Below are 72,089 nucleotides of genomic sequence, written 5' to 3'. Positions count from 1 at the left end.
AATACAAACCATTACCCGTCATCATCAAACTCAGCTCCTACCCTTCCTGTTCAATATTGAAGTTACCGGCAAGTTTACATCTATGCTTAGGATATATCCATATGAACACACGTCCACCGCAAGCACCAATCAACACACACCTGTACCAAGAAGCATCTGTGGTAAATCAGCGTTCATCGCCTGCATCAGCCGTCACCGGAGGGCGCACCCAGCATCATCTTTCAGATCCTCCATTATGGTCGATATGTTGGCTGCTGAAGCGCACCGCGTTGGAGACATAATATTGTGTTTTCTATAATCAGATGAACAGAAATGTTCTTCTTGTCATTGTCATATTACCCTATGGTTACCCCCAATTTCAGAAAGTAACACGACGTCTAGTCGGCAAAACATCCAGATTTTAACACCGTTTGACGACTCTACAAATGCATGAAATATACGGAGGAAATACGAACACACTTTAATGTCGATATTGTAAAGCAAAATCGATCTCTGCATGATCCACACGGTAATACATAATAAAATTATCACTTCTAGCCTAATATAATGACTGTAGCTGAAGATACGAATAATAATTCCATAACGGAAGTCGATTTCGGCACACTGGAAACTTTGGCGGCATTGACAACAAACAGCCTGACAGCTGAAATCATCGCTACTACCACCAAGATCTGCACCTGAGGCTGCTCGACTCCGTCACATTTCTAGCCTATCGCTACCACGACCTCTACTCTGCGGCGTATCTCCTGAGGGTCATCTTTAGTGCCCAACGATCCAGATATATTCCACGCCGCCAGCGCCATCCATGTCCAGTATTGGTTGACACTCCGCATAAAACGACAACGCAAACGAACCATGCCAGCCAGGCAGCCACAGCCAATGGTAGTCTGTATGAAACCAGATCGTTGTGATGATATTCCAGATCAGCACGAGATGACCCTGAAAGTTGATTTTGTAGCCCGAAGGTAGCTATAACAATGATTTGTTTCAGTCCTTCGGCTCAGTCGCTATATCGGTTGGCTGCGTAATATATACTAACCTGATATGTATGGTTTACTAGAAAATGTGTCGCATTGTCGATCTTATGACCCCACGGGTGTTACCGCTATCCATAAACTAAAACCATTGTCAGCAAGCGAAATGTTCTAATTTTACAGAAGGACCGAGAACAAGCTTCTTATCGTGATTTGAAGTAATTTCATTATTGAATGGTTTTTTTGTTTTTGCAGATGTTAGTAATTTGTGTCCCGGAAAGTCCATATAGCTTTTACCAGCATTGTTATTGCGAATACAACATTGTGATTTGCCCGCAGTGGGATCGAGCTCTGTCATATCATGGTTTTAGCGGATGATTCCGGGCCACTCAAAGATTTTGATAAGAATGGTAAGTAAACATAACAAAAACTCTAAAAGAGTCCTCAGCCAAGCGAAACGAATTTTGACAATATAACCTTATCCTGCAGATCTTTCATCACTTCATGTTACCACGCATCATCGCATTGCATCTTCACCTATCCTGCGCAACAACCGTTCTAAGAGAGCGAAAAAGAACCTAAAAGAAAGTGCAGGTGCAATATTGAAATGCCAGCGGCAACGTCTTGCTCTAACGAAAGTTGATGTTTGTCAGTGGACTGGCATATGCGCTCGTCTATAACGTGATGTTATGATTCGAAGGATTATCAGTGAGCATCCGACTGACTTTAGCTGACAAGAAGTGAGGTAAGGTTCTCGGTTGGTAGGGTCATCCATATACATATATATATATATATATATATGTAAAATATACAGAGAGAGATAGAGAAATATTATAACACACATATATATATATATATATATATATATTATATGTGTGGTGTGGAGTGTGTGTGTGTCACAATGCATGCAAATAAATAGAAAGCATATTTCAAAGTACACTAACCTGCATTTTGCTGGTTTGTCAGTTTTAGCAGCGGTCATTGTCGTATCAAAATCAATTGCCAAGCGGCAGCTACACTTGATGGGAGATAAACTGAAAATAGTTCGTGAAACGTATGCTGCCCATGATGAACATGAATCTGGTTTGAAATGTACGTTGATGTAAGTGGAAATCTTTATCTCAAAAGATTGTTCTAAGGTAATAAGTCATGGTAAAACCTGTTACCGTTGGATATAATAAGCGCACGTATCACCTTTGCATATGCATCAGGTCACCAGGAAATCAATGTTCACACCTGGCCCAATATACACCCATTCCTTTGAATACTAAAAATAATGTAAGTACAGAGTCATAATATGATCATATAGGTCGTTGAAAACGCGTCCTTAGAAAGAAAGCATTATGCTTGGAGGGTACAGTATTGCTATTTAAATAGATAAAGCATCTAAAATGTGACGCTGGAAATCTATATCATTAATCGCATCAGTTTATTACAACATCAAATTCGCCTGTAAGAAGAACTATGACGCCAAACTCGCGACTGCGATACGCTTGCCTGAGGAACCGTTTCTACGTCTGATTTGGGAGGTAATTGCGGGTGGTGTGACTAGTTCTGTCCCTCTATATAACGCCTGTCTCCATAGCACGCATATTGTGTCATCACATATTAGACATAACAGTAATGATCCCATTAATCACCTTTCAGTCTTTACTTCATCTGGATGCGATTTAAATTCCGACCTGCCTTCTAACCTTTTCCGCAGCCATTATTTACTGATGTCATCTGAGCGAAGGTTTTCAAACCAATGTCTACAAACTAAAACTTCAGTAACGTTTGGTAATCAAGAAATATAAAGTAAATCCCAGGTTCCACAACGATTAGTGAGCGGGGTGATATGCACCTATTGCCAGACAGTATACTCAATCGTGGAGAATATGCTCCTTACAACTGTGTCATCACGACAAGAGGCATCGATTACCTGATAATCCTTCGAATCAAACATCGATATAGACGATACTACGTGCCAGTCCACTGACAAATACCTTAATGCTCGTTAATTGTTGAGGGAAGACGGTGCATGACGATACCCGCTGGCATTTCACATCTGCTGCACCTGCACTTTTTCGTTCCAATTTTTCTCTTTAGACGGTTGTTGGGAATCTAAGGGCCGCAATAATAAAACATTATAAAATCACAATAACATGCGAAATACTGTAACTGTGATGTTTTCATCCTTAAATAATTTCGTAGGATTTTGGATTAAAGTTTTGAGGCTCGATAAGGCTCAATATAAATCTGTACTAAGATCCAAAGACGGGAATTCATTTCAGGCCAGAACAAGGAGAACATTTTCGCGAAAGGATTTCCATGATTCAGGACTTATAGGCTTCTCTGAAGATGTAACTGGCGAAACCATTTATAGATTAGGTGTAGCAACTTGCCAGCAGCGAAGTAAGTTGTTTCGTGGGTATATATTAAGGAGTGATAAACGGTATTTCAGCCATATCTTATAAATGTCAGTTGCATGGATGATAAAAACAAACTTTACACCAACATATATTCTTGTCGAATGCTGCAAAACAACCAGAATATTCACAGACTCTACTTTAAAACCGACAACTAACCATAAACGATGCTTCTATACAAAACAATACAGTACAATACTGGGTCATTACATCCCAGCAGCTAGCTGCAGTTCACGGGATATCCATTGAAATTCAACCCCTTAGATACAGTCATTTACACCTCCAGCGTCAGTCCCATTCCTTAAAAAAGAAAAGAAGAACGTTATATACAATAAAGGTCCTTTATGGATGAGGTTTTGAATGCTTTCACATGTCTTGTGATGCGGAAAAGCCAGTACAGCCAAGGGACCTTTAATAAATATTTAGAGTATGTCTGCAAAGGGGCCGATGACCCTTTAAATCTGGACTGACAACCCAAACAAGCGTATGGCAGTTGGTCGGACAGGTATGTAGCTTTATTGATACGTACCTGGGGATCCCACTTTGGTAACATCTCAATCTGTGCAGATCTCTGTTGCAACATCTTATCAACTGGTCTTGGTATCGGGTGCATGTGTCAGAAGTGGTGTCAAGCAGTTGCAGGAGGCTGCTTATAACTTCCGTTTACTGTGTTTATCGGGAATTCCAATTACGGCTTCAACTAACAGAGTGAGAACGCCCTTCTTTCACTGTTAGATGTGATTGTCTGACATAATTCCAATAGCCTGGAATGAAAGTGAAAAAGATGATATAATGCTTATATTTTCATCGCTTCATTGTTATATCAAAGAGCTGCTAATATAGTAGTTGCTATTGCTGCAATATATACCTACATTCGAGTAATAGCAAAGGTATCGTCCGGGATCTATTGGATAGCAACACTATCACATATCATACCAGATTTAATTCTAACGGAGATTTATGTTTTTACTGGTGTTTGTTGCACATTTTTAAATGCGGTCAATCTTTGAAATTCCATCGGTTGTTTTATCAATCGCGCGGTGGAGATTTGTGTTTGACTTTAAAAATGGATCCGCAAATACCAAGGTTTTAGTTATTTTTCTTAATTCATAAAATTCCAGTTAATTTTCAATAGTATGCCTTTTTTGGCGCTGTCATCATCAAATAAATCCATTCATTAATGAACTATTCAGACTTTTGAGCAAAACTATTGATATTTATATTTGACGTAGCGTGACAGGTAAATAACTGGTTTTGTTGGTTTACCCGGATCTCAATAATGATCAGAAGCCCATCGTAAACTCATAATATTGCCTGTTTATTTTCGGTCTTCGGGCAACGGCTTCGGAAAATCATGTAAATCATTTAAAACCTGTATGCCCATGTATATTACTTGAATGGTAGCACGAGCCTGGAGCACTACAGATAAATCGAATAGAAAATGATTTCATAGTAGTCTTCCTGGTTTTCATCTGAACTGAAATTATCAGATTTACGCTCTGGTTGTTTGGTGAAATATTTTAAACCGGCACTTAATAAGACGAAGGAGGGATTTAAATAAGCTTCACCTAAGCCGATAGCAATGACAAAAGCTAGATTCGTTTCTGATTATATTTTCTGATTCATGTTCCATACCTCAGTATGGAAAAGGATTTTGATTAATGGGAATCCGGTGCATGTTTCAAACCCATTGTTTAAACTTTATCTCCGGCCCATTTATTCACCTCAATATATTAGGGTAATGAACGCCTAAAAATATAATACAAAATGCACTCTGAACAACCTTTGCCTAGAGGGTAATATGTGGCATGAATATGCACAAGTAAACATATGTTAAACGTGTTAACACTCCTCGCTATCACAAATGTCCAATTAGTTCCTGCCCGTAGGAAAAGAGACATTCAGCTGCCATTGGTGTTTCCTGAAAAGTCTTAAATTTTGTCCAGGCTACACTCTTCTTCCCATGGCCACCGTTGTTACAGCATTGTAGACTCCAAAACATAATCCATGTTTGCATAGTTGTTAAAACTACGACTTCAGAACTACTCTATGCGCGGCATGGATATGTACTAAACCGGATATAAGAATCTTGAAAACTGTGATTTATGGCCATTTTAATTTGACTAAATGCACAAGTATTGAAACTTGCCAGAGAAACTATGGATACATCTAACTCCCATGACGCATTATTAGCGTCGTACAAACGCATCCCAAAATAGAATATGATCATTGACATTAAAAGGGCGGACTAATGCACAGGGTTTACGCCACTTTTGAAGTATTATTGCAGCAATGTGGTACATATTGCTGATAATCGAACGCTTCAGCGTGACGAGCGGATGCTTTTAATTATCAAGCTACCCCACCACCCCGACATGGAAGCGATTCACAGTATTATAGGCATTGGATGAAATATGTTATTCTGATATAATTGGATCGTCCAAACATCGGTTTGCCAGTTTCAGCTGCACGCTACCAAAGGTACACAAGTAATCAGATACTTGAAACCACTCACTGCACAATTAAGAAAAGAGAACGTAATCGTAATATTACAAACAGCTGATCCATTACGATCCATAGGCAGAAAGTCTGACCTGCTAATTTATTGGCCCGATGATCCTTACCATCTATGATTTACATTTCCATTGCTATTGCTGCAATACACTCAACATCAAAAGGATGTTGATAACTGGCAAACATTTTATCACAACGCATTCTGAAAATGTATGTACCGATCGTGATGTAAACAATAGGTATTCTGAGGTTCTTGCATAATTTAAATAACAATATAGGGCAAGGCACCGATATCGCAATGATATTTTCTTTCATTCCACTGTGTACGCCGATAAAACCGCCATTTCAAACATTTGATAGTCACAGCTGACACACTTCTGCAAAGATACACACCTTTCGAGAACTGAAACATTTTGATGCATTTTGGGTATAATTGACTATGGAGCTTTTATTTTGAATACTTAATAATGTAGATACCTTGCCTTGCAAACTGAAACGTTAGTAAACGATTGCCTTTATCCTTTTGTTTAACTTCATGCTATTGTTCTAAGACAGCAAACCTCTCCTTCAAATTTCTCCCCTCTGTTTGTTTCTTTTGCAATCTGCTGCAGGATCAGGAAAGAGTGATCACTTCACCAGCGGGATAATCAAAATGAATTTGTAAAATATCTTTAAGGCTTCAAGAATCTACCAGTTTGAATATTTTCGTGATTTCACTGGCGTATGACAACAGCATTGCTCGTTGATACGTGTCAGTATTCTGCGTTTGACCTGTTATAGCCTGGACACCAGGTGAAATATGAAAACGGTTTTAGTTGCAGAACATGGTGGGGTATTGGCGACTTCAATTGGGACTCATGGCAAAACAAATGCTTATCTTTTGAAAACTCATAAAATAACGAGTCAGATGATTACCTGTGTGGTCTTTTATCATGATGCCAGAATTTAGTACTGATTACGATAATATATGACTATTCCATATGGCGATTTTGACATGATAACTATGGATTTTGACATCCATTTTCCACTGTCACATGTATTTCGCATGCATGATTAATGTCAGTCCGTGGTGCACCGGCAATTCAGAAAAATGATATGACCTTTGCTTACTAGGTTAAAGCTGATTTTACATCACTCACATCTAGTGATAACATCTAAAGTGCGACTTTGATTCTGAGAAATGGCTTCCAACGCTTAGGGTATAACGGATGCACCGGAGAATGGTTCTTTGGTTATATCTGGGTAGCCCGAAGTAGATTCTCAGGCTATTCTGGCAGAATTTGAATTTAGACTTGTGCCACTCCATGAATAGAACTTCCATACCCGGCCCTAGTGGATAGCCCGTATTTTGCATGTATTCTCAATTTAAGACTGCGCGTCTACTCGTTGAACCATATTTACTTCTCTCTCAATCTGGTAAGTTTAGAAACTGTTTCGGCTTGTTTCGTAGTTCTCATTCTTTTAAAATCAAACGGAAGGCATCCTATTATTCCCAGAGATCAAAGGTTTTGTAAACTTGTCAGTATTATAATATCATTTAACTGTGAAGGTAACGCTTACAGTAATCTTAGAAGAAAACAGTACATACCCACTTAAGTATTTCGGTAAAACCTACACCGATAAGGTAACCCTCTCATTGTTCAATAAGATCATTGATTATTTATGAAACGTTGCATTGGCTGTACTACATGCAAGCAAATATTCTGCAACCCAGGACTACCGATATGTATGTAAATACGGTCCGATAATTTACAAAATTCCTCCTGGAAATAACAGTACAATACAGACAACACGACAACTCGTGTCTTAACATGTACAATTACCTAGACAAGACTCTCAAGCATCCCGGCATTTCCCTGCATATAATTCTAAATATCGATGATAGCCTGGTGGAAGATTAACGTATAATTGCTCGAAAAATGGTTTTGTTTTACTTATAAAGCCAATTTACATCACCACCATAGTAATGAACGGAAGCGACTTAATTTTGAGGAAATGCATCTCCTAAATCCTTATCTTGTATAGTGCATGCCCAAATGTAGTAGGAATAATAAATGTTGTTAAGTTTATGGACAAATGTACATTTTAATGGGAATCTTTCCTTTATTTCAGACTTTGAACTCATAATTACCATTCCTCGAACCCTTTGATAAACATGCAGGATGCCTTAAATAAACGTAGATCTGTTTTATTAATCTAAAGTTCAGCCTGCTCCAAATATGTATCACAGCAACAAACGACTATCATTAGGTTTCAGCAATATACTCGAAATGGAAACTATGAAGCCTGGTCAAGTTTCCAACATTGAACAATGTTCCAGTGCCACTGACTAAAACAAAACATTAAAGATGTAAATTACAGAAGAAACGATCAGACATCGCCAATTCTATTAATTAACAGCAGGAATGATTTCATTTTATTTTAGACTGATCACATGCTAAAACTACAAAACCTCACAACTATATCCTTGAGAATATGATTTCTATTTGGAGCACATATATGTAGTTATATCTCCATCTGATGGTAATATGTATTACGTATTATATAATTAGTAAGAAATTAGGAGAACCGAACTTAACATATTTATAGGAAGTATAAGCGTTAATAAACTTTTCATAAAGACTACATCTTATGAACCACCACCATTCTCTTTTTTATCACTACCCCTAAACACACAACGCATGATGCAGTGTCATCCCATACGCATATGTATTGCCATTGTTGATTTGACAGTTTTCAAGAAGGCTATCGATAAATCAATTGTTGGTGCCAATTTCTGCCAATCATCTGCCATAGTTGTGTTTGTTTCTAGCGGTATTTTTAGTTTCAAAAATGTTCCATACATATGCACCTAATTATACACCAATCATCTTCAAGAGCGATTACTTTCGTACAAACAACTATTTTCATAAGGAAGCGCGGTGATGCTGCACCTCGAAACATTCATATCACTATTATCAGTCCGACTCCTGATATGACCTCCCAATGTTAGTCGTAAATTAAAACTGGAATTTCTAATTTCTTTTGAAGAGTGCAATTGCTAGCTTTAATTAACTCTTTATCCCACCTTATTATATATGTCCTCTTCAACTCTCAATTTGAAGCTTCAAATAAAATTCAAATATATCGTGTACAAATACAATTCACAATTTGGTTCCTTCCTTGTTACATCTGTTATGATCTGAGGGAAAATGCGTTGAAATGATCTTTCAAATGGGTGCTACCGTAGATGTCCCTATTTTCTAGAACGGGCATGACAGATGGACAGGGAGAGTCTCTGATAGCCATGATTTCAGCCATCTGAGAAGAACTTTGACATCTAATGACTGGGTACTGAAGTGCTAAAATTTGCTAGAGGCCACATGTAACGAGAAGTCCAGCGAAACCTCTGTTCGTAGGGTGCATTGTTGAATTGGTGCCCTGTCAACTTGTTGGATTTATTCTACGCACCTCTGTCTGCAAGATAGCTGCCGTAAGTGATTCCTTTACACACTCATGTGTGTACTTTAGGCTCAAAGTCAGATTCTATGGATACATTTTCTACATTTTCGAAAGTGTTTTGTGACTCTAGTGGCTTTCCAAAGCAATACTGAGTTCAAATTGAATCGGATTTGTTGCATGTCTATGAGTCTAAGACAAAGAGCCAGATTTCGTATGTGATATTTCCGAAAAGAGGGATCAGGACATGAGGGTGTGTACTCTGTATAAACACGGTAAGGTAGTTAATTATACTCTTTAATAATTCATTTTATCAAGAAAGTAATTAGATAAGGTGGGATCATGACTAAGCTAAATAACTTTCAACGATTTTATACTTTGGAAAAATATGTTGGGCTAAACAGAACGGTCATAGATTCCTGTAATTGTGTTTCTTACTCACTGGCTAAATTTGAAACAGTACTCAAACTATCATCTTTGTTTGGAATTGATTAACCAACTGTTTACGTATGGACGGAAGGCATTAAAATTTCGGCGTTCGACGTTACCGCATCCTCCTACTGGATCAAGATCAGTGCATTATTATCGTTGACGGTGCCGATAATAAATTTAACACTGGAAATTATGTACCGCCCATTGCTGATCTTATTCTGACATAAATATAGAATCAAGGTAAACATATTTTAGTTGAACGACCTCGGTGCCAAGACGATAGTTTCGATCTGTTCCGACTGAAGATTTGTTTCCATGCTTCGAAGCAATTTCAGGCTGTATAAATGAATCATTTGCTGTGGATTTACGCAAGCAGTGAGTCGATTCGTCAATACAAATCCATCTTCAAAAGACATACAGAAATTTGAGTACAAATCGCCGTAATTTATCGATGCATCGTATTATCATATTCGCCATGCTGGCGGGCGACAAAAATAGCGTACTGTAAACCATGCATGATTGCGCACTGGAAAATTCAGAGGACCTTGCATAATGTGAAAGAGAGTACCTCTGAATGACTTTTACCAATCCAATCAACGAAAGCCGCAATTACCAAAGTCATAGAATCCAGTTTTAAAGTGTCTGGTTTTGAAGGGTATAAATCGATGATTAAGGATTGAAGTTTAAAAAGAAATTAAACACTCACTGATATCCGTTTTCAACAAATCACCAATGATCATTGATGCAATGTAAACGATAAAACCTAGACTCGGCTAATGTTTGGGAAATAATAATAAACACCGAAGTGAACTTCTTGTTTACAACGTCACAGACCTATTACACCCTCGTTTCATTCCTTACACCGCCAGAAATGCCATCACTGAATTTTCTGCATAAATCGCCAGCAGCCGAAGGGATGGTAACCAACTAGGGTCCATGCAGGCAGCAAAGGTACCTTAAGTCTCCTACGGTCCCTAGCATGGTGATCTACTTCATGTATCACGATCTATAGCCCGTTTATATACTGTGGTTATTCCGGAAATAGTGCTATGAGTCTTTAACCTTCCACGCTAGCCTTTAACCTTCGTACTGTGATATTCTTAGTTGCCTTTGCTTTCGTCCCGACGACAGGCAGCATATAATATACACAGGTTCTACTTTACCGTCAAATATGTTCGTCACGATATGGGCTGAAATATCAAGCCGCCGATGTGACGTTAACTCTACTTCCACTAATTTATATCATCAGTGAATTCCTGTACATTTAGAATTGGTACATTATATAGTTCGTCAATAAAACCAAGTGGCGAGAAACCCAACTGAGCGCGAAATGAACGATGTGTTCGTAAGACTGAATGCATACAGTTTGAATATGCACTTACTTTAACGAATTATGGCAGGCAATGGGAAATCAAAAATATATACATAAATTGATCTGATAAAATTCATACCTAATTGTTTCCGTGCAGCGTGATGCCACTTGATATGGATTTGATTCTGCGATCCTTTGATCTTTACCAAGATAGAATATTATTACATCCAGCGTAGTACGCCATTTTAACCTCTGCACAAGCATGATAAAAATAGGCATAACCGGTAACATGTACTTTAGGGTCTTATGATGCAGTATTCAGTATAATTTTCATATAGAACAGGTTAATGAAAAGCACGAATTTATCCATTAGTAAATCCGACTATGTATTACCGATTACCGATTTATACATTACATGAATTTTCTTGTTCAATTAATTTCTGTTTGGCGGACAAAACAACGATTGGTAACGATTGGATAAGGTAATATTCTCGAGTCGATGTCATCATTTCTTAGAATGTGATACATGTACAAACTTTAAACATATCAGGTTACAGGAAGATCTTTGTATTGAATATTATGGTTCAACGAACAAAACAGCATGCAAATATAGTGTGTATGTATTCAAAGCAATTCCAAGTAACCTGGAGCGATGTAAATGCCTTAGTTCGAAAGGTTAGCGAAGTTATGCCCTATATCGTCTGATGTCATAGTGGAACATCCACTCTATAATGTGATTTGAAAGCCATTTCATAATTGCGTATAACGTTAAACATCATAAGCACACAAATCCATTCCATATTACCTTAGCGTCGTTCGATACTTAGACAGTATTTCTTCGCTTCAAACTTCTTCCATACGCCGAATGAAATAATCTTCCACCGTGCTTTAGGTACTGATAAAAACGAGAAATCCAATTGATTCCTAACGCATAGAAATATTTCCGGACAAAGCCGGCGCGTCTACGTTTCAAATCGGTGGAAATGTTATATATACTATATATCTGCAAAATTTTATAATGTTGGAAGATCGAGCACCGTCTGAACGAAATTCCTGCTCAAAGTTCACTTTATGATATTGCGGAAATGCGCCCTGTGAAATACTCATCGACGTCCAGAGGTAATAGCGGTAAAACTCTCTGGTTTGTTGCTGGCCTTTGCTGATTATTAAGGTCGACCAGAGCTTTAAGATAGCGCTTCAGGGACATGTCCATACACAGATAAAAATAAAATGTAATGGAATTCCCTAACAATGATACCGTAAACCATGATTTATCATCATGGCAATGTAAAGATCAATGTTTGGAAGAGCACAGTGACGTGAAACGATTTGTAAACACATGCTTTGTATGAGCCCGATATGTTCTGATTTCGCCTCCTTTGCGTGCGGTGGCCGCATTGGTTGGCGACAAGTGAATGCGAGTAGAGCCCAACGTTAGCAGGTTTAATGAGTGAAGTGCCAGGATTTCATTCGTCACTCAGAGAAGGAACACAATTCTTCGCTTTCGAGGTAATCTTAATATCTCTGCCATTTTACGCCATAACGCTCGAGCATTGAGTATATACATCTGGCATTTGTGTCTTTATCAGACAATCCTGTGATAGATATAATGGGCATCGACGACAGCGGGAAGGCTGATGATATAGCATCTACAATGCCAGTTACCCCATCATCAACAATCATCGAGCTCGAAGCACTTGCCAACGCATTTTCACGGGCAATTGAGGGAGTCTGGTTAATTTGCGTAAATATCTCTGTTGACACCCCTTTAAGCGCGCGAAATCAAACAAGACAACGGTCAATAGTGTCATATAGCGACTCTTGGCTACTGGCAACCATCACCAGAATCTTAGAATTCAATAGGTATATCCAGCCAAGGTGGCGTTTACATCTTCAAGGTTAAGTTACGTTAACTGCAAACATATGACGGATCTTTGAACGAGCACTCGCCCAGGGATTTCATTGCACGCAAGAAGTATCCTGGACAAATACACCCCGTACCTTAACATTACCAACGCCTAAAGTAAAGGATATCTGCAGTGCTTACGTTGTACGCAATCGAGCATTTATCATGTCTGAGCGTAATTATTCAGAATACTTTACATAGCGCTGGCTTAATGAAGTCTGATCTGAAGCAATAACAAAAAGAAAGATTCATTCATATTTCAGAAAGTATCATTTTGTCCGTCCATATTCGGCTCTTTTCCCCATAGAGAATAAAGTTTCGTAAGTAGACCTGTTGAGGTATCTCAGGCCCACATAAGTTGTTATCTGTTTGAGTGTTCACTTCCGGTAAGATTTACGGCCTGAAAGAAAGGCCATCGTATGCAGCTGAAATGATACTCTGGCATATTCCGTGTAATCAATCATTCTCTCTACGAGGGTGTTAATGCTCGATAAAATGGCGACAATCTACTAAGACCCGGCAACATATCTCCTTTTCACGAACAGTCAGAAACAGGTCCACGTTCTCATTTTTTGAACTGCTCTGTGATTATCAAATCGTTCTTTGCGTCCTGATAAATTATGCAATTATCTCTTAATATCATCACGTGACTTCGTAGCTTAAAGCCGCCAGTAATGTACCATCATGTAACTGATTCCATGAAGCATTTTCTTAATAGAAAACTGTAATTGTTCCTCTTTGGAAGCAACCAATAATAAATGAAATGAGTAACGGGTTGTTTTGTAATTAGGACAGCTTTTACATCTATTATGTAGCACTTATTGTCGCGTAATTTGATCTGTGTTCGCCACATGCATTTCATTACATATGACGAGCGAGTGAAGAAATGTAGATGTTAAATATCGTTAATACTTGTTTGATGGCGCTTATAGGTATCACCATACCAGCTTCAATACCAATTAATTTGAGATCTCAGTAAGACTTATTACCAACTCAATGTATCGTCAATATGTTTCTGAATAATATGTATGCTGAAATATAATTGTTCCATGCTAATAAATACATTTTACTTTAGCTCCAAATACCATTATGAAGTGTGTCAAAATTGGATAATTAATTACTAATAGGGCTACCAAACCACGCCGCTACTCTGGTAGATATGTTCAAACAGAATGCAAACTTTGTTACGAGGATTTCAGATGAGCGCCAGTTTATATTTTGTGTTCAATGGACAGTTTATTTCAATATAAGCTTTACCAGATATTACAATGTACAGTCAGCATAAGCATCGCTGACAAAGCTGTCAAGATTCATGATCCATGTTAAGGTGTTTAAAGACTACATTTCGAGATCGATATGTCCGGTGTAAATTGACTGTGCGTCAGGAAAAGGATCTGATGAGATTGGTTTACACCTTTGTGCAAAACAGAGCCAATGCAGCGTTAAGACAGTGAAGATATAGTTCGTGTGACAGAAAATCTGGATTTATGACTATGTGCATGCTTTGAAAACAAGGTATACGAACTGCTGTGATATCCTTATCACCTCAAGAGATCAACTCCAATAACTGTGCACTCAATCCACCCTGGTGGCGAACCTGTGTAAATACAGCCAGGATAAGCTCACATGCAGCACTCCGACTCATTGGTGCAGGTAGAACAGACAAATCAATCACACAACCCTATACAAAACCCTCTTCTGTCCGTCTTAGCAATACTCACATTTGAGAATTATTATACGCTGGCAAATTCAACGTACGTACATACGCTAGAATGAGCGCATTTAAAAAAATATAACATAATATTAGTGCGTAGGTGCAATAAATCGTTATCACAACAGCAGAATCACTCTCTCCATGAAAGAGCGAGTGAGTGAGTGAGCTGGGTTTTACGCCGCATTTAGTAACATTCCAGCAATACATCACCGCGGGGACACCAGAAATGGGCTTAACACATTGTACCCATGTGGGAAATCGAACCTGGGTCTTCAGCGTGATGAGGGAACGCCTTTAACCACTAGGCTACCCTCACCTCCATGAAAGATATCTGTGTAGAATAAAATGTTCTTAATGGGCACTTGATTGAGTACAGCAGCTGCATCTTTAACATATATTTGCTAGATACAACTATTTCAACTCTCTGCGCATGGGAAACACAGATGATAAATATAGGTTGTTCACCCAGCATTACGTTTTTATTGACGATTTAAAGTCGTGTGTGATTTGTGCGTCTTGTCGGGTTCGAATCACAACCTGGTTTCGATTACGTTGAAGCCAATTCCTTATGTTCTCTCATACATGATATGGCTATATTAATTCCTTTCACTTCCAGTCAAGGTGTTTTTAAATGGCATCCCTCGCTGGTTCAACTGTTTCTAGTTTCAAATATGGTATGGTTCTAGTCTCTGTCAGCCGTTTTCGGCTGTCCAGGCGTTTTCGTTCAGATGTCACTCTTAGCTGACTATTTTTAAACTCATTGACACTTTATCAAGTATCATGTTGCGCATTGCTGACCTCTTTAAAGAAGAGAGGCAATAATACTGCAGCATAGAAGCAATAAATGAACTGTCGTTTATTGGCTACTCCTTTGATGTAAAAAAAGTATGGCGTATGATTTCCTTCAATGAGCAGTAGAGTGAGGGAGTGAGTTGAGTTTTACGCCGCTTTTAGCAATATAACGGCATCATGACGTATTCCAGAATGGGCTTCACACATTGGTACCCATGTGGGTGAACTCGAACCCGGCTCCTTTGGCGTGACGAGCAAGCTGCTTAACCACTAAAGTAAGGCCAGAAATGCTGGAAAATGCTTGTTGGCTGCAATATCAATATAATGATTTTGGACACAAGATAAAAACTCATATATGATACATGTAATGACTCACTCTAGCTGGATATTATTAAAGCTCAGATGAAAAATGCACTTGAGGGTGACTTCATAGGAGGAAATTTGACGTTTTAACAAATATTCGTAAATAACATTTTAAGTACAACTGTTACATTATACAGGACTATAATTATTTTATAGCCTCGTTCAATTCAAATTAAAACAAAAGGTTACTGGTAGAAGTTTGAAGTTTTTTAACACCTATATTTTGAAAGTATTGGAACTTTGTAGTAGTTATATCCAAAATAATTACGTAAAAAGTTCTAATTCAAATTGCATAGATAACCTTTGTTCACCCATATAGAAGTTTCCTTAATTTCGTGTGAAAGCATTGGACTGGCAATATGCGACTTGATATTCTGCAGAACAGTTGATTTAAATTGTATATACCAGTATTTTATACTTGAGAAACAATGGGGAACCTTTCGTCAGCTATGACTTGGTTTACTATAGAATGTGTAACGCCCTTTTAATTTGACATTGATATAGTCAGGTTTACAAAATTGTAAACAAATCAGTTAACCCAGAGGCTCACCAAAATCAAACCACGTAGGAAAACACATAAACTGGATAAGTTTGGTTACAGGGTGTTGCTACGCCATGCAGTTTATAAACTGTGGCTGAACACAAAATCCCACCGACGTGTGCCAAAATACAAGATGAGATCAAAGATACAATAAATGTCTCGGAGAACAACACTTATTGTAGCCTCCAGAAATGGGGTTCAGGTACACGAAAAGGGGAGTATTGACAGAGCTGTGCTTGATGAGCAAAGTACATCAATCTTGTCCATGCGATCAGCTTATCTCAGCGAATATCAGTTGAAGAATACGGCAATCTCGGTTTTCAAATTATATACCTATAGATGTGTTCCTGCGTGATAACAATCACTCAACCGATCGGATGCGGCTTCCCTTCAGACTGTTCTTAAGGCAACTACAGTGTTACCATCAGGCAAAGGTAGACGCCTCGGATCATCTCGGTGCGATGGTCACCCGTAGCAAGGGACTAAATTGGGGTTGACTTTGTTTCTTTTGAGGCCAAGAAATCTGGATGGTGATTACCATAGAAGTGAAATGAATGGGCAGCTATTTAGGGATTGGTTGGAACATCAGCTTTACCGCAGTTGACGATCTAGAACTAAGCGTTATCATTTTGATTAACGCTGAAGTTACCATAACCTTGCGTGTCCCCTGGTATCGCATCAAGCAACCTACCCACATGAGCAATCCTGTTGCATTAGAAGTTGTAGATTCTCACTTTCCTGTAAAGTGCCTTACAGACGGTAATCATTGAAACAAAGCCCCAGGTCATTGGGAAAACATCCGGGAGCACGCATCACCGATATGATCACCGACGAACTGCCGCAAAATGCGCCGCCATAGTTCTGTGTAATACCAGTACGCACTGTGAGCTCACTCCGCATCGAGCTGGATCTGGTTCAGGTGATATTATTGCTCACAATACCACAATAATAAAGAGCTTTTGTCTTATGCTTCTTATCATAATTACCCCAGAAGGTGGAAAAGCGCTTCAATGACCGTGGTTCAAACCGAGGGATGAATACGCATGCATTAACAATAACTGAGAGTCCTCGACCAGCAGTGATACTGACACTTGATATTTTGAGACGGTCATACCGCCTTCGTATTTATTACATAACGCTGTCGCCCTTCCTCGCCTGCCAGGTTGGTCACAGTTTCAGCTCTTTGTGAAGCGTTAATGTTTGGACTTTGTCTACTTTCGATATTTTATAACGGCCATTATTTAGGGAATGGCATACATCGTGATTACTATATACTATATAAGGTTGAGGTGGTATGAATGATTTATGTATGAGTTTGGAATCTGAAATATCAACCATTATCAAATAATTGCCAAAAGCATTTTCCAAGCATTTCTGGCCTTTACTTTTAGGCGCCCTAACGCCCCAATGAGCAGTAGAAACAGCAAAACTACTTCGTGGTGATAAATATATATTTCTGGAAAGATAATGAAACTTTTCTTGAGATAACTCCTAACGAGCTGAACAATTAATCCGTTTCGGAATAATCTTGAAGAAATGTTAAACGAGACATGCTATTCGTTTTCCTAAACGACAAGGTGGTAAATGCCTCCTCACAGCCAACAGTCAGTGGGTATCCAGTGAGGATCGCATTGATGAGTATGGGAGAAATCTACCAATGGAAAAAGGTGCGACAGACTTGTCTTTCCCTATGCTTCCTGTGCTAGTGGTGGTTTTCTCCCCAAGACGTAACCTCATCTTTGGAGTCAAGTATAGGACAAACGGGGCTACCATACGGAAACGGGTAAAGATATATCGTGGGTGTGTCAACCATTTGTTCGTCCCTCGCTTTTAAAACAGCCAGGCCCCATGTTCAAAGCCACATATCACACTGTGCCGGGTATAAGACTTTGTTCTTCTCTTGCGGCAAACGGTAGAACGGCAATAACCTCTAACAAACATGCATCAGCGCGTGGTTGGTATTTACGTCAGCGACAAAGGTCTCACTACTCTCCTTACCAATGTGACCCAATAGAGTTGATATGATGTACGCCTGACGAAAGCATATTATAAATTGTGGATGTTCAAACGGTGGTAAAATCGAATCCCTTGTTCGGGTAAGAGTGGAGACATTGCAACGTTGCGCGTTACCAAAGTGTCACTTTACGAGGATCAAAATGCTGTCACGTGATAGACTTCAGCTAGAGACATTCCCACCCATAGTTGTGACCATCAGCAATGATCCAAGCACTTCCGACTACGAGACCCTTGTTAAAGTTCTGCTGTTCGATCTTCAGTAATTAGCGCGATCAACGGATCAAGGTGGTCAGGTTTCTTCTGACCTGGCTGGATTACGTCATCGATTCCTAATCACCTCGCGACCCATGCCCGCGTTGTTTGATCACGCCAGACTCGATTATTTTATGTGACCACCTCGCCATATATCTGGTCATACGAAACCAAACTCACTTCCCCGACCACGAGAGTCAAATCAGATCTATACCACGCTGAGAAGACTCCAATCTCTCTTATGCTGCCCTTCGTAAAGTACGGCAGCACATAATATCTTACACTTCATCATTTTCGCTTAGAGACGAAATCGGGTCAAGGTGCAACTGGAAGCCCAACACCCAAACGCACCCGAATCATTGTATTGCTATGCCTGAAACGCAAGCAGTTTTGGCTTTGATACCATTTCCTCAAGCTTACCAGGATCCCCGCACCGCGTACAAACATAAACGCATTATAATTCAGGGCTCACTCAAAGCATTATAAACCTCCGTCAATGATCGATCCAACATTTTCAAGAAGTAAAAATATAGCAAAATATGGCAAAAAATCATACCGAGAGATGTCGCTCCAATCGTTTTTGGGTTCTGTACTGGTTATGGCGGAATGGCAACCTGAAGAATTTCAAATAAAGACGACAAGAGATTTTATGTTTTCTGTTCTATTGGCTCCTCAAACTAGCTATATATTATCAGACTGAAATGCGTCTGATGCGTAGATGACGCATTTCTGTATTAATAAAATGCTCTACATTAATCGGATGATTTACAGTATGTGGGATATGTTGGTGGTAATTCCTTTAACATATATCGGTCTTTACAGGATTGGTGCTCATTTTTACTACACAGTGACAATCAAACGGCTTCTGTGGGAACGGCCTTTACTGTTCTTGATGTGTTTAATTCTGTGATAATGTATTTAAATTTGAAACGCTGTGGCATGATGCCGCGTGTTTCCTTGATTATGTAATAAAACATATTTTCGAACAAGCTACTTGACTCGCAGCCAAGAGAGCTTCTATCTCTGATTCAGAAAGTGACGCATACGAAATGCTCGTGCTTAAATTGGCAATGCCGGATGGCATACAAAATATCAAAATTCGCTTCTTGTGGGCATATCGAATTCGGAATCGAATGGCGAAAATGCGTCTTGGCTCGAATACATTTTTTTAGATTGAGCACGTTAACGATAATTGTACTACTAGAAAAATTTAGATAAGATATTGAGAATAACTATAAACGTGTATGTAGCTGCTGCATGTAATACAATGCTAAGCAAACGAAGAAGACAGAAAAAAGAACTCACTTGGTGGAGAGCGAAGGTTTCAGTTTAGCGATTCTGCCACAATAATAAAGGTCCGCATCAAATACCAATTTCTATTGACCATCAGATTTAGAGGGACACAAAGCATCTGCACCAGGGTACCATTTTACCATCGTCATGTGGCTATATCTGTTTACCACATGATTAGGGTCTATTTGAGGGTGTAGGGTTCAAAATCCCCATGGGACTGCACCTTCTTTGTTGAGACTTTTAATTATTGAACTGACCAAAGACCGTGCTTGTAGGTAAAACGTGGCATCATCTTTCTGGTAAGCTACCCAGCGTGTTTTCTTGCCACTGGAAACAGGGATGGTTGATGCCGAATCTAAAGCAACACTCAAAGCAAAACTGGCATGACGCCACTTCTGATGCGTTAAGAATTGCTTATAAACTGTAATTAAAGCCAACATTTGCGGGATCTTAATGTGTATCGGTAGTTGAACATCCGTATGTATACATAAATGCAACAAATAAAACTACAGGTTGCTAACCTTACTTTGACCAGGAGGGAGCTATCTTGAATAGGTAATTATAAGACGATACAGATTGTCAAAAGTTCATATAGGGATTATCTAATAAAAGGTTTTGTGACCCTCCATTCTACATCCCTAGTAATGATAATCATGGTTGAGTACGTTCTGCTGATCCGGTAACATATAATTAATCAGGAAGTACATCAACCAGCAAACTGCTGCAACATTGATGCAAGCATATGTAGCATTCTTGGTCGGTTCTACTGTAAATGCCTCTACAGCAGGGATTCCTGCATCATGTTCTGGGCAACAGCATAGAGGAGTCTGGGAACCTTAGCTGCCTGGAGTTGTGACACGCACAAAAGAAGATACAGAGCATATTGCACCTTGTTCTGATGACATTGCACTGGCTTTCACCCATCCACAAAATATCATCCGATTATAGCACATTGGTATTGATGTTCGAAGCCCTGGTACAACACGGGCACCATAGTTTATCTTCTCAAACCCAGCAGGAGGATTATCAACCAACACGCCACATCTGAGGTCATCACAACAACATTAATACGCTACAGACTGTAGCCAGCTTTAATTCAAGACATTTCCAGAAAAGGTCTCTTTCAGGTTGTCTATTCAGCTTGTGGGAAACAAATTACCCTCTCTCTTCGGATCAGTACAGACATTCAGTAATTCTAAATCCAGATTACAAACCCATTTGTTCACAGTATTGCATTAATAGGATTCAGTAGCGGCTCTTTGAGCACCCTCTCTAAGACTGGATATTAGGCGCTATATAAAATGTATATCAATGTAATGTAATAATTAACTTTGATTTTCCATCCTCACAACTATCATCAATTCACAGGGATCGATATTAACATCCATCAAGTAATCCCATATCAAAAAATCATCATATATGCAGGATAATTCTACTGATATTAACTTCCTTACTAAATAATAGTTTCTTAAAAGGAAACTGACATAATTGATATATTTTGATATGTGTTGTAATTAGGTAGAATGGATTAAATCACTTTAAACTGTTAGGTGCAGCCACCTTCAAAGGGTTTCATGTTATGTGAACCAGTTGTTTCCTCTGAGGGTAATAAGTCCATTCAATCTCAAAAGCACATCGTAGAATATATGTACTTTAATGTTTAGCTTAATTGTAGTAAAACTCTGCTCACAACTTAACCTTGAACGATAAACCAGTAGCATTCGTGCACATAGCAAAAGTACTCAGTCAGTACTGCGCAATGATCCCTTGTATGGTGATCTACCTTCAGTTGCTATAACCCGTTTTTATATTGTACTGCTCTAATTAGTAGTGTAATTTTAATGTTACATGCTAGTTTAAATTTCTTATTTTTATGATCTAATTACTTTACTGTCATTTGTCTACATATGTATGATGTATGATACTTGCAGAAATATATTGCCGGTGTTACCTCACTCACCCACTTGAAAAAGGTGTAGATGTGAGAAGTACAATAAATTTGGATTCTTTGTTCGGAATGTATGTTTGTATCATAATATAGAGCAAATCGCTGTTTTGTCCTAGTGACCTGTGTACGTTTGGTCTGTAGCCAACTGTAATTATTTCATCAATTGAAAATAGGTTTCAGGTCTTCCAACACAAGAAACTGTGGTTGAGGTGAACATTTTTCATAATGTAGAGAAATGCGTTTTGGAGACTTTGGTCAATAATGTATGCAAAATGTGCTGTCATAGTGTGAAAAAACAAAGAAAAATATGAATAAAAAGATGTTTCATTCAAAATAGTATCAACAGAAATCATTACATTTAATCATTTCCATTGCTATCAACAAAGACAAAGAAAACGGGTTTAGTGACGTGAAAGGTGTGCCAGTTACAGCCTTACAACTATCTGACTTTGACTTGACTTTTTCAATAATTTTACATTTTATAGCGACAAACAATTAAATATATACACATCTTTATGTTTAATTTTAACAGGCCAATGGCCAAGACGCACAAAACATTGTACCAATCATATTTTCGAAAAACGCATTGCTATATATTTTGCCCCCTACGTGACAAAATAAACATTCATTGATAATTCAAGTTATAGTTTTGTTTTACCTGAAATGTAAGATGAAAAATTTGGCTAAGTTGAAGGTTAATACTTCAACTTTGGTTTGTAAAAGATTTATAAACTTCATCATGTTTGGAGACTTGTATACATCCGAAGGTAAACAGCGACGTCTAAATGTCAAAACACTTAGGACAAACCATGATAACATGATGTAACCGGAATACTGTTTCAAGCGGGACTTTAGTGGTCCATATTTATTCCCAACATGAAAACACAATACTCGTTACATCATCTTTGTATTGTTATCATAACGATAAACAAAATATGCAAAGGCACTGAGTGAATATTACAGTTTATTTCTGTGGAACAACCATCATCGACGGTAGCTCAACACAAAACACACAGGTATACGGCATGGGTTGAATCATGTAACCAAACTCCATATCAGTATCATCAAAATGTGTGATGTTTTAACGCGCATCAAAGAGTTAAGTATGAAGTATCAGATCAGTTCAAAAATTAAAATTTCATTAGTCGAAAAACGTATTGACATGATCACAGCCTGTTTGTCAGTAGAAGCTTACGTCATACAGAGCGATCACGTAAATTGTGAATGTTTTGATATTGCATGGGCAGATGATTACATGGGTCAACCCAGGTGTCGGTGCATGATTAACTGGGATAGAATATACAAACAGGAGGGATGAAAGTAGATTTCATATCATTCATTGATAATCAAATGCTGAGGAAAGACACTTCAGATCTTGAAAAAGGTAATTATATATTTCACAGACTAACTGGAATAAAAATCTAGAAACAGCAGAGATGAAAGTACATTCAGCAGTATCTAATATAATCATATGCTGTAGAGAGAAGGACACTTCAGATATGGAAACAGGATAACATGATATTCGCAAACCAAAGCTTCAACACATCTTGACACATGTTGACATCTTGCTACAGGAACATGCTTGCAACGACTGACACGATCAGTGACGTAAGAGCAAAGGTCACGTGTTCACCTCCACCTGCAAACAAACAAATGTCACAAATTTTCACGTTCGTTGATGTGATCTTTCTGTGGACATGTATCGACCAGACAGTCTAACCTGATCAACATAGTGTCACATTGTATTTTTTAAAGAGAAAAATCTTAGTGACAATATATTCAGAACTCGATCCACAGATTTATGTAGATTTATTTATGATATCAATGAGATGAATTAACCTCACAATGCTGAATATGTGCGGAGTATACAATTAACACTGTAGAATCCACTGTGTATCATGCATTGGTCCAGCTGATTCTGAGTAGGTATGTCAACGTGATTGTCATGTTTTGCTGGAGGGTCCCTTCCATTGTGGACTCTCTGTTTTACCACACATGTAAGCTATTTGTCACAAACGTGTTTGTTTGAAACTGGTGTATCGTTTCTGCTACTACTTACACTTGGCGGCAGTTATCTTGGTATTTGTGTCAGTAAGAAGATCTGCCTGGGTGAGGGTGGTGCATCCAGCTTCAGTAGTGGTGGTGATGGCAGAGAGACAAGTCTTCAGAGTAGTCAGGACACTGTTGCAAAAATAAATACATGTACGAATAATGTCCACAACCCCTTGAAAATGTGAACAGAATGCATTGGGTATGAAAAATACTTAAAAGCAAACAAAGCCTTTTTCATATTCCGAAGCATTTCAGAAGTCCCTCCACGATTCCAACTTTATCATCAGTGTATGTTTTTGAATCACTATATGGATGTGAGGATACCAGGAGTTAGCGATCGAAAAGATGATCGGATACTGCCGCACCGGTGTCCCCTGCCACCAACACGTGCAAAGTCAAGTCAATACACGTCAGAAATATCACCCGAACATACAATAAAATGTGTAACTATGATTGCAATATGTCACAGATTAAGAATTGATACTCAGTCATATCCCAAATATTCTTATCCGGCAGAAACTTGGCACATTCATGAAAATGAGGTACATGGACGTTGGGAACTTATAAAATATAGACAGGAAACGTTCGTTTTTCCAGGGTAATTGTTATTTCATTCTTAAAATATATTTCACTCAGCCATTCATGTTATGCGTTATTCTCAGTTTTTGTCACACCGGCGTCCATGTAACTCAGTATTGAACGAATGTCTAAAGTTCATCGACTCACGTGCAGTAATTGGAATCAGTGGTGGTGTCTCCCTTTGCGGCGCTAATCTCGCACTGGCACGTGGTGGACGCAGCTTAAAATACATCAGAAATACAATGGACATTCTTACAGTGGTGTGTAATGTATATTCGAACTTAATAAATGATGCAGGTTAATCAACAGATTATAGGTAGGCTCAATTCGAATATATCAAAGAATATATGGTTTGAATCATCTACACTGACACCATAATTCCCGTCATGATATTATAAGTCACTTCAAAAAGAACAATGAAGTCATCTGTTTTGTAAACATTGTGTATTCTTAAATTGGCCATGCACGGTGAATCTGGAACACACGAAACAAAGTTCACATAGATGTGTATGAAGATGTAAACCTGAACAGTTCTCAGTCAGCTGAAGTGAAGATGATGAGACGTTAGTTGAAAACGAAACCAATCATTGTGAAATGTGGATTTATACAACAACTGCTAGCCAGTAGATGACTGAAAGTGCCTACCTGGACAATCAGTTGTTGCCAGTGCATTTCTCGCTGTTTCAGCAGCCGTTGCAATTGAGCTTTTAGTACTAGTGCTGTCACAGCCGGCAGATTTTGCGGTTCTCAGACAGCTCAGTTCAGTGTTGTAAGCGCTGGAACAGTGTAGGTGGACATAGCAACACTGAATCAAGAGACGTGAACAGGAGATTAGTGAGGGTCAATAAATTGGTCTGATAACCTGAAAGTGTTACGACAGTTGCAGGGGTTTCCCTGTTCGGTAAAGTGAACAACACAAATGAGCAAACAGAGTTCTTGATATTCCATTATATTGTGTGAATATTTTGAACAGTTCCGCATTATCCATGAAGAAAATTGATTTGTTTTAACTGTAAGCCTTAACTACGTACAGGAATATACTCCAAACCACCCATTCAACGTGTGTGTGCAAAACACGAAATGAGCTCTGCTCATTCTTTATTACCTAATTAGAGAACGTGAATAACGTACGTGCATTGTTCTGCAGTAGTCGCTTTCGTTGCGGCGTCATAGGTTCTGTGACACACGCATGTGTCATCAAAAGCTGAAATAATACAATGTCTGTTAGGAACCGACCATTTTATATGCTGTAGTTATGGTAAGGGTACCTGGGGGTAATGGTGAGATTTTTGCGGAAGAAAATACACTTTCTGTGATAATGCTTGTGAAATGCTTTGGCTGTTGTTGAAGAGCAATTTTCTTGACAAAAGAAATGTATTATTGCAAGATTGTTGTAAAAAATATAGTTAGTTCAAACTCATATCTGGTTTGGTTGCTGTCTTTAAACGAAATCACAGCCTGGTGTATATAAAAATATTTTCTCGTCAGCGAGAACTCAATGTTATTCATTAGTATACTTTGAACAAATGCAATACTTACTGCAGGATGTTGTAGATGTCACCGACGTAGCTGCAGCCGTCTTCAGATCAGCAATAGTGGTAGTGGAAACACAAGGAGCAGTGGTCAGTGGGTAGAGGCATGCATACTGGGCCTTGTAGGCACTGTGAATGACGAGAGACACATAGCAACACAATATATTATTAGGCACCGGACAGATTGATATTCCAGACACTATCGCATATGTACCACAGTAGGTCTCCCCATTCGTTTGAATCAACTTATCAGCGTCCCTTCGATGGTTATTGTAACCTCAGCTCGAGTACATAACTTACTTTTAAAATATTCTCTGATCCATCTCAATATAAGTTTGTAGCTTGAAGTGTGGTTTGGAAAATATCGATGATAATATTTCAACATTTCAGCCTGATTAATAACTCACGTGCACTTCAGGGCATCGGTGGAGATGTCTGCTTTGGCGGCATCAATCTCACACTGACAGGCGGTGGTGACAGCTAATGACACAGGTCAACGTTTCAATCAGTACATACTGTTACAGCAAATGCAACTACATGCATTACTCTTACAACCTGTTATATCTAGGTAATGAACAGAACTTCAATGCTATTGAAAGTCCAGTAGCACATCCTCTACAGAGTATCTCGTTTGCATATGTTGCTTTTGCTCGTAACAAAAGTGAGCCTCCACAACAGGATAAAGCAACACAATGGGCAAAGTTAACTATAATATAATTCTAATAAAAGGTCTAAGGCTTACTACAGGCTGGATTGTCGAGCGCTTTCATCCTGGTCTCTACACCGGTAGCTAGGGTTGTTACACTGGTTGTACCATCACAGGCCACGGCTGTCTTTCCCTTCAAGCAAGTGATGTAGGTCTGAGTGGCACTATGGACAACAAACAGAGATGACATCTCTATAGATGAAAATGCAAAGTACAACGTTACCAGTAAGACATAGCTGGAAGTGTTATGAATCCAGCACACGTGTCAATAGAGTGTTGTGTTTAAGAGACATATTAGTGGATGCACGTAAGTTCCAGATCGAACGAATAGTAACGTATGATGTTAACATTAATGGACTCAAAACATATCATACCTAGCTATGAGGGCACACACAACGGATATACAGTATATTTAGTTAAAGATAATGGGATTTGTGATAGTTATGACAACGAATGTACCCATTGGTATTCAAATAAACACATAACGATACGGGTAAGCAACCGATGCTAGGGTGGATCGGGTTGTCAGTCTCGCTGACCTGGTTGAAACGTGACATCGTATCTCAGTTGTGTAGACTGATACTCATGATGTTGATCACTGGATTGTCTGGTCAAGACTCCATCATTTACAGACCGCCGCCATGTAGCTTGAATATTGTTGTGTGTGGCGTTAAACAACAAACAAACAATGGTATTCAAATATACTCATGGAAACGAATAAAGGAACACACGAAAGTGTTCCCATACTCTTTCCGAGATTCTTGTCAGTCTTTATATTGCACTGTGGATGAAAATTTGGAAATACGTAAAGGAACACTTGTACTTTGATGTTTTCCCTTATTCGTTTCCATGAGTATATGCTATTTGGAATTTCCAAGATAAAGATCCTACCTGATCCAACATGATCTTACTCGAAAAGGAACCGATCATATGATATCCTGGGGACGGCGATGTGGACTGTATGTTGTGACTGATTTTTTTTTGCTTAAGAGAAGATCGTTTCTACAAATTGATCAGTTTACTTTCTTACACATACTATTTGCTGTTATGCCACACAGTGGAGGCTTTCGTGTAGTCTTCGCCATTCCCGCCCCATCCTAAAAATACATATTTCAAATGATGGATTCCTTTGTTTACACCTTTATCAAATACTAGTACTAGTACTGTTTATTACATGCAAGTATCTGCTTCCTGAGCTGCGCTCTGGTCAGTTTTCCAGAATTCTTCTGACAAACACAGGTGTCCGTAAATGCTGCAAGTAAACAGGCAAAGAAAAGTGCAGATAAATTTAATTGAACATGAAATGCCAATTGTATGTGCTCTTACACGTATCTCAAGGATATGCATTTCCTAAGATATATGTTAGCATTATTACTCTGAAATCTGTCCATTATGCATCCAATTCACTTATTTCACGACTTTGTGCAACACATTCGATAACAATCATCTTTCTTATAGAGTATAACATATTACACTATTTATCGTCATATTACCTTTCCGCATGTACGTATTTCCACCACCATATGCAACATACAATATTTACGTGATATCCATCTATTTACATGATATCGTCCATGTTCCAACAATTCATTTCAGTGTGTACTCATAACAATGAAAATCATTTGTCTTTCAAAATACAAAATATGAGCAGGTTTAACACATCTTGCTCATCGAACTCTAATTAGTTTCGTGTTGTTTCTTTGCCCAAAATTTGTAATTTGTTAAAGTCACGATATGGCTGAAACATTGCCGATGTGACTCACTCACTCACCCACTCTTTGCCCAATACAACAAACACTCATCTCAATTATTACGGTAAATTACAATGAAGAACCACGCTCCTAAGCCACTTTGGATGACACAGCAATATTCAGAGACCCCTGGAAAATGTCAACTAATCCCTGACATCGCAGATCTCTCAAATATATGTTAAACTCAGTATGCAATGTATATTCTGATATTGATTTCAACATACATGTACTGCAAGTATCCCCTGTATAATCTGTCTCTATGGTCGCGGCGTCAGCAGTTGCCAGAAGACACCCGGCGTCAGCTTTCCCCGAGGTCTCCAGACAGGTCAGGTACGTCTTCAGTGCTCTGAAAAGATAAACAGTGACTTCGTCTGAACATCGCACATCTCAAACCACAAATGTATGTACGAACTTACGTTTATGTACTTCGCTACATGAGTACACTACTTCAAATAGAATGTATGAGTACAATTTCACTTTCGTTGTAGTGGAATTTCCGTTTGCTTTTCAGCATTTATTAATGATATTTCGCGCGAATGGTTGTAACGAATGATTTGTATTTAAAGGATATACACGCATGTATACATATATACATCATATCAGCTTGTCTCTGTTGTTAAGTGCTGAAATGTATCCTCTGCAAACAAGATGTCTTGTAAAATGACTTACGCGCATTTTGCTCCGGCGGCCGGTGTACCGTATGTAGTTTTACAAGCGTCACAGGTTTCTGCCCAAGTTGATGGACAGTAAACTGAAAAAAACAAAGCATTTTAATAAACATGTATATCGGATGCACGTGATCAATTTCTTAATATGTTTATATCATATCTCACTGAAGACCTCATCTCACTGCTTTCTCATTTCAAGGCTGGACTACTGCAATTCAGTTTTCTTTGGTCTCCCTCTTGACGAGATCGCTCGTCTCAAGCGAGTACAGCACGGTGCAGCTCGTCTTGTGATGAAGAGACGGAAGCACAATCATGTGACTCCCATGCTGCAGCATCTACATTGGCTGCCTATCACACTCCGGTGCAAATACAAGATTGCAACACTTGTGTTTCGCCATTTTGATGGTTCAATACCGCCATACCTTTCTAGAGAGCTCTCTACTTACAAGGCTCCATGAACTCTCCGCTCTTCCAATGAGAAACTTTTATAAATCCCAAAGTACAACTTAAAGTCAGCAGGACAGCGCTCTTTCAAATACAGTGCGCCCTCAGTTTGGAATGCTCTCCCATATGAACTCCGCAATTCCCCTTCTCTAAGTTCATTCAAGACCGGTTTAAAAACATTCTTATTTAAACAAGCTTTCCTTTAATGTGTACTTTTCCGTCCCATTTTTGTGAGAGAAATGCACAAAGAGTCCTTTCGGAGATTGGCGCTGTATAAATGCTATCCATTACTATTATTATTATCAATGAAGTAGACACGGTATATTGATAATGAATTCGCTCACTGTAATTGCAACGTTTCGATATATCAATTAACAATTAACAATCTTTCAACCATACTTTAAGCTGGTAGTCATAATGACATAACATTGACGACATGAGGTACCACTGCATTCCTCGCCTTTGTCATTCAGCCACCAAACATCTCTCTCACTATCAGTATGTGTCAATGTGTGCGTGCGTGCGTGCGAGCGTGCGTGCGTGAATGAATACAGTTCGCTCTATTCCCAAACGTTCAACTTTCAGGTATACGTTCAGAGTAAACATCTTCCCTTTATCATTATAAAGACGCATTTGATTAAATTAAACCACATGGGGCAATGTGAACGCCGCGTGTTTACCAATACAAGGTTATATCAGTACATCTTGACCTCTTGACCAAACGATTTCAAGATATCTTCAAATACTTCTGGTTCGGAAAATGGTGGTCACCATATACAACTCGTACTAGCCGTGAGCCGCGATGCAGTCCTATTTGGTCAAGACAAGACCAAGGGAAATATTTGTAAAACATCTCAAGAAAAATACAAGGGGTAATGGGCCACAAGAATCTGTACAGGATTTATGAAGGTGTCGTTCTCGGCCGCGATGCAGGGTAGTGTCTTGACTGTATAGGACCGCATCGCGGCTCTCGACCAGTACGAGCTGTACATGGTCACCCGCCATTTTCCGAACCAGAAGTATTTGAAGATATCTTGAAATTGTTTGCCTCCATTCTCTCCATTTTACTTGTATTATAGATATCAATAATTGATTTCAAGATATCTTCAATAGTATTAATGATATGTTTAATTTTACTTTAGACATCAGTGATAGCACGAATTGAAGATGTCTATGATTGATTTGAAGATATCTCTCACTGAATTGAAGATATCTCAGATTGAATTGGAGATATCTGTAATGCAAATGTAAAGCATGAAACTTGATGGTAACCGATTTAGATACACTGTAGGAGACTGTTCAAGGCGCTAGCAACTGACTTTGGTTACCGAGAGTATGTTTGATTACGAGAGCGCAGTCGGCGCATGCCGTAGTGATGTCATTGGATTGTGACGTAATGCAACAATACATTATCGCCTGATCTTAGGATTTACTTCTGGACAGTGTAGTCAATAATTCCCGTGGATAAAACCCTCTCATCAAATACCAAAAACGCAGCAGAAAACAAACTGTCAATTTGTTTACATCAGCATATTTACAGTTGTATCCCCAAAAATATGTTCAGCTGTATGAAAGATGGCCTTGTTAGATCATCCTTAGCTGTGTACTCAAATGTGCAATTTTCAACCACAGTTTGGGTTTGGTTGTAGTTTAACGCTGCACTCAGCGGCGATGATAATCGACTCTGGGGACAGTGATCAACAAGCATCGACATATCAACCAAGTCAGCGAGCCTGACCACCCGATCCCGTTAGTCGCCTCTTACGACAAGCATGGTTTGCTGAAAACCAATTCTAACCCGGATCTTCGCCTGTTTTCAACAAACGACCCCAAGATTCCTCGCATAGTAGAACTAGAATAATATGTGAATCAGATGTTATGTATCCATTAATGACAGGTGCTAGGTATTCATTCATGAGTGCAGGAGTTACGATTGAACATCACATCAAGAAAATTCCCGCATATCGTGAAGAATACAATTTATAAATTAAAATAATGTTTATAGCATAAAACCTGAAGACCATGAACAATAAAATATCACATATTTGTATTTAGTTCAAGCATGTAATCATAATAATATAACACTAGACGCACAATTCCAATATACAAAGGGTTTTACGTCGAATAAAGGTTGTTGACCACACAGGGTCTCACAATACTTGTCCTCCTGAGAGGGTACGCAAGTCCCAAAACTTTCAAGGTCAACTTCAAGGACTTTCAAGGTCAAGCTCTACCAATCGTTCAGTCGTAGTATATTTGTTGTTATAAATGATGGCTAAAATTGAATACAGTCACCAGCGGTTGAATGGATGGTGTAAATCCAGCTAGGGTCAATGCTGGTTGCAAAAGCACTGCAAGTCCCCATGGCACTAGTATGATGATCAACTTTCAGTATCAGGCGATACTCAGACCGTTTTCATAAAAAATATTGTATTATCCTCATTGATATCAAATTTTAGAGATAGATGCTCGTTTTAATTCTTGTTTCTGTGATATTCTAATTGTTTCTACTGTTCTTCGTTGACGGCTTTTAAAATGTGAAATTTGTTTGTCATGAATTTGTAACTAATTTTAGTCACGATATGGCTGAAATACTGCCAATGTGACTCTAAACTACAACTCATCCACTCACTCGAAGATACAGCCATTAACAATCAAATTTCGAATTGATGGTACAAATTATAAACATGTCCGTGTTACGTCCAGAACTGCATCAATTAATGCTATTATAAAGGCAAGTTAGGATCAATGATATTTAGCGACATGTATGATATAAATAATTGGTAGAAGTTGGTCATGGGGACATTAAAATCCTTGTATAACAACGTCCATATATTGTATGTTTTATCATAACTTAACCATGAATCGTGTCTGCCAACAATATAAAACGTTACGTTTGTTTTGTAATTCTTTCAACAACAATAGATAGAATAGAGTGAGTGAGTGAGTCACATCGGCAATATTTCAGTGATATTGTGACTTAAAACATTATAAATTAACAATAAACACAATTACATTAAAAAACTGTCGACAAATGACAGGAAAATAAGTACATGATCACAGTTAGAGAATTGAAATTAGCAAGAAACTTTTAAAATTATACAAATAGTACAGACAATACTTTATAAAAACGGACTAGAGTTTACCAGAAATTGAAAGTAGATCACCATGCAAGGGACCATGGGGACATCCCTTAAGCCGTTGGTGATTATAGGTAAATTTAACCATAACTTAACATCGGAAAATGCTGCGTTTTACAATCACTGGTAAGCTTAGTTTACCATGAATGTTTTGGGACTTACGTACCCCAACAGGACAATAATTTTACCGTACTTCAACCCCATGTGAGGATACAGCCACTAACAATCACAGTTGCTCAATTAAACTGCCAATGATAAAATACTTATCTATTTACAAATCATTTATTAAAATTTATGTAACAACTCTATTTCTTTTAAAAATGCAATAATTAAATGATAAATAACATTTAAAATATCCTTAACTGTTTTGTCATAGATAAAATAGAAAACACATGGGATTCGATATGAAAACAAGGACAAAGTCAGAATCGTTCAGTGGACGCTTCTTTTAGTCAAATAATTTACACTGACTGTGGAAATGGTCTGGTCGTTTGTTTAAAGTAATTGTAAAGTCACAAGTGAGCAGGCAGTGATGACGAGATGGAATGTTACAAAAAAACTCTTTTTTGTTTACTAATTATAAAATATATAACGCTTCATAACTAAAACCTTTTGGCAAGGAAAATAATGTATTGGATATTCATTACATACAATAAACAAACAAACAAACTTTGTGTTGTATTTTGAGGTGATATAATATGAATAATTCCGTTTGACATCGAGCTAGTAAATGACTTACCCAGAAGAAGAACGACCGCTGCAACCTGCAACATGACTGTAAACGCTAATGCACGATGTGGACGGAGACACTACACCGGAGAGCAACGCGTCCCTCTTTATGTAATGCCCGTCACCATAGTACCCTAATGTTGTGTCACATGTCTTGACAATGACTGACTTTCAATGTTGTCCACGTAAACATTAAAACAGTTTTTACATCAATATCTGGTGTGGTATGTAGTGTCCGCAATGTAGCTGTGCATGCCGTTTCCCATCAACCTGAGACCTACAATTGATCAAATACGGAGGGTTCGCTGAGTTTCATCTACTCAATGCTACTGAGTAATCTTATCATTAAATAAGGTGGGTTTGTTTTTTTAAAAAAAGGATCATCTTGCATGTTCAATACATTCAAATAAAAGCAACTCATCTAATGTGTGCACGGATTTGTCATAGCAATGTATAAATAATACAAGTTGTTTTCTAATAAGTGAAATGATCCTAACCCACTTGTCAAAAACTGCTTATCACCAACAAATGGTAAAAGACAAACTTGAGAATGGCACCAATCGTAATTATTTTCACAAACGGGTGAAATGTGGAGTGAGCGAGTGAATGAGTTGGATATGACGCCGTTTTTAGCAATATTCCAGCAATATCACGGCAGGGGACACAAGAAATGGGCTTCACCCATTGTACCTGTGTGAGGAATCGAACCCGGGCCTTTGGCGTGACGAGCGAACGCTACAACCACTCGGCTACCCCACCGCCCCTTGTAAAATTTAGAAATGTATTTGACATGTCTTTGAACAAAAATGCATGATAACATTTACTTTATATTTTTTTCTGCAAAATCTTGCTGGACGTAGATCAGCAGTTGTTAACTTAAGACATCAAATGATGAAGATGCTGGAATTTGTTCGACATGATTTACTAGGAACAATACTGAAGGAACTGACGAACTGGTATTGAAGGTGCAGTGACAATAATTATCTTTAAAACTACTTTTTGGCTTGTGTGTCCATATCTGGTATGTGCCAAGTGTTGGGCGATAAATCCACGGCCCTTGATGCAATACACTTCATTACCTTATGTGTGCTTGAATTGCCCACCATTCTGCCTGAAGAGCTATCCGAAGCTTGGCAAAGATGGCGGATGCTGGTTCTCAAGCATACATTCAAAATGCTCTATTTGTATCCTGTTAGGGGGTCAATCCTCATATAAGTATGCTTGGTCGTCGGAGATAATCGACTAAGTTCTGTGGAAAATGTTGTCTGCAGTTGTCATACTAAATTGCAATTGTCTTCTGATCATTCTAGCGAATGGAACAACGACAAGTACCAAAAGTCGTCTATGTTTGCTGGCTAGTTAACTCTCCATATAGAATAACCGAAATGTGTAGGAAAACTGTATACTTGCTTGTTTTCACATGTGCACAATAACTGTTATGAAGAGCCTCCACTTTTATCAAACAAAGCCACAATATGATACTTGGCATATGCCACCCATTGACACAAAGGTTAATATACAAACCAAACTTGATCACATAATATCTTTAATGTGCATATGCATATGTACCGTTTCATCTTGCAACAGCTTCGCTCCGCACTCAGCAATATTCCAGCTTTAGTGCGACGGTCTGTACATACTGGACCAAACAATCCAGTGATCAACAGCATCAATATCGTTCTACGCAGATGGAATACGATGACATGTGTCAGCGAGCCGCCTCTTGTGACAAACATGGGTTGCCGAAGATTAATTCTATCCCGTATCATCACGGGTAGCTGCTTTCAGCTGTACATCGGTGACACTAGTGCGTGTGAACTTGAAGTAGTAGGGAAAATGTATCACGTGCGTAATGACACTGTGATTTCAGACACATGGATAATTCTCTCGCCATGTGACTATAAACGATGACATGGTATGTTTTGTTGATCGTGCTAATGGATTATTTTAAAATGGGCGGCGTTGTTATGAAATTGCCATTCACACCCGTCCTACATGTTTGTCCTTGGTACACAGAGGTACGACAATCGAGAGGAAGAGTTGTGAGTTGAATGGATTATGCCAATGGCAGCTTTAGTGCGCATATGCCTACCTTTGAACACATAATGTTCTTTTTATAGAGAACATCTTTCTCAAGTAAACATTTACGTATTCCGAAGATCATGATTTCTGCCTTATTTTCAAGGATTGGCTATGTTTCTATTCAATTGGTTCAATAGCTTCAGGGGATCACTTTCGCCGCCAGTGTTTGCTCTTTGTTCATTATTAAAGCAGTGTTTTTTTAACAAATTCGTCCCTCGCAGTGTATGTAGATGTGATTAGATAACAAGCATGCTATGGTTACCGCCGTGGCGTTTATTAACCTAATGTCCTACCCATAAAAAACCTCACAGTTCGTGAACAAATGTGTTTAGTCATCGAAAGACTGAACATTTGAGAGACTTTAAACATTATACATCATTCCTCTGTAGCTCATGTAGGTAGTTTTGGAAATTATGTAAGAAGGATAATATATACAAAACTATAGGTACAGTTACAGAATACCGGATACCTACCAGCCACGTGCTTTAGTCTTTAGTGTTAGGTGCACTTCTATTATAGGGAAGCACGAGCTATAAAATTGTAAAAAATAAGGGTGCATGAAAATATAAAAATAACCATAAAAATCGGACTACTTGGGACGACTTCCGGCCAGTAAAACCTACCAACGATTTTGAAATGAAAGGTAAGTTATCACAAATACAAAAAAATATATCGGTATTTAAAAAATGGGACCCATGGAATTCTGGGAGTTGGAGCGATTGCGCGTAATCCTAACCCTAACCTAACCCTAACCCTTACCCTAACCCTATTCGTTAAACTAACCTTAAAAAAGATAGTAACGTGTATCCAAGGGTTAAAAAAGTAAGTACGCTAAGATAGCGAAGTACTATAGTTTTCAAAGATGGCGGAAGGTATCCGGCATTCTGTAATCTTACCAGACTATACAAGCAAGCAAGAGATTTAGTAGAAGTCAAACGATGAATACACACAGCACACATCTGCAAATAGTCTATATGAACATACTCAAAGAAGCATGCACAAAAAACTTAATACGTAAGATGGCTGGCGTGATACAACAGGCTTTCCAACAGTACACGAAGGTCAACGGTTCTGATAATTACATCAATACGCATTGCGGGATGACACCTCTTTGGCCAAACAATGTCAACACGCTCATCTCAAATACGTTGATGAAGGTTCTGCAAACTGGTGAAAATGACTATTCCCATGCTGTAAATCACGAATATAAAACCTATATGCACCTCTCAAAAAACTACCCACAGGGTATCAATATTTAAGACAACAAACCCAACCATGGCTCAGTATCGAATAAAATAGCACGATCAATAAAACGTTTGTCCCGGGATGTAGAAAAGTCGGATCGAAGCTGTCATACATACACAAGTCAACAGACCCTGAAGTTTCCGAAGAGATGTGGAAAATGTAAAGTTTAAGATTCACAGAGAGACCACAGTGAACGCATTGTGTGCTTAAACAAGACGTGCACGTGTAAGCTGATCTGATCGATTGGTGTTTGTATTGATCGTCTTCATAGATCTGATTGTCAAGCCGGAAGAGTCCTATCGTTCCTCAATACCGATTGTTTCTTTCCATGTAAGATTATCTACATAGCTAGCGTTTCCTACTCGTTGCTGAACAACAATCAAACATATCATCCGTATTGCTGAAGACACACATTACATATATACATATACAGAAGCGCTTACAACAAAATATGCCTCTGTTTTGTAATGAGAGAGTGAGTGAATTTAGTTTTACGCCACTTTTGGCAATATTCCAACAATATAAAGGTGGCGGACACCAGAAATGGACTTCACATATTTACCCATGTGTCTTCAGCGTGACGAGCAGAGCGCTTTAACCACTAAGCTACCCGCCGCTCCTGTTTTGTAATGACTTCTAAGTTAACCCAGAAATTATAGATAACATAATATATAACATTATAGATTATCGCAAACTAGCTTTACTAATATGAGATTTTCCGCTTGTTATACTGTCCTTATACTGGCTTTTTGAGTAGGCATTTCTTTATTCTTAGTGTATGACGCTCTTTCATCACTATATGGCTGCACTATTTCAAATGTGACATAACTTTTACACACTCGCTAACTCTGGAAATGTCCATACTATACAAGGGGATTCCAGGTTTACAGCTGACTCAAAGTCGAAATACCGCCATCGCCTTTGAATGAGTGAGTGAGTTTAGTTTTACGCCGCACTCAGCAGTATTCCAGCTATATGGCGACGGTACCACCGCCTTTGATTTATCAGAAACAATGTACGTGTAATACAAATACAACACTGTTTGAATAACACTGCCACGTAGAACCATATTAGTAGTAACTTAATAATACATTTACGTGCACTTTGATCTCAACTACACAAAATAGGGATTACCAGGTAATTAACTAACCAATCAAAGCTTTCCACTGCTATATGAGCTGAGTCAGTTGACTCCTGGTTGAGAGTTTTTCGCGAACGATTTAATTGCCTGTCTATGCATGCTATTGATTCATTCTGTCAGAGAGTGGGTTGTGACATCTTTGTTAATTGAGGTAATACCGTTGCTCAGCTTATCTGATTGTATGTTTACTCATGGTTGGTTAATCAGCCTTTGTTAGTGCTATCTGGCACCTTGATTCCATGGATCCTATGACTGCAGTTACATTTAGCTGCTGAAAACAGAACTGTGATCTTGCTTCATGTTTTATTGCATTACTTTACCCTTATGTAATGAAGCTTTCTCAACACAGCTCGGTGTCTATATATTCCAGAAGATTTGATGTCATGAAGTTGATTCACAGCATATAAACAGAATGGTACTGTAACCACAATCAAATATATTTATAATTATTACTGTATTTTGGTAGAGTATCAGTGTTTGACAACTAACGCTGGTGAAATTTACATTGAGAGGCCTTAAATGAATATTCTTTGGTTTTAAGGGTTTTTCCTAGAAGTTGGGAAGTACAATTTTGGGAAACGTTATCTATAACAACTTTTTTTTTTATTTCATGGATGTAACGTTTCAATCCAGATACCGTTGTAACTATCCACATTCCTCAATCCCTGACTGACAATCGTACAACAACCTGTATCAACGTCGCAGTCACGAAATATATAAAGTTGTTATCTATAGAGTTTGTCAATATTTTGAGGGTTTACCTGCATTCAAATGTGTCCCCACATTTGACATCCTTCAGTAACAAGAATTAATATACTTTCGTGTTAATACAAATAGTAACATTATTCAAAACCAAACCGCACTCCATGCTCACGGAAGAGCAACAGTAACGGTTAAATGACACTCGATTATTTTCAGGTAACTATATCTAAAAAGGCGTCTTTCTACAACCATTTTGTGTTCTCAAATATTATAATGTTTCCTTTTCTTTTGTTTTAAGATGCAAACTGAAAGTTTCACATACTGCTGGTATTGTGTGATAGGACATGGCGCCTAGCTGTGGAAGTGAGAGGTGTCTGTGGCCGTATTACATGAGCCAGGTTAAAGCAGCCATTATGTCCAGGACAATCTCAGAAATAAAAACCAAGTTGCTCAGCTACTAGAGACCATTCGAGACCTCGATAAGTTTCATAATACTCAATTAGTAGGATATTCTACAATAACAGTCGATTAGATAGAATGGAAAACATTTGGTTCACCTACATTTTCCCGCATGTGCAGACATAATCGATTGTGTCAGTTAGACCTGGAGAAAAACCATGTGCTTCGCAGCACAACGGTCGTATAAGTATGCCAAATGTATACAACAATAAACAAAACTAACATCTGGCAGTTTATTGTATTCACTTTTATTGTGAGTCGCATGTTCACTCGACCTCACAAGTTCAGACAGGTACGTGCCATCTTGAAGAACCATGGATATCCCACGCGTATATTGTTTGAGGTCTTCGGACGGTGAAGTCTCGGTCAAAGTTCCTGTAGCTGGTGCCGTACCTGTGGTATCTGTGTGAGGCGCCACCTTCCTCGACTTCCTCTGTACGACATTGTCTACTTTAGCCGTCAGTTGTTCAGAGGTTAATAATTAGTTAATAATAATTAGTCCATTTGTATTGCGCTAAATCCACACCGACAGCATGCTCATAGCGCAGACAAAATAGAATTTAAGAGTCACTTGTAAAATATAAAGAAAAGGTATGTCTTTAGGTTTGCTTTGAAACATGTGACTGTTGGGCTTGTTCTAAGGTGAGCTAGTAGCTCATTCCAGTTCATCGCGGCCGCCACTTGAAAGGAACGAAAACCATAGGATTTCAACTTCCATTTTTGAATGTGAAGTAAGTTTTTGTCACTGGAGCGAAGCTGTCTGCATGGAAGTTATGGTTTGAACAGTTCTTTAAAATAGGCCGGAGCAGTGCCTAGTATGCACTGGTAGACAAGGGTTAAAACTTTAAATGTTCACTCTAGCTCTTATGGGCAACCCGTGTAACTGTTTTAGAATAGGGGTCATGCTTGAGAATTTTGGTGCTTTGCTCACAATATGTGCCGCAATATTTCCTATGCGTTGCAGACGGTTTAAGAGCTCTTGTGGGATGTTTAAAAGCAAGCCATTACAATAGTCTATTCTGGAAAGAATGAGGGAACGAACAAGGGCAGCTGTAGAACATTCAGTCAGTAGATGGCGTATTTTTCCGATGGTCCGGATATGATGATAACATGACTTTCAGATCTCCGATACTTGTCTTTCCATTGAAAGGTCTGACTGTAAGTATACTCCAAGATCTTTTACAGAAGTTGAGAAGTAAATCTCTGTTTCCCCAATAGTGAGATGGCTGATGTTCACCTTTGACACACGGGCTTTAGGGCCTACAAGCATAGCCTCTGTCTTGTCCTCATTTAGTTTAAGCATATTGTCATTCATCCATGACTTCTCGCAGTTCTCAAGATTGGTCAATGGTGATGTGTCACTGGCTGGGAGGAAGCTGTCAACCATCTGGGTGTCGTCAGCATATAGATGATGCAGTACCTGGTGATTGCTGATAACCTGCTCCAGCTGCCTGTTATACAGGGTGAAAAGCAACGGTCCCAGCAACGGTCCAAGCACAGAGCCCAGAGGTTATGTATACATAATTCAAAACATTTTTATGTAACTTTCAAATTTGTGAAATACAGTATACCATACTCCTTTGGAGCTTAATGAATATTTATTCCATGTACTATTAAGGATAACAAACCATACATAAAGTTAATTAATCATGAATCAGGTTTGACTCAGTAATCCTCGCAAAGAATCAACCGTGCAGTCCACGTACGCATGTGACAATTTGAACTCCATCATGACGTCATAGCTGACGATTTGTGTCCAGTTCGCTCGCAGATCAACTGTTCATCAAGTCCGGCAAGTCGAGTTGCTGTGGTCGCTCTAAGGGAATGGTTGGCATAGAAAGCACTGAAGTCTGCAGCCTTGCAAAGACGACTGATGGTTTGGGTAAGGGTATGCACGCCAGTCGGGGCGTCAATAAACCAGACAACGGTCTTAGGGTACCGAAGAGGTCAGAGATAAAACGCCTGGCAAGTACATTACGTGGCTTGAAAATGCAGACACATTGTTTGCTAATGGATATACACAAATGTGTAAATAACGTCAAGGTCGCGACCGTTTCTGTTGCACTTAAGGGTAGTGCAAATATCAAAGCTGCATGCATGTATTTACCTTAGTACTTCAGAAAACAATTTCTTAATATTCATCATCAATGTTCAAAATAAGTTATCCATGTCTATTGCAAATGAATTTTGAATGAAATATAGATCGCTGAAATTAAATGTCGGTGGCATTTTCCTGATATCTTACCTTAGATTCAAGTACATTTCGTATAAATGAACCAAACATCTCTCTGGCCACTCGTTGTTCTGAGACATCATTACTACTATACGGTCGCACCGCGCCTGTTGGTCTTGGATGTGTAAACTAGAAACTTTGGCCCTTCATTCACATTACTTTAAGCTTTACAAGGGTGTCACTAAGCTGTTGTGGAGAATCGGTTCCTAAAAGAGATCTTGCCCCAAAAATATCCTCTTCTTCCTCTGTTATGAATTTCGCTTTTCGCTTTGTTGTCCTATCCCCTGTCAAACCAATGCTTTCATTCTGGCACATAGTATATTTCCCAGGCCTTCATAACGTTGTTCATTGAAGAGGTTTAACGGGATCCCTTTTGTCCGGATATAGTCCTGTAAAGAAGTGATAATCTCATACAGAGAGTTCACACGGTATTCTGTCCTGTTCTGCTTTCGAACCTCGGTAATGAATATAATTAAAGTTTGATTCAGATCTGATTCATTTCTGGCCAAAGTCAAAAGGTCACGTTTTTAACTTGGAATTGAATGGACGCACTGCCCACAAACTCCTGTTTTAAGGTTTTGTCGAAAATGCAGACTTGCTTAATGTCTGACAATGTAGTTCCGAAACGAAACGTTTCAAGGGCATTGCTTCCTTTATCAGGTTCTTGTGCACGGGGGATTGAAGCTATGGGGTCAGACTGCAATTTGTATTCAATTTCTTGACTGGCTTGAAAAAGTTCAGTGTCGGATGAATTTCGTTTTCAAATTCTATCAAAGTAATCTCATAGATGGTTGATTTTTCGAAATTTATTAAAGTCGCAAATTCATCATTTATTGCAAAATCACGAAGGGTAATGTTGTACTGGTTTGGGGTCAAAAACACATCATCATCAGAATCCATTCTTTACGCTGACAATGGTAAGCGGTGACGAAAAAGTCATTTTCGTTGTGATTTTCCTTTTTATACATCACAAGCTGTAGATTAGTGCAGCACGAGTATTTATAACGGGTGATTTTTTGTCGCCCGCCATAACGCGGAATAGGGGTCTATGCATTCAGCAACGTCCGTCCGTCCGTACGTCCCGATTCTTGTTAACGCGATATCTCATGACCTGTTGTACCCAATGCCTTCAAATTTGTTGACCGCCTACATTAGGAAATCACCAACTTCAAACTGTTGTTAAGATGATATCTCATGCACTTTTGTACCCAATGTCTTCAAATTTGGTGACAGCCTCCATTAGGGGTTACCCAGGCACCAGTTCATTTGGGTGACCTTGAACTTATCTTCAAGGTCACCTCGACAATTTGACCACTTTTGAAACTCTTGTTAACGCGACATCTCATGAACTGTTGTACCCAATGTCTTCCAATTTGGTGACAGCCTACATTGGGGGTTTAAGCTGACACCAGTTGATTTGGGTGACCTTGACCCTATCTTTAAGGTCACCACAACACTTTGAACACTATTCAAACTATTGGTAATGTGATATCTCATGCACTGTTGTATCCAATATCTTCAATTATGTCGACAGCCTACATTGGGTGATTATGCAGACACCGGTCATTTCAGGCATCTTGTATGTGAGCAAAAAATAAAAGTAGTAAATATGTTATAAATATTCCATTCTTTAGCGGCGGGGAACATTGCCATATCAGTGGCAAACACTTTTGTAGAATGTTTTAGTACAGAACATGTTCCGGAGTCCAGTGGCACTGCGTATTAGTTACACATGTGAATGCAATGTTGGCTCGTTTTAAGTTGGAGAAAGTCCTCAATCCGTCGATTAGTTCCGCGAAACTAATCGACAGATTGAGGACTTCCCCTAACAGACACCCAAAAGCAAAAACATGTTCCCTCTTTCCAGCTATACTTCATGCTCACGCCTATATATATCATATGACATTATAAAGGTGGGGTACAAATATAACAGCTGAAATGTGGATGAGAATATTAGCTAGGATGTGGATGGAATAAAGCTGTGGCGGATACAGCATTTTGAGAAAGGGGTGGTGCACACTCTTCACAAAGGGGGACGGGGGCTGGGGGTCACACTTCATATTCACGAGAGTTTCAATGGTCAATTAATACATTTTCAGGATAAAGTTGGGTGGGGGTGCACACACACACACACACGCACAAACGCGCGCGGAAAGAGGAAAGTGATAAGACGGCACCAATTCCGGGTTATCGTAAATGTTGATTGAAAAATAATGTATTGCCTTAGTTAAGTATTTTATGGGCGCTTTACGTATGTAAGTTGAGTATATGGGCTGTTGGTTGATTCGTTGACTACAGGCTTAGATTAAAAAAAAATAATTGAGTACTGGATACTCACGCGGCTTTTATAATAATTGTAAGAATCCAGGACATTTTTAGTGTAACCACTCACTCACTCTCACTGCAAGAAACGGTAGCATGTTGCGAGATTTTCATTTTTTTTATAAGCGTTGATGTTGTAACAAGCTTAACTGTAAATACCTATAAATGGAACCAACCGTCAAAAAAAGTCAGTTTATTCTGTAGTGACCAAACCTTTTACGGAGAACATTGCCATTTTATGAGAGGGTGATGGAGATTATTTTGGTGTAACGTTTTTATTCACCCCTGAGCCCTTAAGCCTCTGTTCTGGCCCTCGGCCCACGGCCAACGTGTGCGAAATACGCTCTTGGCGTTTTAGTTGCTTACAGCTACTGAATATCTGGCATTTTCCTTGCGGTTAATTAACTTAGCACTTTAAATTAGAATACCGTTAGCATCCTAGTGCCATTAAACCATGTGTCGCACACAAAATAAGAATTTCCGAGCGGTATGTAGAAACACGCCTGTCTACAAGAATCCAAGTCGACGATGTTACCTAGAGAACATTGCATTACATTAAACACTTATCTTTAAATTAATTTAAAAGACTCACTTCTTGCTTGTCCTGCATATAAATGAAATTAAAAACACTGACACAAAAGACAGCATAACATGTACCACTATAGTAGCACACGAAATTAAGGTTTGTTTTGAACGGGTTTAGATTTCGCGAATTTGTTTTCGACACATTTTAACTACTTCATCTTTTCCAAGCACTTGGCCCATCATTTTGATAAAACAAACATTACTGACATGGCGACACAACATATACGGCAAACATATATTAAAGTAACTCCTGACATTTGTTCTGATATGATAATACACATTTGTACCTGTAATAAATCTTTTCTGGTCAGGGTCAGAAACGGGGAAGACGTCTCCAGAAGCATCACAAAGCAAACTAAAATCAATCATGATAGGGTCACGTTTGCAAGGTCTTTAAACGGTTCTTGTATTTACACAGCGAGACTCATGGATCAAGGTCAGAGAGAAATCATTGTCTGTGTGAGTGGGATGTCGGATGCATCCAGACTAAAGGAGATATCCGTGGCCTCGGCTGTACACATGTAACGGGAACACAGATCTCTAGACAATTGATATGTACAAATAACCTCATACACTCAACAGCCTTCAAGTGCGTACTTTCCTGCAGATACAGTTATCGCGTCATTTCGTTATTTGAATGTACCCACGATGGACACCCACTGACTGTATTTCCTCAGAGCTTGTTTATGAAACATCGGTTAAGGCATAATGATATGAATGTTGACATGTTGGGAAATGTCATTTCTGTTACTTCTTTTCCATATTAAGGCAATTGAGGTAAACCATCTTGCAATCTTGTAACTTTTGTTATCACTATTGATAAACCACATTGTATATCTGTAAACGGAAATCTGGCAACGGAAATAACTCTGTGTGTGTCTACCCCGCACAGGTTATGCGTCCTGGAGTTCACAATGGTTCCATTTTTGTTAAATAGCTTAATTCCAATCTATTTGCTAACACTTTGTTCTTGCGAAAACTTTGGCATAGGTTTACTCTTGCTTGTCAAGATATGTTGAAAGTTGATTGAAGACTGAGACTGGTTAACTGACAAAAAGAGTGGGTGTGTGATTGCGGTTTTACGCAGTTTTTAAGCATTCCGGCACTTCCACGAAGCTTCACACATTGTACCCATGTGGGGAATCTAGTTTGTGTAGACATTGCAGGTAACAACATCTGAGGAGAATCGCTTTTGACGGTGTTATTAATGGTGGCACATGTTTCCTCAGGTTCAGATCTTTTGACACGTTTCTCCGAATCCGATAAGCTAATGTTTCGTCTGAATTTTGTTCTTATAAATAGGACACTGATTAGAGAAAGATACGTGATCTTTTGCGCAGTTGGTGCATTTTGGAAAATTACTGTAACAAGCCTCTGTTGTTTATGTCTTGCCACCACAGTAGCCGAAGCAACAGACAATGTGCTAGTACTTTTAAAAAGAAATTGACTTAATTGATAAAGTATTATTATTATTTTTAATTAGTAAGTGAATTTTAATGTGTTAGATTGCTTAAATACTTTGCTTGTTACTGGCAATACCCTCAAAAATAATTGTCCCCTTGAGAGGGTATGTCTGTATTGTATTCACAGTATTTTTTCATCCTCTGTGATTTTAAGAGATAAATATATGTTCTTTTAATGTATGGCTAATGCGCACAGACATTGCCAACACTTAAGGGAATTTTGTCAACCCAGCTATTAGTTCTCGTTCAGGTACTGCTCTTTTTCTAAGGAAAATTGAATTAATTGCCAAATTTTTATGTACATGTAAATATATTATAAACCTGTTGAATATGAATTTTATCTGAAATTGTTCGTGGCAATGCCCTTGGCGAGGGTTGAAGTACCGTAAGATAACTGCTCTCCTCAGAGGGAATCTATCATTAACGTATGACCTGTTAATCACGATATGGCTGAAATATTGCTGATGTGACGAAAAGTTTAAACTCACTCACTCCAAAGGTTTGTTACCTGAAATGTTAATGTATCTTATGGTAAACTGTTACTGTTGGGATCACTTTCCTCACATACTTGTCAGCAGCCTTATAAAGTTGGCTAACTGATCACTGTCCATTGTTGTATATGTTTCGTTCAAAAAAACATTGATGGTATGTGTACTACCAAACAATAACAAGCGTAAACGTGATTAGCAGTTACCATGGTCATTGTAAAGACTTGGGGCCTGGAAAAGTTTTGTACTCGTAACGGCAATGCATGTAAACTAATTATTCTGAGAAGCAAATTACGTGCGTTTGGTATTCCCGAAACTTGTAGTGAACGGTAAATGTATATTTAGTTCTTGTTTAATATGTTTCGTAGCAATAGGATGGCACAATAATAGGCATAGCTATTATAGGCATGATGGACTATGACTGCAACGGATCCATTACGAGATGAAGTCATTGCAACAAACGTCTCCAGTATATCTGAAACCTCTAATTGCTTTGCACGTCCCCAAAATATGTCCCCGTCCAGCTCATCTTATGCAGCTAGATGTTCCAAAAACAACAGAAACATTTGTGGATAGAGCTTTTGAGAAGGCAGGACCCGTTCTATGGAACTGCCTCCATCTGGACATCAGGAATTGTACCAGGCTCAGTTCCTTCCTGCAAAATCTCAAAATGCATCTCTTTGCAAAAGCCTACCAGTGATCAGAGCTCGTAAGCAATCTTTCTTGGAAAGAGCGCTATACGAAATACTAGTTTTATTTATTTATAATATGTTTATCAAGCTGTTGACTGATAGATTGGTTACGACCATTAAAAGGTAGTGTTAATATAATTGTGCAAAGGTTTAAGTAAGGTACACCTTAATCTTTCATCTCTGAGCAAATATACATTTCTGTCATGTCCTCGAACAGTCGACCCCGATTTCTTGAGATTTATTTGCTGGTGTTAAGATGTCGGCGTGCAGAGATTTACATGGGAACGCCGACAAATGAGGTCAATTAAAAGTGCACCTGTCCACAAGCGATTAATGTTTTTGACGTCTATGCCCTTGTACCGGTTTGGATACTGCAAAAGGTATCAAGGTATCAACTTCAATTGTATAATCTAGAGTCTCAATAACTACAAGACGTGGCCAAAAAGATGGCGCAATAATACTCATGACTGCCCTATAACGCTGTTTGGTCGTTCGACTGCTCACGACCATAACATGATAGAGTTAAAATGTAGAATTAATTACTAATTAAACTACAACAAAGATACCAGTAGATTTCGTGAACAGTATCGTTTATTTCAGTGGAACAACCATCATGGCAAGCTCAACACATCATTAGGGTACGAGACACGTGGGTCGAGTCATTTGAGTATCCTGCAGATTTTCAAGATCCTAAAAACAGCTAACAAGTAACACCTAACAAGGCATAAGGTATCAAAACCTGAACCAAGGATGTACATTCAGACACATCTCAAGATTGGTATGACCACACATTGTTCGTCAGTGGTTATATGAATTATATATAATCCACGTCATACATGGCAGTCAAACAATTTTAAATTTTCAGAAATTACATTTTTATAAAACAAATCATGTGGATGCTCAAATAAGTCAAAACGTTTTTATATGAAGAATGAAGAACACGGACTTAGGAAAACATTAGAAGCCATAGCAGAGAGAACACGAATTTCTTTTGTCAGTAATGCATATTGGAAAAAGGTGACGCATATTTCAAATTTAAATAACATGAGCCTTCAAACACTCATCATGTCACAGTTAGCCACAGAAGATGATATCATATTTTAATATTATATAAATAAGAATTTGGAACAAACATTAGCGCCAAAGAGCATAATTGAGGGACGTTACATAAACAGGTGTACAAGAACTGGAACGACCAGTGACGTCATCGTGTAGGTAACATGATCCGCAAAACTCCCACCTGCAACGAAAGAGGTCATTTCTTAACTATTGATATTGTTAACAAAATCAAATGTTACATATCCATAACGTCAAATAGAAACGAAGTCCGTTACGTTTTGTAGGTGTAAAGTGCACTGAAAGATGTTGTTTGCACAAACGTGACATGTTTCACGTTGATGCTGATACGATTTTCGACTATTTCCATACAAACATTGCTGTACGGGATGGTGGCTGGACACGTGTAACACATAGATGTAGTGAGATTGCAGTGATGATGTAAACACTCTTAGAAATACATAATATGAGGAACGGGTTTACAAACACTTGGCAGCAGTTATCGTGGTGTCAGTGTCTGTCACAAGAGCTGCCTGGGTGGTGCTGGTACACCCTTCCTGGCTCGTGGTAGTGATGGCAGAGAGGCAGGTCTTCAGAGTGGTCAGAACACTGTAAGAAAATGAAAGATATGAATGTTATTCTCATTAAACCACTTCAAACATTTGGATGTAAAAGTTTCTGAGTGAATGAAGACAACATAAAGGTCACATCGGGTGAGTTATATGGCGGCTGACAGCGTGATCAAAGTAGAAACGTTCGGAGAATGGGTAACTGCTGCTCATTAACATGGAAGTGGACGCAAGTTGACATTTTGTAAAGTCAAACTCCAAGTTCCTGGCCAGGGTTGGGGTAAATTCCAGTCTAAAAACCAAATTAGTGTCACTTGTTCATCAAATTGCAAGACTGATATACTATAATTCACGATAATTCACTCACGTGCAATACTTGGCGCTGGTGGATGCATCTCCCTTTGCGGCGACGACCTCGCACTGACACGTGGCGCTTAGGGCTGAAGGTATGTCAATAATTAGTTAATATATCTGGTTCTAACCATGGTGCATATAAATAGGAACATTTGTCATATATAATGTGATCTATCAGGAGCAGTTGTTTTATTGGTGTTGAGAATTTGACCTTGGTCTGTTCCATTAGTAATTCCTGACCATGTTTAACCTGGTTAACCTTTACGGAATCTTTCAGTGAATGTGCTTATATGTATGAGTTGCCACTCTTAGACATGCCCTAAATTGCTAACGGCTGAGGGGATGGTTTAAATCCAGCTAGGGTCGATGCAGGAAGCAAATGTACTGTAAGTCCCCATGGTCCCTGGTATGGGGTCCCTAATTTCAGTCGTTGGCAATCTATAGCCTGTTTTTATATTGTATTGTCATGTATAGTTAACATATTTTAGATTTAATTACTAGCTTTATATTTATATATGTGCTAATCTTGTTGTTTTACTGTCCTTCGTTGACAAAATTTTATGATTTACCTTTAATTGTTAATATATTTATAACTTGATTTAGTCACGATATTGCTGAAATATTGCCGATGTGATTTAAAATCGTAACCCACTCACTCACTCACTCTTAGACATGCAAGGACCTGCTGATAATAAATTACAGCATGTACGGGAAGCATGTGTTGCTTCGGACTTATCTTTTAAACTGCAAACTGTGACCACTGCCCAAAGCAGCGAAGGCACAAAGCACATGTACAAAGCATTTTTCTCTTCATAGCGCCATTGAGCAATATCCTTTGGAAATAGGCGCTCTATAAATCAGTTATTATTATTATTATTATTTAACGCATATTTATGTATTTTGTACGGTGTGTTCACATTGGTTTCACAATGAAAAGTAGATTTCATCAAGGAGAACTGTTTTACTTATCAAACAATCATCTGTTTGTGCATTTTTCTGCGTACCTGCAATTGCATTGGTACAAAGTGGGCATAGAAATGCGGTTTTCATCTTATCTGCATTCTCTTAATAAAATTAAATATGACCATCGACAGAAAGACTATATTCCGTAAAGGAAGTTGTCTAACCTGAACAATCGGCAGCTGCCAGTCCTGCTCTTGCAGTTTCAGCGGTCGTTGCAATGGCGCTCTTGGTCGCAGTGCCGTCACAGCCGGATGATTGTGCAGTTCTCAGGCAACTAAGCTCGTTTTTATAAGCACTGTAATAAATAAGTAGCAACAATGAGATGAATATCATCAGCCTGTACACAGATAAACACTTGTTTCACATTTCCGGATCTTCACGGATTCAGATGGAGAAATAACGAGGTGTTATTTGATGCGTGCATACTAAAGCAGTTGATAGGTATCTCTCAGTACAATTTGAAGGTTTGATAAGAGATACATGGAAATATACTGAAAGCCATTAAAAAACGCAATTGGTATTTGTTGTCCTGAAACTTACAAAAGTTCTATTGAAGATTTTTTCCTGCGATACAGAGGATGTAGGGATAAAAGGCTGTTATTCTGGCCCATATCGAGTACGAGTCCCGGAGCATTCCTCTCACATGAACTTTGATACTTAAAACTGAACCTCTGACATTTCACGTAAATACAACCACATTCATAAAACACGTTGTGCACATGCATTACCTGCACCCAGGCCCTGTAAAAGCACAAGGAATTGTGGAACTCAATCATTTTGAGAAAATGCCACACTTGACACAAAACGAAAGGAATCAGGTTATCGGTATGGTCAGCCAAGGTGCTTCAGATGTGATGATTGCCAGGCACTTTAATGTGCATCCATCCACTGTAAGTCGACTCCAGACAACGTTTTCGGGCTACCGGAAGTGTTGCTGATCGTCCGCGACCTGGTGCACCACCCGTGATAACAGCTCGACAAAACCGCAATATCCGAGTTTCACACTTGCGAAATCGGTTCCAAACAGCTGATGATTAGGCAAGGAGGACAATTGGGACAGGTCAACGTCATTTCAGCGCCCAAAGGTGCAAAGGACGCCTTGTTGCCCTTCAACATCCGGTGTCTTCACCCGTACCGTGGTCCAACCTTATTGCATCGCCACAGACTTGCCAGACAGCAATGGGCAGCAAATGGGCCCAATCTTGGCAACAGGACATGGCCAGATGTAATTTTGTCAGATGAATCCAGGTTTAACTTATCCTTTGCAGATGGACGTCAACAGATTTATCGACATAAAGGAGAAAGACTTGCGCCAAACTGTGTCCTTGAACATGATCGTTTTGGAGGGGGTGGTGTCATGATCAGACCACAGCCCATCAGAGGCTGCAGACCATCCAACAGCTGTTCCTGAGAAATGTGTGTCTTTCAATGCCACAAAGACTGCAAGTATGTCTTGCAGCGCACGGTGGACACACACGATATTGACTGCAAGTGACCCTTCCTTCGTGTGATGTCGTTGTTGCGTCACTGACTGATGTTGTTGTTGACTGGACATTTTCAAATGAAATTATTCACAGATGTTCACTTAAAACATATCTGCCAGTTTGGTTTATATATGTTGAAATTAGTGTGAGTGAAGAAAGTGTGAATGTCAAATTGCATTTTTAATGGCTTTCAGTATATATATGGAGAGTGTTTTTTCAATGTTGTTTTTCTGTTGTTTGTTTTATTTTTGTTTTTTGTTTGTTGTTGTTGTTTTGTTTTGGTTTTTTTAGGGGAGTTGCTCTTTCTTTTTTTAAATTTATGTTGGGTTACAGCTACATCGACCGAACACTATGAATACACCTTGTCATTTAGAATTTGGTCAAAGGTAACATATTTCTCAGAAAAGTACAGATTCTAGTTATTTTGTTGGATTGAGTTTCAGAGGGGATTCGACCCCTATCTCCCATAGAATCCCCAGGCACACAAAGCAATCCCACAAATGGAAGTCGAATAACTGGTAGTCCGGATCACGTTCTTTGTGTTCCCCTCTGACAAATCTTTTTCCATCACAAGGGATAAGTATTTCAATGTGAAAACAGTTAAGGATCTTTTTACAATGTTAATTTTCATTTAATAATTGAATTTTTGCAGTTAAAAAGTTGGTATTTTAAACACGGTAGTATAAATTTCGTTACTGCAATTGTTAGTGGCTGTATCCTCAAAGGGGGGTTAAAGTATCGTAATATTATTGTCTTCTTGAGAAGTTAAGTTTAAGCTTATCAGATTTTTAATCGTAGTATTTGTGTTCTTTCAAGTTTCGTAAAGTTTCCCTTCAATTGTCAGCAGTATTCCAGCTATATGGCGGCGGTCTGTAAATGATCGAGTCTGGACCAGACAATCCAGTGATCAACAGCATGAGTATCGATCTGCGCAATTGGGAACCGATGACACGTGTCAAGCAAGTCATCGAGCCTGACCACCCGATCCCGTTAGTCGCCTCTTTCGACAAAGATGGGTTACTGAATATCAATATTCTGACCCGGACCTTCACGGGTTAGTTATATTTCTTGATACTGTGATACATGTATTATATTTGGTTGTCCTATCCTTTGATGACAGGTTTATATAATTTACATGTATTTATGGTGAATTCTAAACTTATTTTATTTACGGTATGGTTGAAATATTGCCGATGTGACTGTAAATCTTAACTCACTCACTCTGACAAATCTAAACTGGCTTGGCCAGAAAGCTATGTATACAAAATGCCATTTAGAAGGTGGTCAAGTGCAACATAGCTTACTCAGTAATGTACAGATTCTAGTTCTTGTGTCGGGTTTAGCCCCAACTGTGCAGAGTCAAACAACAAACAAAAACACTAACAGAACTGGATCATTCATTCAACATGGACAAAATATTTAATAATCTCATAGTTACACAGGTACCTCACAGTAAAACAGTTGTGGAAATGGCTAATTGTATTACCCACTGAGTGTTAACAATAAAGTTTGAATAAATTCATTTGCTTTTTTGCTTTTCTCTATTACCAGAAACTAAATAGAATATTGTACTCACATTGATCAACAACATTGATAAATAAGAAATAGCAATCGCATAATTAGAAAATGTGAATAACATACGTGCATTGTTCTGCAGTAGTCCCTTTCGTTGCGGCGTCATAGGTTCTCTGACACAAGCATGTGTCATCAAAAGCTGCCAAAATAAATACAATGCCTGTTAGGGGCCGACAATTTAATATGCTGTAGATGTAGTTGCGGCAGAGGTCCGGCGGTGAGTTTCTATCAAACAATACATTGTCCGGACTGCAATAGTCTGGACAAATAAAATATTGTTGCAGTCTAAAAAACAACATTTGTTCAGTTTTATAAACTTTTACAGCAGTATTCAATCAAACAACAGTGCAGAAAAATTGAATTTGCTCGTCAAAACGCGCTCTCATTTAGTGGATTTCATTTCACTACTTTCAATAACACTCCTACCTACCTGTCGTTTCACGACAGGTTTATAATGTACGCATATTCTTTATCAGCGTCACATTTGTTCTCCTCACGGTGTGGCTGAAACATTGCCGATGTAACGTTAAATTTCAACTCACTCACCACTCACTCACTCACTCACTCACTCACTCACTCACTCACTCACTCACTCACTCACTCACTCACTCACTCACTCACTCACTCACTCACTCACTCACTCACTCACTCACTCACTCACTCACTCACTCACTCACTCACTCACTCACTCACTCACTCATACGTACTGCAGGATGGTCCAGATGTTACCGACGTAGCTACAGTCGACTTGAGATCAGCTATAGCAGTGCCGCTGTCACAGGGGTCAGTGGTCAGTGGGTAGAGGCATGCATACTGGGCCTTGTAGGCACTGTGAATAACAAGAGACACATATCATAAAATAACCCCATCGCCACCCCCTCTCCCTTGGTATTTATTTAGTATAACTTTAACTCGAAATAATTAGAACTTGTAAATGGTTTAAATCTAACACATTCTCTTATCTTTATCTAGATGAGAGATGAAGTAAGAAGACTGAAAGTTGTTATATAGAATACTCAACAATAATATTTAAATAAATCAAGAGTCTGTTGGGCGCAGCTAACTACTCACGTGCACTTCTTGGCATCGGTGGAGATGTCTGCTTTTGCGGCATCAAGCTCACATTGGCAGGCGGTGGTGACAGCTGACAACACAGGTTTTTGAATGACTACATGATGTCACATTAACCTTTTCTTCACATACAGGAAAATTCATCGTTGCAGGATTAAACACACATATTGCAGTTTAAATGTCTTCCAATCATATCAAAGCCAAGTTTATTCAGACTGAATTTCCTCGTCCGTAAGAGTTGAACGGTATTCATCATTCCGCATAAGAAAATCCGCATACTTACTGCAAGATGTTGTAGATGTTATCGACGTAGCAGCAGCCGCCTTCAGAGTCTCTATAGTGGTAGTGACAACACAAGGAGCAGTGGTCAGAGGGGAGAGGCAGGAAAACTGAGCCTTATACGCACTGTGGATGACAAGAATATTATTACTCATTTATCAGAGTCACAGTCCACGTTTGGCCTACGTAAAACATAGAAGTCTCGTACATGTACATTTAGCACTGTAGAGTTCGCCTGTAGCAGGAACCAGCTTCTGGACGTCCCCACGATGGTGTATATAACTTTAACTCAAAATAATTAGAACGTGTAAATAATTTATTATAAATAACATATTCTCCGACCTTTATCTAGATTTTAGATAGCGTAAGCAGCGTGGAAGTTAATTTTAGAAAAATACAAGTACTAAATTAAAACTCACGTGCACTTCTTGTCATCACTTGAGATATCTGCTTTTGCGGCATCAATCTCACACTGGCAGGCAGTGGTAATGGCTAATGGCACAGGTTAATGTTTGAATTAGTACAGCATGTTACAAGAAAGCAAATGTAAGGCACTACGTTAAGAACGTCAGATGTAGCCGGATGAAAACAGCTACAACATGACAAACCATCAAGCGGCCTGATTTTAATACCTATCAAGTGAGATGTTATACACGCGTGAATGCACCCACACCCACACAAAACATCCGTAATTTGTGAAGTCTGTTCGGACGATAAAGAAATATCTAATTTGATAAGAGTCACTATATAAATTATATCCCCTTATTCTGAGAGAAGCATGGTATTATTAGTTCATTTTTTTAATAATTTTATCTGCATAAAAGAAGGTATTATAAAAAATGTGAAACAAACTTCCGTATACTACCATTTCACTAACATTGCGATATTGACCATGGAATAATGTTAAGTTTAGTTTGTTTTCACTGTCATAATATGTGAGGTTCCTCATTCACACATACATACAAACTGACAGCATAACACAAAACAATATGCAACCAACCCAATGTAATACAATACAATTTTCACCGCCTGTGCATACCACACTGTTGACGAATCTCTCAGGTGTGTTAGAGCGATAACCATATCGTGACATGATTAACAAACCTACAGCTCAGCAGATTCTAATGACTTACCTTTTTAATAAGAAAAGCAAGATTTATGGATGTCAACTTCTTTATTGTGAATAACACGAAGTTTCGGAGCATATACTTGCTCCTTCATCAGGTGAAAGTCAGGTCACAGTAATGCATTCCACTTCTTAATGCCAATCAAAGATTTAACTTACTTCCAGAGGCTTCTTTAACAGGCATAAAACGTGTTAATTAACAAGGCCTACTGCCTTGTTAATTGGTGACTCTTAACTGCCTTGACTCACTCATCAATCAACAAGGGATTAGGTCCCGGGGCGTCCAAAGGACAATAATTTACCATCACCCACCAGTTATCTCCCCTTGTTGACATTTCCAAAATTGTAAATTTTTGGAAATCTCATATTTCCAAAATTGGAAATGTCTTGGAAACATCATCTTTCCAAGACATTTCCAAGCTTGTAAATGTGGACTTTTTTTCCAGTGCGTGTTCCTTGCAGTCAACTTTGTTATCATGGGTTACCCCATTGTTTAGAGTTAAAGTTATGTTCATGTTGACTCTGGTCAACAGTGATAAGTCTGGTATGTCATGTAGGCTGGAAACTTCTACAGTCCATAACGTTGTCTGATGTTGAATTAGTTCACAAAAAGGTCACATACTTGTGTGATGACGTCATAAAAACAAAATGGCGGATTTTCTGCTCACCCTCCCCTCTACATCATGTGAGCAGCCCCAAATAAACTAAAGAGGTTAAATTAAACATACCACAATCTGTTGTCCCCAGACCTGTCATCCTAGTCTCTACACCAGTAGCCAGAGTTACCACAGTTGAGGACGTATCACAGGCGACATCTGTCTTCCCCTTCAGACACAGTATGTAAACCTTGGCGGCGCTGTTGGTATAACAATGTTACGTGACGGCACATATTTTCTATGGGATAATGAGTGTGATTATATACTTATTTATGCTTCTTGGCTTGACATCTGATCTAATTTTACTTCATCTGCCTTTTAACTAGATATAACTTACATAGACTAGGAATAGTGATATAACTAAAATATATCAGATACTTATTATTAGGCCAAGTTGTCCTTTGCGTGTATATGTGACGGGTGCCACCTGTGAAACTGGGCACAAATACATTTACAGATTTACCTAGTTTGAACACTATTTGATTGTACAGTGCACACTGTGTTAAGCATAAAGTTGTTTCATTCTACGTGTTTGCATTGATTACCTGCATACAGCTGCAGCACCGGCACTTTGGTCCGTCTTCCAGAATTCCTTCTGACAAATGCAGGTTGCCGTAAACTTTGAATCTATACAACAACAAAATATACAAAGTACAAATCATGATCTTACCTTGGATTAAATTGTTAGTTTCTGATTAGTGAAGAGGCGGGCAAGTATGTTTTGGATGGAAGCGGTCTACACATTTCAAAAAGGATGGTACATGTGGTACGTGGGCTCACATACTTTGTACGTCAGATGCTCAAAATCGGTTGACAATGTTTTTATCAAGGAAAGATAACATGTTCAACACTTCGAAATAGACACTTTATAGGGAAATCTCAGTATGATATTTCAACATTAGACTTGTCACTTCTTCGTAATAATCATGTGTGTTTTTTCGTCGGTGTCTTACACATATACAAGTATGTCAACATACCTGAACTACAAGAAGCGTCAGTATAATCAGTCTCAATAGCAGTAGCATCAGCAGTTGCTAGTGGGCATTCAGCGTCATCTTTCACAGAGGTCTCCAGACAAGTCAGATACTCCGAGAGTGCACTGTGGAAGAGATATACAATCGGCAACACAGATCTGAAAACTTTGTTGAAAGAAAATATAGATTTGAATTTGCACGCAGAATGTTCAATGACAAGCTATGTATGATTGTGGCGACAGAAAGGAATAGTTCCCCTTTGGTTAAAGTGAAGACGACACCATTGTCCATATACAACATACGCGTTCATCTAGGCTAGGAATAAAGTCAATGAAAAAATTGAACACACTGCTGAGTATAATACTTGTAAAACACCTTTTTAAGAACTCAGTGTGAGTGAGTTTCGATTTAGTCACATGGACAGTATTTCAGACATATCGTGACTAGAACAAATATGACATTCATAAAGAATATAGATGTATATTATATACATATTATACTCCGGCAAAGGACAGTAACACAACTTAGAGCGAGCGAGTTCAGTTGACCGCCGCACTCAGCAATATTCCAGCTATATGGCGGTCACAGTTGGAATTAAGACTAGTATTAAAGGTCACATGAACCAAAAAATCAAACATAATTAAAACACAATTATCACTTATTCATGACATATAATATACATTGCTGGTTATGAAAAAACATATAAACAAAATTATAAGCGTACAATCGCAAATCAAAAGTGCAATATTGTGTACTTCGGTTTACTTCCCAAGAAACGAAGCAGCCGGAATACCCAACCCAGTCAGAGCGGGTGGGTGTGCACTAAAGTGTAACGGCTGGTTCATTTGCAGATGCCCTCACGGCTGATTGTGTGTGTATATGTAGAGATGTTGGGTTTTGTAAATACATGCTCATTTTTTGTGTATAACATTTTGCAATCAACAGACATCATAACATGTCATATGTTCAAGTATTACACCTGCCTGTCTGTGTAATTACATAATGTGACAGAGACCGAACTCGGGCCATAAATCAATGCATTTTGTTTATGGTGTATAGCCTGATTGGTGTTAAGTTCAAATTGCATGTGGTCAGTGATAGCAGTTGTGTATTGAATATTGTCATTAGCAGACAGGCAGGCAGACACACAGGTATCAATAAAACAAGACATTGAGTTTAGTCTGTGACACGACATATCTATATCACAGCTGGAAATTCTGTCAACGCTAAATAATGGCATTGCTTTTAAGTATCGAACTGAGAAAATGACTCGGTAAGAAGAACGTGTGGTGAAATAGAGAAATGAAATTATATAAACAGTTATTTTACTGTTTTACTGTCATAACATATAAAAAGCTCGCGCCTGTGAGATATCAACAAAACATTAGAAAAATAGCTCACACCAAAGCCTTCACCGAGTATTCACCGGACAACCGCTTCCAAGCTGTGCGAACCTACTTCACCGCGCACGTGCTATAAGCCCAGCCAAGCTGTTGAAACCCGTTTTCCCCAGAAAAGTCTGGGGAAAATTAGTGAAACGTTTGAACTCCGATTTCGCGCGGTTTTTTTCATCGCGTTATTTTTCAACTTTATAAGTTGAATTTGCATTTTTGACGATTTGTTTCGGTAAGTCCATACCGAAAGGTATCAGAATCTGCAAAGTTGTGTTTTACGTTGCATGTGACCTTTAACATTTACAATAATAACTTACGTCGGCACAATTGTCCACATACAACATACGCGTTCAGCTAGGCTAGGAATAAAGTCGATGAAGAAATTGAACACACTGCTGAGTATAATACTTGTAAAGCATTTTTAGAAGAACTCAGTGTAAGTGAGTTACGGTTTAGTCACATGGGCAGTATTTCAGACATATCGTGACTAGAACAAATATGACATTCATAAAGAATATAGATGTATATTATATACATATTATACTCCGGCAAAGGACAGTAACACAACTACAATATCACAGTTAGAGCGAGCGAGTTCAGTTGACCGCCGCACTCAGCAATATTCCAGCTATATGGTTGTCACAGTTAGAATTAAGACTAGTATTAACATTTACAATAATAATTTAAGAACTGAGTTTGGTACTGGAGTTTGTAATGTAAAGATAGTGAGTGAATGTCAGAAAGTGGTTCATGGTCTGAGAGAAAGATTCAGAGTACATGAGATACCTCTTATTTAAACTTGGCGGTGATCATGAGTGAGTTTGGTTTTACGCCACTTTTGGCAATTTAGTCCATCAATATCACAGCGGAGGACACCAGAAATGGGCTTCACATAATTATAGTGCCCATGTGGGGAATCGAACCCGTGACGAGCGATAGCCTTAACCACTAGGCTACCCCACTGCCCCTTTTCAAAGAATAAAATGAAGTATCCCATCTTGTAAAAACGGTCCTCTTTGGGTTTAATTACACCAAACATGGCAAACGTATATACATGGAGCCATTCTAAATATTTCTTGATGTCGATCCAGCTTTGCTGCGCCCCAAAGCATAAGAAAACTTTATATGGTCACCTTCCATATCTGGAATATTTTTTTAATCTTACTATATAAAAGTTGAACACACTTACTAACAAAAAGTGTAAATTATTTTCCATTTGTCCTTTAAATGTTTCAAATTCAAGATTATAATGTTATTCTTAAAATGAGAACACAATATACCACTTCTACTCATAATGTTCGCCAGACGAACATTATCGATCGATTTTCGAAGGTACATAACTCTTTCAAGTTGAAACGTATGATTTCCGCGATATTATTTAGGACTGTCTTGTACTACTGTTCCCAAGTGTGACTTCAATATGATTGGCGTACGGGGCTGTTGTAAGGGACTTTATTTCAAATAATACCGCCGATTAGGATACATTTTTAGGTCAGATCTATCATCTCAAACTCCTTTGTTAAAAAGAACTTTTCTAGTAAATAACATTTGATGTATTCTAGTGCCAAAGGTCGCAAACTGTCAAAGAGCCAGGTAAGAGGGATTAATACTAGCCGTAAAACCTTGGAACCTTACACTTTCAAATGCACTGACAATATCATTAATAAATCAAACTTCTTCTTATGTATCAAATGGGTAACCCCATTTTCGTGGCAGATATGTATATACTCCCTTCCTATCTGTGAAACCTATACGTTATACGACAAAGCGTATGAAGTAGCCTTACGTATATAAAATATTCACACCTGCACTTTGCTGCATTGTTCTCTCCGTAAGAAGTTTTTCCTTCATCATAAGTACCTTTACATTCCTCAATTAACATATAACATATCCCACAGATTTTAGAATTAGTTAATATAACGGTGAACACGTTTTCTCTCGTTTTCTAACGTTACCAAACAACCAGAATGTATGCTGAAGTGGTAGTTATGTAACAAGCTGGAATAATTTCTCAATTGCGATCTCTCTAACCCGAAATTCGACCTGACTAAAGTTTATCTGCAAACAATCTATTGACACGATCGATGATTGAGTCTGGTCTTGGTACAGTGGTTAGAGTGTGTCCTAGATTTAGAGTGTATCATGTTAATGAGCTGTTATTTTTACAATAATCTGGATATCGGATACCATGGTTATATATACACATGCACAGGCCATCGATTGGTCGAGTCCCTCATATGCATATTTCTTGATTGAAAATACTTAATTTGAAGGAGGTATTAGTTGTATAAAGGTCAGACTTTCTCGGTGAATCTGAAACAAGGATTCTTCAAGGTCATAGTACATTTTTTAGTAACATTCAGCGCTGTTCAGGTACAATGTATCACAATGACTGGGCCTGATCAAACAGTCTCTTAAGTCGCCTATTGCAACACGCATACTGAGATGCTGGTAATCGCAACAGTCTTGTTTGTATGGCATATGCTGTCTAACGTCTATACAAGGTTACAAGAAGAGATGTTCGACGGTTCGGGAATTTCGGAAACAAAATCTGTTTGTTTCAGATCTTTGCAAATATATAATACTTGACAGATAGTATACATCACGGTTTTACGGGGCTTCTCTAACGTTTTACTTTTGAAACTACAAACTTGAACATGACGAAAGTCTATCTACATAAATAAGTTATGTTTATGGAATATCCACATTTAGTTAAAGGAAACATACGTGCATTTTGCTGCATTGTCCGAGGCACCGCCCTTAGCTGTAGCATAATCAGTTTTACAAACAGCACATGTTGTCGCCACAGTTGTTGGGAGATAGGCTGAAAACGAAAACAAAACTACAGTTGAATGCATGTCAGTCAGGACAGTAGGGTGTGTTGCAGGACACGAATACCAGGAGGCACATTGTGTATGCAAACTCATGCTACCCATGACGTGCGTTATTTCATACATGTGCTGCATACATTGTATCATAGGCTAACTGAATGTTGGCACGTTTTTCTGCACCGTCAAAAGAAACTTAATTTATAAAAACATACAAACGCTTTAGTTTTACATCGACATTTTCACATTGCCATCCACATTGGCATCTCAATGTATCTCAAACTGTGTAGCTCACGATATGGCTGAAATATCGACCACATGACTATAAATTCTAACTCAATCACTCACTCAAACTATGTACTACTATTTCTCAAAGATAACTACAGTTATATAACCACTTGTTTTCCCCATGTATTTTGAAGTGGCATTTATGCCATGTTATGATGTACTCAGGTAAGTTGATACTGTATGCAATTACCTGAAAATTATAATTACATGTAAATTAAAACATATCAAGCATAAAAATACTTAGAGTTCTGTTCAGTGCAACATACAGACACGGGTTTTTTAATGGTACTTGGTATGTGTAAATATAGATTCATCTTAGAAACTTATACCATTGTGTTAATACAAATTGACTAAAAGACATTTTCTGTTCTATTATTCATACATGTTAATTTAGTGTAATAGCCAGGGAAATCAAAACGAGTTATTGATACTAATTGAACATATCGTACCTGATAAGAATCACACAGCTAGCCTAGAGAGAATCGAAGTTGTAAACAATGAAACGTTATAGAACGGCTCTTTTGCGAAGAATGTACTCGGGTGGATAGGATTTAAAAACGTTGCATTTCGTATGATTGATGCCAAAAATCCCACAAGAACAACAACAACATTTTGTAATAAACATAGTATTTAAAGATGTGTGTTATCTCGTATTGGGAATTATGGTGATTTGACTATTTGGCTGGCAGTTGTATAATATTACCTGTTCGTGTCCATTAGAGCCTGTGCAAATAAATCATAATTCCTAACATAACACACTTTTCACAGACGTGTAACGTGTACTGCGTTTTCAAAATGTGTTCGTTCAATATTTACTGTCTATCTATAAGAAAGAAGACATTTTAGATCAATATTTGCAGTTATATATTTTAGCCTGTTTGACATCTTGCAAGGTTTAAGAAAAATGTACTATTTTGTAACGGCACAAAGGAAAAATGTTGGCACTTAAAACCAAACCAAACATGCACGTCTCATTATAATAAGAACAATATTTCAACAGAGATAAAATTATAACAAGATAAAGTAACTTTACGTGTTTCTTTTGCAAAAATATATTTTAGAGTCCTTTGATCATGCAAACGTACCAATACATTCTGACTTTATGTATATACTTGTAGTAAAGAATTTAATTTGAATAATGAACGTTTCCACATATGCATTGACCATTTGCGGGTTCCAATATCCATGAAGGCAACAATATAATCATAATACCACCGACTGTGTCACAAGTCTGAGTTCATAAATCGCCATCAAATTGTGATGATATCAGATTTCAATGAAAAATGTGAGTGCATTATGCCGAACGACGGGACACGTCTCAGTCACACGAAAAGGTATGTCACATGTAATAAGAACACAAAAGAAATTCCCAAATAGGGAATTACAATGGATATGTTTTTCCTTTATTTAACTGTATGTGATTTAATTGATATATAAGTTAAAATTACTGGCCTAATTCCCTTGCTTTGTAACAGAATGCTGCTTGAGATACGTAGTCGTTAATATCATACAGATGAATACCCAGTCTATTTATGCTACAAAGAGATATGTGTTTAAGTGGGATAATCTCAAAATCTCAAATGAATAGTGCCTGATAGCCGAGGAGATTTCTACTCTTTGAGAAATACTTCAGTAAATATAATTACTCCGATATAATGTATCATACGCTAACTACAATAATCGATATGCGTGATGGTGTATTCTTCTTTTTGGAAATGTGTTTCAAATGGACGAAGATCATAATCTATCTATTTGTATATGACTCCTAGTATGAACATTTTAATATTGTATAATATATCAATGAAAATAATTTCATTTGTCTCACACAAATATCATAAACTTTAACAACTTACCTAGAAGAAGAACTGATACACCAAATTGCAACATGGTTTTGGGTCTTGTCACTAACACCGTTTCTACGTCTGGACGAAGAGGCACTGCGGCGGTGATGAGTGTGTGCCTGTATATGTAACGCCCGTCTCCATAGTACCGTAATGTTGTGTCACATGCCCCGAACATAACAGCAGAACGATACATTTAGGTCCCAATATCAATATGTGATTTTTGGGGCGGGGTTTGGCACTCCTTCATACCTGTAACCAATAATATGAGAGCATGTTCAGGAAATCTTGTATCAAGAAATGCATATGATCATAAACTAAAGAAACAACAGGAATTTTAGTACAACTTGATTGAACATGTCATATTCACGCGTCGATCAGATAAGAGCATGCCAACATGCAGTTGTACCGAGAGCAAAATTGGCAACTAAGTAGGAGTCAGATTGCGGGAGACATGTTCATAGGACACGCAAGTTGTCCTGTGAGTTGATATCATCAACAAGGATTCCCAGCGGATCAATTATCACCATTAGTCTTTGGAATCGTAACATCAAGTCATAGACGAATGCACATGTGTCATTCCACTGGCAAATGTTCAGATATCTTTATCTCGTTACAGGCAAGTTTTGACATGACTGCATCTTGAAACTTAACCGATCTGCAAATGCATGGTCTTTATGAATCTGAAGAAAATTATCTTGTCATTGAAACATTTATACAAGGTTTCCTTTTCAAATATTAAGTGCATAGTCATGATGCATTCATCGGTTCCCCAAGTACCTGATGAGTTGTACATTTGGTGTTATTATTTCAATATTGTTTGAGGAAATCTCGACACATGGCGAACCACACTTGGCGAACCACACCTGAAAGGTTTGCAAAACGAGTAAGAAGACCCTGCTAACGTTAGCATGTACAGATAGTTCAGGATGCCAGTGACGGCAGGCCCGGCAGTTGTATATATGAAATTGCAGAAGGCCCGTTTGAGATAGGATGCTTACATATTTGATTTCATCCTGTGATTTAAATATAAGACTGAGCATAGTTCTGATTTACAAGTACGTGATATATACTGAACAGCAAAAGTAACGCAAGTCTGGCTTTTTGTCAAGTTTTTTAATAGAAGACAACCAAAATCACGTCTAATCATTTATTCTATAGAAAACACTGTCAATTTAACAGTTAAAAGTTGCTGTTGACATTGAATTGCAATAAGTTCAAATTGATCACAGTCCGTCAAATGGAGATACCCCTGAACGCGAAAAGTGACAGTCTCTTTGGTAGCGCGTATAGCCACCTTGAGCTTGCACACAGGCCGTGCAACCTGGCCTCATTGAGTTTACTAGAGTCTGAAAGACTGCCTGGGGCAACTGGTTCCGCTCAAACACCAGTCTGTATTCCAATTGTGCAAGTGTGAGTGGCTGTCTACCTGCCCCAAATCCTCCGTCCAATTTCGTTCCAGAATATTCAAAGGGAGCCATATCCGGGAAAGAGACTGCCATGGAAAAATGTTAACGTTGTTCTGAGCCAGATGATCCATCAACACCCTTGCTGTGTGAGGGCTGCCGGGGTTGTTGACATGTCAAAACTGGCCCCACATGGCCGTCGGCAGTGGATTCCAGCAGCCCGAAGACGACGCCTAATCGTATCGCTGGACACTGCTCCACTTGACCCAAGAACTAAGGCTGCTGTTACTGTTTCTGCTTGAGTTCGGTTCTTTAGATGAGTGACCCGGATGAACCGATCTTGCGTATGTGTTGTCACTCGTTGCCGTCCGGTACGGGGACGATCAGCAGCAACCCCGGCTTGCTGATGACTTTGAGCAAGTCGTGTAATGTGGTAAGATGACAGCCCAATTGCCTAGCTACAGCGGTTGCAGAGCTACCTCCGTGCAACTTTCCAATGGCCACTCCCCTCTGCTCAGTCGTTAGTCTAGGCTTCGTTTGTGTGGCGTGTACACCTCCTAGCGTCAATACTGAACTGTCTTTTGACACAAACCTTTATAAAGAATACCTCAGAGCGAAATGCATGCTTTCCATCCAGAACCGTCGACGCACGTGCTAAAATTATGTTTTTGCTGCACTGTTGGTGTGTTGGTGCGAATGGTTCGTATGGACGTCAAATTGCATGACATCATCTCATCTGGGATCATTACGTCACTTTACCATGAACGTTCCATAAACATGAACGCTAACCTTCATGAAATTTCATTTTTTCGAAACTTGCGTTTCTTTTGCTGTTCAGTATACATTTTCAAAAGCTGAAATGACGTCGGTACAACTTATAAGTCTTTGAATATAATGCTGAAATTGTGAGCACATCTTTCAAAACACTACAAACAAAGAAACTATACATAGGAAAAAATCGAATTTTAAGAAACATTTGACACAAACCAGTTCATGCTGAGTCCCAACATGTGGGGGGAATGCTGCTGCCGAGGACAAAACGTTTGAAAAAAGAAATGTTGAAAAAAAACGTAACGTTACACTCTAAAACCTACCCTACATGAAATGCATGTGCATCACCTTGAGCTGAAGCCTATGACTGTAGGCTAGAAAGCCACATCGATGGCACTCCACATGCATTGCTTTAAGCCACTATAGACAACAAGAAAATGAAAAGACTGACAGAAGCTCAACGACACAACGCCATCTGCCGTTTACAAGGACGGGCATCGCAGCATGTGGTGGCAAGGCAGATAAGCGTATCCAAACAGACCATCTCAAACCTATGGACCCGATACAACAATACTGGGAGTGTAAATGACCGTCCCAGGTCCGGTCAACCTAGAGTTACCACCGCCGACCAGGATCGCTACATCCGGTTGAGGCATCTTCGTTCAAACATCGCCCGCCCGGAGATAGGAAAGTCGCGGGTTCGATCCCCGACCGCGTCATACCAATGGACGTTAAAATATGGTACTTGTTGGTCCCTGCCTGGCGCTCGGCATTAATGGGTACAACAAGGACTGGTCAGCTCGGAGTCAGTATAATGTGTCTGAGTGGGGTATTCATGCTTCACTGCGGCATGGTATCTCAGTGGGCTAGCACTATAAAACCAGCTTAAGTCTGGGCTAGTACAAGCAGCCGCACCTACACATACACACGCATGCACGTCGTCATATGAGCGAAATATTCTCAAGCACGACTTAAAACCCAATTTCACCTCACCTCACCTCGATCAGACATCCCAATTGCGTAGATCGATGCTCATGCTGTTGATCCCTGGATTGTCTGGTCCAGACTCGATTATTTACAGACCGCCGCCATATAGCTGGAATATAGTTGGGTGCGGCGTAAAAATAACCACACGAACTCGTTCAAACTCAACGGCCGCCTCATCCACAACAATGGAAAATTCCTGGACTGCGCCGAATCTCCGATCAGACGGTGAGCAATTGGTTATGGGTAACAAGACTTTTGGCCAGATAACCACTTCAACGTCACGTCGTTCCCTTTATCAACGTCAATGGTTGATCTTTGGAGCATGACTCGAACTCACGTTGCACGTGTTTGACAGCAAAACAATGTTCAAGTGTTACCTTGGCCTTTGTAAAGTGATGATTTTACTGTAATTGAGCAATAATGTCATGTTTTAATCAGTTATATGCACTCAATAAGTACACTCCAAAACAGCATGTCTAGATTCTTTTCTTTTTTTAAGAGTATATTTACACAAGGACTCCAGCACAATTATATTTTTTTGCACTAACAAGAATTCCAATGTGCAACTTAGGCTGCAACCAAATTCACAATGAACACGAGAAAAATGTCAGACACATCGTTAGCTAAACACATACATTTACGACGAAAACGACTGAACTATGTTCATGGACATTCGTTTCTCCATTTCTGTCATTCATTTAATGTATCAGATAAATCTATGTCAGATGACGATCGAATTTGCAATAATGTATGCCCAAATGTAATAAGACATGGTTAAACTAAATACTGAGATATCATTGTGAAGGGCAATCACACTGCTTTTGAAATACAGTTTAGCATGTTTCTTTTCGAACAGGGTTATAACATTCAAGGATGTCCTTTCCAAATATGACGCACATTGACTTAATTGATTGGTTGTTGTTTACACCCGCACCCAGCAATATTCCAGCTATATGGCGGTGGTCTGTAAATAATCGTGTGCGGACCACACAAGCCAGTGATCAATACCATGAGCATCGATCTTCGGAATTGGGATACGATGACATGTGTCAACCAAGTCAGTGAGTGTGACCACCCGATCTCATTAGTCGCCTTTTACGACAAGCATGGGTTGCTGAAGATCAATTCTAACCCGGATCTTCACAGGTGTACAGTGACTTAAACAATGTTCGGTAAAATTCGCTGTTATAGCTATATGTTCCTTCTTTGATCATGTTTAACACTTGGCAAGACCTTGGATATGTTTGTCATGAGTGACATCCGTGGTACGGGTTATGCTTATCTATCAGCGAAAACCTGGTACCATCAGAAAGTAACGCATGTTTGTAAAATGAATGTAGTCGTTTTAATATAGAATGAGCCTCCCAAATGCTGTATGTGACTTTGACTCAAATAGTAAAACGACATCAACAACCATCACGCATATGTGAAGAGATACAATCGACTCTACTGTGGTAGACTGAGTGGGTGAGTTAAGATTATAGTAACATCGGCAATATTTCAGCCATAACGTGACTTAAAAAGCTATACATTAACATTAAACGCAATTAAATTATAAACAAACTGTTGACAAAGGGCAGTAAAATAATTAAATTATCACAGAGAATTAAAACTAGCAAGTAACTTGTAAAATTAGACAAAAAGCAGAGTCAATACAATATATAAACGGGCTGGAGATCACCAACAACTGAAGGTAGGTCTCAATTCTTTGGGAGAGGCTTCTCGGGAGAGGCTTTTCGAAAGGGTTTTATATACGTTGAAACGATTCGGACAGAATCAGTTACGTAATTACATTTCGAGTACTGAACAGAAGTGAGCTGCGTGTGCACCTTAACATGTGCAGACAACTGTACCTACACCGGGGACCTGTCCATTGTGATCTGGCGAATATGATAAGGGTAGCTAAGGGTGTAGATGAGACGTTTCGTGTACATAGTTCAGGTTATGGTGCATTCAGTATTGTTGCAAAGACCATGCAGGGCTCGGCATATCTTAAAGGACCATCGACAATCTTAGCTTCTGCACAAAATCGATAACAAAAAGCTGTAATCATGTATCTGTGTCGTATTCCAGAATTGTTTTGTATTTATGGTACAACGAAACATAGACATAATTTCATTTTGAATATTTCATTATCGTGCTTCCCTACATATATTATCACAAAATGTACTGTACTATGGATTTAAATAGCCTGTAAACTGAACCAGTATTTCAAATTGGACCAGTCAACCTGTGTGAAATTGCAATTCACCAACAGACATCTACAGTAGAGCCAAACACCTTGTGCAATGGTTCACTATGTCGATTGTTTTCATTCAGTGTGCCTACTTCTTGAGCAATGCTTGTGTGGAGAGAATTCTGTTACTCTTCTCTCAGCTCTTCAGTTTCTTAGGACAATACAGTGAATTGTGTACTACTGCAGCCGCCCTGTTTCCTGTTACTATACACATGTTGAAGAAACTGCGGCATTCCAGCAAGTACGATTTTATTAAATATCTTGCCTGTCCTAATTGTTGTGCCTTGCACTCTTTTGATGATGTTTTTGATGGACATGTTACATGTAGAAATAAAGTGTTTGCATGTAGAGCTACACAAAGCAGTCGTAAAAGGGGTAAAGCAAAATGTAACACAAATTTAGCTTGGCATGTTGTTCTTAAAAACGGTCAAAGAATATTGTACCGCTACAAGGTTTTTTGTTTCAAAGGTATTATTGAAAATATCCAAAAGTTGTTACATTGTACTGATTTCGTTGACAGGTGTAATTTGTGGAGAGCTAGAAATGTTAACAATCTGTATGCTGATGTTCATGATGGTTGTGTGTGGAAGAGTCTTGTAAACCGTGATGATAGTGACTTTCTGACTCAGGGAGATCACTTTGGCTTGGCTTTGAATATTGATTAGTTTTGTCCATATAAGCGGAGATCAGATATTTCAATTGGTGCAATTGTGCAAATGTGCAAGGTACATGGTTGTTTTAAACTTACCCCGAGAGGAGCGATTCAAGAGTGAAAATTGCTCTGCTCATCAGTCTAATTCCTCCTATAAAAAAACCCCCAGATTCCCTGAAATCCTTTTAGAACCTCTTGTGGCGGAAAAGAAAGCTCTGTGGCAAGGTATTATTATGACATACAAGGACTATACGACACCTGTGACTGTGAAAGCTGCCTTGATGTGTGCCGCAGCAGATATTCCTGCAGCTCGGTTTTATGGGACATTCTGTACATCAGGGCTGCTCCCATTGTGTGAAGCCATTTAACATGGACGGAAAGCGTGAGTGTGGGATTCCTGACTCAAATAAATCGCCTCTTCGAAATCGTGCTGATGATCTCAAATATGCTTTGAAGGCCCAGAATGCGAAGACAATAACTGCTAAAAACATGATGGAAAGTAGACATGGTTATAAATATACCATCCTTCTGCAGCCTCCCTATTTTGAGCCTTCAGTGATGTATGCCATAGCCCCAATGCATGACCTATTCCTTGGTACAGCAAAGAAGATGTTTAGTTTTTGGGTGAAAGTGACATTTTAAGCAAGAGCGATCTTCAATTCATATCCAACCGCATTTCAACCCTCAATGTAGCTGCTGATTTAGGACGTGCACCTGTGAACATTTCTTCAAATTATGGCCAAATGACTGCTAAAGAGTGGAAAAACTGGACTCTTATTTACTCAATGTATGCTTTTTTGAAAGTCTTTCCTCACCTCACATCAACATATGGCAAACGTTTGTCCTTGCTTGTAAACATATCTGTAGACCATCCATTAATCAGTTCAACATAGAAATAGCCCATGGATTGTTTGTCAAATTTGTGCAAGAAGTAGGTCGTGTTTACGGCACCGAATTCGTCAAGCCAAATATGCATTTGCATTGTCATCTGAAAGACAGTATTTACGATTTTGGAAGTATCTACGGATTTTGGTTGTTTACCTTTGAGAGATACAATGGTATTCTCTCTCATTACCCAACAAACAAACGATCCATCGAATGCCAACTGATGAGGAAGTTTGAACTCTACGCTCTTGTCAACCATGGTTCAGTCCATTTCAACCACAGAGATGCCTTCATGCAGCAAGAAAGTAAGAATTACAACAAGACAGCTGATGTTCGCTCCACACCAACCTATGTCTGCCGTACTCACAGAAGTGTGGGGAGATTTGTCACTCTGTACATTCAATGAATCTTATAAGGTTAATTCTCTATCTAAGTTGACCGTCGTAGATCTAATATCCACCTATTCTGTAATGTAGAAGCAGCCTATAACTCAAAGTATGATGGGAACTGTTGTTAAACGTTATAAACGTGGTCAAATCAACAAGGAACTCTTCGGCAGCCATGAATGCAGCTCAGCAAAGAAAGGTTGAGATAATGTATGCTTCATGGGCGGATGATAAATGTCACGTTAACCCAACTGGTAATCGGCCCGGCAAAATGATGTATTTTGTACTCCAGACGCTTGAAATACATCCGGAAGAATTTGTACACCATCTGTTTGCGGTAGTGGAGTGGCTTACGCCTTCTTGTGAGCAACTAGGCTATATTTCTCCTTTCTCTGTATGGCAAAACAAATGCCTCAACTCAGGTCCTGCTTCGTAAGTACCTGTTCAGAGGATTGCTGCCAAGTGTACGTGGACTATTCAGTATGTGGGCAGCAGAAGTTCCATCATTATCAGCGAGTTGCCAAGTCTTTGGTATGTGTGAGTGTTAGTAAACAAGTATGTTATGCTTGCACAAGTGGTTTTGACACATTGATTTATACATACGTACGTACACACACACACACACACACACACACGCACGCACACGCACACACACGCACACATACATACATACATACACTCGTTGAGTTGCATTGAAATGTTAGCTAATAATGAAACAGCTGAATCATAACATTTACTGTGTTTGTTGCCTTTTTTCCACATAAATATAATAAATGGTAACAATTGTAAGTTTCTTAACCTACACGTGTTAGTTTCAGTTTTGTAAACTATGCAGAACATGTTTGGGAACTTATTGTAATTGTTCTTTTTATTGCAATAATAAATAATATTGTATACTTTTGCACATATTTATTTATCGGATGATCCTCTGGTGATGCATGTCAAGACTCATGATGAAAGCAAGGAATTCCACAGCTATTTTAAGCGTGCCAAGGTTGTTGGACAGAATCTGAAATTTGAGGTTGAATTTATTGATGGCGATGTACTGCTGGACGGTACAGCGATGGGAGTAAACCAGGTGAAGTCCTTCACCAGGTCTGCCAAGAGTTGGTTATTTGTGGAGAAGCTTTCTGAGAAACCATTGCATCGTGTGTACATGCAGTGTATGGAACAGAATAGCAATCTCACCGAATCCTTCGCCTTGATGAAGTCGGCTGGTCTCAAATGTGAAACTGAGGGCTTCCTTTTTGCTGCTCAGGACCAGTCACTTTCCACTCACAATCGCCAAAGTGTGATTCTTAAAGAGAATATAAACATGAAATGCCGATTGTGTAATGAATTTACAGAGACTGTCCAACACCTTGTCAGTGGATTCCCTGCCTTGGCACAAAC

The sequence above is a fragment of the Haliotis rubra genome, unplaced genomic scaffold (genome assembly GCF_003918875.1).
Source record: "Haliotis rubra isolate DU_JTF1 unplaced genomic scaffold, ASM391887v1 Scf675, whole genome shotgun sequence".
Lineage (NCBI taxonomy): Eukaryota > Metazoa > Mollusca > Gastropoda > Lepetellida > Haliotidae > Haliotis > Haliotis rubra.
This window is presented reverse-complemented; position numbering follows the sequence as displayed.